At 41.9% G+C, this 60948-nt stretch overlaps 1 protein-coding gene across 3 annotated transcripts; it reads right to left on the bottom strand.

The window, feature by feature from the left end:
* Positions 1 to 3964: 3964 nt before the first annotated feature.
* PTHLH (parathyroid hormone like hormone) lies at positions 3965 to 14052 on the bottom strand (the record flags this gene model as incomplete). 3 transcript variants are annotated; one of them, XM_083860310.1, is made up of 4 exons in its annotated part: positions 14001 to 14052; positions 13751 to 13873; positions 7830 to 8252; positions 3965 to 4348 (listed from the first exon to the last, which is right to left on the bottom strand). In XM_083860310.1, exons 2-4 carry the CDS (start codon positions 13849 to 13851, stop codon positions 4339 to 4341), a joined length of 534 nt encoding a protein of 177 aa, XP_083716436.1. In that variant the 5' UTR covers positions 13852 to 13873; positions 14001 to 14052. The 3 variants fall into 3 exon arrangements, with proteins under 3 accessions (XP_083716436.1, XP_083716435.1, XP_083716437.1); XM_083860309.1 differs by having other exon boundaries at positions 13751 to 14028; XM_083860311.1 differs by lacking the exon at positions 3965 to 4348 and having other exon boundaries at positions 7826 to 8252; positions 13751 to 14028.
* Between the last annotated feature and the right edge of the window lie 46896 nt (positions 14053 to 60948).

Raw genomic sequence — 60948 nt, 5'->3', positions numbered from 1 at the left:
GTACTTTTTAATAACTTTGTTGCTTATGTGACCCAACTCGTCAGGCTGATGGTTCCCATTTTATTTTGGAGATATCATGTTGTGGTGTTTAAAAGGTACCTTGTGCTTCCTCCAGTAGTATCTCTTTTGTAGATAAATAAAGCCCCTCTGACTCCACAGAAACTATCACGGCACTTTTTCTCTGCAGTAAATTATGACCAAACAACAAAATGTTTCAAACTCTCAAAGGCTGTAACTAAATACAGCCAGCATTCCCCTACTTTCTGAATTCTGCAAGAAAGCCAAGTTCTCTGTGGTGGCTCAGCAGATCAAGGCACTTACTCATAAGTGAACAGGCATGATCACTGCACTGTGGCTGCATTGTGTTGGGATAGTGCTGTCCACAGGTTGGGGTGGGGAATGCTTCAAACCAAGCCAAGCAGTTCCTGTGCCTGAAATGCTTTCCTTGAGAGCAGAGTTTATGCCTGTTCCAGAAGACAGGCATAAAACTGCACTGGTTGTTTTTTTGTGTGCCTTGAAGGCCAGATAAATGTCTGTATTTACAAAGGGCCACGAAACAAACTCTGTTAGAGGAACTCTACTGTTGGATGAGCTCCCCGTGCCAAGTGCACGGAGCCTGGAAAGGTCTGTGATGGAGGTCCAGCACAGGGGAGCTGCTGGGAAGAGCTGTCATCATTGGATGTCTCTAAACCACTTTTAAGTTCTGTAGTAAACACAGTGACTGCTGCAAAACCAGAGCAGCGGTGGGGTGCCAAATCTGGGCTCCCCTCGGAGGTCTTGGGCAGGAACAAAGTTTCTGACTGTGCTGGTTGGATCTGGGAGGCAGGACTGCTGCTCAGGGCACTCCTGAGGGAGGCCACCATCTCCTGCTGGGACACCCTGGCCTCATTTCTTTGACCTCTCAAGCTGAAACCTTGCAAACTGCCTTTCAGAAGATTTCAGCCAAGGCAGTTGTGCAGTGTTTAAATGTAAACCAGGGAAAACCAATTGTATTGCCCATAGTAAAAACCTTTTGGAATTTCTTCTGAGAAGCCCTAGCGCCTCTCTGGCTCACAGAGGAAATTTGGAAGGGCATCCTCTGCATTGTGAATGCTCTTTTATCACCTTGATCAGCACCTGGGCATGTTGCACCCCTCTGAAAAATCACACTAATTTAATGGAATCTCCTTTCTTAGCAAAAGCCTTTGTTATGGTTCAGCTCCTGTGCATGAATGGATTTTCTGTGCACATCCCAGGAGTTCGGACCCTGCCATCTGAGCAGGTTCAATGCTCAGAGACAGTCAAGGCAAAGGATGATTTCCCCACAGCTCTTGCTTAGCCAGGAGCTTGGGAAAAGGTGCTGGGATAGGGTGGTGTAAAGCAAAGTGAGGAGGAAGCTGCCCCACTCTGTTCTGGCTCTTCCTGCTGGGAGGTGGGCAGAGAGCAGGAGGAAGCTAGTGGGGATGCTGAGGGCAGAGCACAACCCACCAGTGGAAAAGCTGGGATGGAGGGCTTGGAGGAAGACAAGGTCAGTGGCTGTGAGGCAGGATGTGGAAAATGGGAAACAGACACTTGCTGGGACAGGAGACTGGTGAGGGAAGGTGCTGTGGGTGAGGTGAGGTCTGGGATTAGTTGGGAATAGGGAGAGCAAGAGAAACAGGGCTGGAAGAACACAAATGCAAGAGTGCAGCCTTCCTAGAGGTCATACAGTAAAACATGAAATATTGAAGTTCAAGCATCATTGCTTTTCTCCTCCAGCATGACACCACTTGGTGTCATGGAAATACCAGGTTAAGTCCTGATTCTTAAGTCCTGACCCCTGCAGGGGTCTTTGAGACTAGTTAAACCTTTAGGGTTGAACTGTCTGAGAAACTGAGATCTCTGGGAGATTTTACCCCCCATCACAAGCAAGGCAAAGATGCTCTAGTTTTTCTCAGAAATTGGGAGCTTCAGGATTTATTTCCCTGCAAAGTTGAGAGCTTAAAAAAAAAATCTTGCATTCAGCTTCATGAAATCTGCAGCACCAACTTTCAAACCAAAGTGTGTGAAGCACAGGAGCCACAGACAGATTTTGTAAGGCCTGTGCAAAGGTCTCACAGAAAAAACATAACTTTTGCTTAAACTCTCTACAATTGCAGATTTTACTTACAGGAAACTAGGAAAAAAATTACAAGTCCTTAATGGGCAGTGGAATGATTCAGGGGAGACCAGAGACACTTCAAAATCAGTTTTTCTCCTATGAGGAGGTCAGTTCTGTGGAGCCAAGGTTAAGCACTTGGGTTTTTGGTTTGGTTTATGCTTTGGGCCCCCGTCTGCCAAGGCTCATCCTTTCTGATGAAGATAAATTGCCTCTGCCCAGAAGAGCTTTCAGTTTTAGCTCCAGCTGGGATATGCTGGTAATCTTGAGATACAAGATTCTTTTGAATATATTGCAGTTAACTTTAGTTGTATAAATCCCAGCCTTAGCTGGATACTATAAATAGGCAGGATGTGCAAGGAGGCCAAGTAGAAAATGTGCAGAAACCCTGCCTTTTTTCCTCAGTGCTATGCTTCATCATGTATAATATTTTTCATCTGAAGAGGAAACAGCATGCATATGCTTTGTGGCTGTTGTAATTAACTGGACATAATGAAGAGTTGGATTTCACACTTCAGAGAAGTAGATTGGGAAGGATGGGTAATTTTTTTTCTCAAGTTTTCCTGCTTTTAGTGTGTTCTTGGAGGTAGTTTTCTGCAAGATTGGGTAGGGAGCAGAAATACATCTGGTTTATATTACATGATGGCTGTACTTTGGCAATGGAAAAAGATGGCACTTAAAAAAAAAGGAAAGAAGAATAAAAACATAAAAGTTTGGCAACTACAGAACAGAGCAACAATTACAAGAACTATCTTAAAATTCCCAGGATTTGTGATTTATTTTTCCATGCTTGCATTTTTCTGATGTTGCTGGTGTTAAAGGATTGGGACAGAGGAAATTCAGTTGGACTTTACAAAGTTCAGATATCTCTGTGAAACAATCCCCTTTATCCAGGTTGCCCCAACAAGCAGCCGCTGGGATTTGACAGGAAAAGTGATAAGAAGCAAGAAAAAGTGATGGATCATGATTTTTTTTTCCTCGTGTTTTCTTCAGTCAGTGGACATGAAGTCTTGAAGGGGATCTTTCCCTTAGCTGGTCTCATCTGTGGAGATGAGGCAGAAGCAGGATTAATGTAGATGCTTTTGGATGGAAACAGAGTTGTGTGAGGCATCTTTGTGGTGGGAGAGGGGAAAATTCATCCCAGCAAGGCAAGAGCACCTCGTGATGTGCAGTTTGCAGTTTTTATCCTCCCTGTGTGCATTCACTCAGGAAACAGGTTCTGCCCTCCTGACACAAATGCACAAAGAGCTGAAGATCTGCTGGTGTTGAGGCCATTGGGGTCTCAGGGCAGAGGTGTCTCTGACCTGGGTTTGAGCAGGGTGTGAACAAGTGTGACCTGTGAGCACCTTCTAAGAGCAGGGGATGATGTGATGCCCCCACCCTTGGGGCTGCTTTTCCCACTCCCCAGTTTGGAGAGGGCAGGGGTTCAGGCCCTGACTCAGCTCCTACAGGGCTGGGGAGGTTGGGAATCTGCTTCCCCTGCAGTGGGGTCTGAGCTCTGGGACTTTTTTTACCCCCAGGTCGTTCAGCAACTGAGTGAACTTGAAATGGAACACTGGAAGGAAAATATATTCTGAGTGATTTTTAAGTAAAAGCTAATGTGAAAATGTGGGAGTTCAGACCAACGTAAGCACATTACATTCAAAACTATTTTCAAATGTAGTAAATAAAAAAAGAAATTGTTCCTGCTCTTGAGATTCCTAAAGAACACATTTTTCCTTGCGAGTCGTGATTTAATTAGATTATATTTTATTAGACATTCTTTACAAATTTTAAAATACTGCTATTATACATGCACAAAGGAAAAATCAGCTTGAACAATTGTATGTAGGCATTCATTGAAATCAACCACAAAAAAAGGAACATTTTATGTCAGTTATCAATGTACTCAATATGTATATCTAAAGTGCATTATGTTACAAAAAATATAGAAAGTCAGCAGCACCAAGATACGTTCACAAAATAAATACACCAGTCAACAAAATAAATTATGGTAAATGTGACAATAATAATTGTCTTAGCCTTAGCCAAAAAAAAAAAAAAAAAAAAAAAAGGAAAATTCACAATAACCAAATGTGCAGTTTTAGAGAGCAATGGGGAGGGGAAAGGTTTTATTCTGAGCATTTACAATATTTACAGGTAATAAATATTTTAATACTTCCCATATGTTCACTATTACAGAATACTGCAATATGTCTTCCAAATATCTCTTGCTGAAAATGTCAGCGCCTCCTGCAAAGAAAAAAAAGGACAGGAAAAACAGAAAAATTAATTAATTTTTACTTCAAATATGTGGACATAGATTCAATGGCAAGAATGACACAGGCTGTAACAGGTGTGCCTTGCTAGTAACCATTTGCAATAACAGGGCCTGTTTGACCATGTCACAGTTTTAGACATTTATTCAGGATCTCTGTTATGTTTTTCTCAATGCAACCCCTCCAGAAGTGTGCTGACCTGCAGTTTGTCACACATTTTGGCCATTATACCCTCAAAAGAATGGAAAAGGGGCTTTTTGAAAATTTTTATTTAGAGCCTTATGTGAGAAGATTCCTGAGTGCTACAGGCAGAAGAATTGTGTCACCCTATGATAAAAAGCGTCAAGTGCTGGAAAAGAAAAAAATACAGTTGGAGAAAAGCAAAACCTGTTTTGAAGATATGGAAAAGGAAGTCCTTGTTAATGCTGTGGCTGTGCTGTGTTAACTGCTGGGGTGTGGTGCCATGTTCTGATTAAAACAGTCCATTGGGGCTTATTTGGTCTCTTTCTCCCACTGGTAGATCACCCCTTAGGCAAGGGGCTGTGGTGTGTGTGAGCAAAGGCAGCTCAGGGCTTGCAGTGAGCAGCCCCTTGGTGGCATCTCTTGGAGTGCTTGACTGAATGAAAAGGCTCTAATCCTGAAACTTTCCCTCTGGGAGCCAGACAGCTTGGTCCTGACAGAAAGCAACCATCCCATCCTGTTCTCCTCCAGCTTCTGTTGCATTCAGCCCAGCTGAAGCAATCAGCTGCACCCAGTGCTGAGATCTGGGAGTTTTCTCAGGGATGTTGCAGTCCTCTCCCCATGAGAACAAAGCAGAGCCTGCTCCCACCCTGTCAGTGTATTCCTTGTACTGCAAAATGAAGTTGCTCAGAGGTGCTGCAGGAAATGCTGAAGAGTTGGGAACAGCACTTTTTTTTTTTTTTTTTTTTTTTTTTAGTGGTTCCCTGGGAAACACCTAGGGGTGGAATGTGGAGATATAGGCTGGAGTGGGATTCTCTCTGCTGCAGGACTGATCACCAGAGCTGGGGGTAACATCCCAAGTGGCAAAAGTGTGTGGGTGTGAGGCACAACAAAATAAAGATCCTGGAGAGTTTAAAAAGGTTTTCTTAAGGTGCACATTGAAAAGGAGGCTACATCTATCATCAGGGAGTTTATTAATTCAAAGGGGTTTTTAGGAAATTAAGAGTACCTTAATTGAAGTGAAATGGGAATTTAGCTGGAATGTCCATGACAAATAACTTTTAAAGTGCCTGGAATGGAAATGCTAGCATGAAGCTCCTTAATAATTAGCCAGCAACAATTTTAGGATCCATTTCAGGGTATATTCCAACAGGTTTAACAATGGCACATAATTCATACAGCATGGCTGTGTATGTGTGCATGTCTGCACTACTCTGGCCTATTTCTAAGAGGGTGACATTTTCAATCTGGCCTGGATTTTAGGCTTGGTTTTAAAGCTTGACATCTTGACAGTGGGCTCTGTACTAATGATAATTTGCAAGCTGCTTTCTGTGATTTGGATCCAGGTTTTGCAATATTGGCTTCTTCCAGGAGATACTCCTTGTAGTAAGTCAGAAGATCTAGAGATTATATTTTTGCTGTCCATTTTTTTCTGACCTAAACCCAAAATTTTGTTTTCAAGACTGTTCAGGGAGAGTTGGCATGAAGATTTTAATCTGAGGTGTTCAGCAGAAAAGAAGCATAGAGGGAAAATCATGCTTAAAGTTTACATCTTTTGCCAGCCTACTGAGATAATAAAAAAACCTCATGTACTAGAAGTTTGTTAGGGTATAAACCAACATGTTCTCTGTAGTTGTGAAGGAGGAATTCCCTTTTCCTTTTTTAACAGATTCTCCTTATTTAATCATCTCAAATTAATTATCTGAAATATAGGTTCTTTTTAGGAACCTGTGAGAAATGCTGCATTTGGATATTGGACTCCACAACAAGTAAAGCTGGGAGTGTTCAGCCATCCAGACACAATTCAAACAAAAAGGCTGAACTTGGAAAATCAACAGGGTTGTACCAGTGGTTCTTTTATATATCCCATTATAAATATGCAGAGACAGCACAGCGGAAAAAAAAACCAAACCAAACCAAACCAAACCAAACCGAACCAAACCAAACAAAACAAAACAAAAAAAAAAAACACAAAAAAAAAAAACACAAAAAAAAAAAAAAAAAAAAAAAAAAAAAAAAAACACCACAAAAAAAAAAAAAAAAAAAAAAAAAAAGTTGAAATTCCCTAGGATGTTTTCTTCCCTACACTTTAGATCTCTTTGTGTTTAAGACAGGTGTTATTTACTGGCCAACACAGTCCCTTGACATCTGTTGAAAATGGTTTATGGTCTGGGGACACCCTGGTGTATGTTGGCATCTCCTGTAGATGCCAGCACGAGCTGAGGTGATGGAGCATATTGCAAACTGGGGCCTGTAAACCTTAACCCCAGGCTGGGTTTTAGTGAATTCCACAGCTGGTGTCTCTTTCCAAGGGATTTACTGCAAGCAAGTGGCACTTCACTTATGTCTCTGGCCTGCCAAGGTGAAGGGGAGGAGGAGAGAAAAGGGTGGGGTTTTGCTGGTGAAATGCAAACATTTGAGGAGAAGATTCCACTAAAGAGTGGAATCTATGGCTTTGCCTGCAAGTGTGCAGATTTCCACTCAAGCTGAGATGACTGCAAGGGGATGAGTCACTTGGGACACCTAGGCTGATGTCTCCCGGCCACTGCCCTAAAAACCTTTCATTGCCATGCATGAGGGAAGTGTGTCCTTCTCCAAGAGCAATGCCAAACATTTTTAAGCAGCAACGTAATTGTTTCACACGCTGGCAAAGGGATGGAGCTGAATTAAAAAGTTCTAATGGCAGGGGAAATTTTGTGGTGAAAGGCTGGTTTGCGTTGTTTGCAGATATTACTGAGAATTTTTCCCGTGTTCTCCCCTAAGGTTAAACAGTAAAATGAAAAACCGTAAAGCAAGGGTAGGAAAGTTGCCAAAAAGGGGAGGTGTTGAGAGGAAGGAAAGAAAACTTCACCATTTTATAGATACACAGCCTTAAATAAAAGTCAAATCTGCTGAGGCCCAAGTGTGGGACCAAGATATGATGTGAGATACACTACGGTTAAAGCAGGAAAGAAAATTTTAGTGGCTGTGATGTGCTTCCTTTTTACAGAAATACCTTCACTTATTACTCAGCTTCAGGAAGCAGATTTGGGCAATAAGCTGTTTAGGTGGATTGTGTCTCATGAGGAAGAAAGGCTCTGTCCCCAGTGCAAAGTGGAAGGGGCACTTACCTGCAGAGAACACCTTGAGATTGGACTTGAAAAGCCATTGCCCAGCCATAAGTACCAAGATCTGCTTTTACTCCCAGTTTGAGTGAGGCCTTGGCCTCTCACACCAAGGGACAACAATTTCAATAAATGCATGGCACACTGCCCAAGAGAATATATCAGAATTACCTTAAAGTGTGATTTTGTGTAGTAACAGAGATGTCCAAGACTGGGCTCTCGGTCACAACGTCTCCGTACACGCCAAGGTTTAGCCAAGCCGAGCGGGTTCTCCTCTTTTTCTTCTCTTGTTCCTTACGTTTCCCAGGCTTGGCTTTCTTTTTCTTCCCTGACGCCTTCAGGGGCTGCTCCTTGTAGGTCTGTGATTTGTTTGTCTCCTGGGTGAGGTATCTGCCCTCATCGTCGCTGCCAAAGCGGACGGGGTAGTTCTTGGTGTTTGTGGCAGGTTTGGGGTTGGGCGACACCTCTGACGTGGCACGGATCTCTGCAGTGTTGACACCCTCAATTAAATTTTGGAGGAATATTCTTCTCCTTAAGTCTTGGATTGACTTGCCCTTGTCATGCAATAGCTGGTGCTCTGATACAGCCCGTTTGCTAAAGGGAGAGAAGAGAGGAAAGGGAAAAATAATTTTTAGGGGTTTGTCATTGCCTAGTGCTTGGCAGAGCTCCTCTCTTCTGGTGGCCACAGTGATCATGTACCAGGTTTGGAGAAATCCAGTGAAGTCAGACTGCTGGAGCAAGTCCTGCTTCTCCCTCAGAGTAGCTGCTCTCAGCAGAGAAGGGAAAGACCTAAGCGGGTAATAATTCTCAGCTGACTGATCACACACCGCTGGACCTGGAGCTGGATTAGTCACTGCTCTGTTCTAGGAAAGCATCATGACTCTTAATATATCACACTTGAGGCAGGAAAAGCAGGAAGGCAGTTGTCAGAGATAGGAAAACTAAAGGGTCAGATAATGCAGCAAGAGAGGGAAAACCCAGCACTTGTACAGCACTGGAGCTACACAGCATGATTCTAGTGATTTTTTTTCTGCTCAGTCATGTACTTCAAAAACATAATCAAGCACATAAAAGTGCATTTTACTCCTACATTTAAATAAGTGCATTTGCAGGAGGGAAAAATATTTGAATTTGGGTGCCTAAAACACAGGCACTTCAGTCCATAATGAGCTATCCAAGCCTGAGCATCAGCAGAGATGAGTCTCAGCCACTCTGTAGATTTATTGCTTGGTCACTTGTGTCTAATTATGGTTTTAGATGACTTCCTAGTATTCCTTTAAGTGTGAACTTTTGGGCCAAATTTCTAGTCTGCTGTGCTGTTTGATTTTTATGCTAACCCTCTTCATTGGATCTTCTTCAAGAAGCATCCTGGTTTCTTAGAGTGTTTTTTCCAGAGTTCATCCTGACCTTTTGGTACACTGAGCTCTGACTTGTTTTCGAGGAACAGGGAGATGAATAGCTATCTGTCTTTTAGAGATGTTGTACTGGCAAGGAATGTATTAAACATCTGAGCAAAGAAGATACAAATGGCACCTGGATAATAAATAACCAGAGAAAATGTGAAGTGGAAGCCTTTTTTCTTGAAGTGGAATAGATGCACAGCTGCACTGTGAACCACAGACAGAGCACAAGCTGGGATTTTAGCTAAGTTCCCATGAATGCAATAATACAGTTTATCCTTCCAATTGCTCTACTCCAGCATGCAGAGCTTGGCTATGGAACCTCTCCTCTTGCATCAGGGTATGGCATGTGACTGGATTCTCACTGGCCAAAGAAATTCCATTCACTGCCTTGCCTGTCCTGTAATCATTTGGTCAATTAGCTGGGTAAGAAGTGGTTTCTGCCTGTGGGTGAACTGGAAGAGACATCACTGTGAGTGAATATTCCTTCCTTCCATCCCATCCCATCCCTCTTTTTCCTGCTATGTTACCAGATTTGAAAACGCAAAATATTTGGGAGTGTTCTGCAGGTTCTCTTTCTAAGTCCCCTCAGCCAGACTCCTCAGGTTTATGACTTGATCATCAGTAGAGCTATTGGAAGTTGGCAATTTCAAGTAGCTCTGGTTTAAGAGCATCCCCTTCAATTTCTGTCTTTGTAGGGCTGCACTTTTTGAGTATTGGGTTCAAGTGATGGATTTAAGTGATATTATATCTCTATTGCTCAGTGCAAAATTCAAACAGCAGCTTTCCCCTGTTCCACAATGAGACTGGAAGATGACTGTCAAAATCTTGCTCAAAATCAGCTCTGCATATGCTGAGGTTTGTAAATGCACATATAATCAAATATTGTCTGTGTTTCAAGTGTCTCAAAATCAGTTTTGGATTGCTTCAGCCTTTAGGGCAAACATTTAGTGCTCCTCTACCAAATGTCCCTAAGCAAAAATGCAATGTGATGACACTGAGCTGATCCCATGTTGTGTCTTTCTCTTCAGTGCAGCTGTGGCCACTAACACAAGCTCATGATCGCCTTCAGAAGAATTTTTTTTTTTTTGACCAAAAGCCATCTCCAACACCCTTCTCATTAGGGTAGGTCTGATTGGCAAGCAGGCCAATAGAAGCAGCACCCTGGGCTCCTCTGTGTGACTGCCTCTGTGCTGACTGTCAGGTTGTCTGGTGTGACTCAGGGTACATTCCCAGCTTCAGTAGTCTATTCTCTCAGAAAATCTGCATGGGAAATGCAGTTCTGCTTTCACTCTTCTAGTTCATAGAAAGTGTCTGAAATCTTCATGCTTTGTGGAGCCTAAACCAGTGTCTCATGTGATGAGCAAAGCTTTCCTACTGCCTCTTGTGAACTACCAAGGATAATTCCTTCTATCACAGGCAACCCAAAGCTGCCTTAATCCTCTAATGTGTATTTGGTCAACTTCCCCACTGTGACAAAATCCTGACTTTCCAAAGCCTGTTATTAAAGTCCTCCTGATTGAAAGCCTAATCCATTTTACAGAACTGAAACCTAAACATTTGGTTCCGGTACACACAAGGCAGTCAGAGAGCATTACAAGGTCTGCATCTTGAGTGAGTGTGCATTTCCAAAATAATGCAGGGATTGACGTGTGAGGGCTCGGTGTGCCAAAGAGGGTGGGTTTCTCTTTAAATGTCTGTATGATATTTAGCATCAAGTCTGGCCCCAAATAACATTCTGCTATTCCAGATGATTGTATAACATTATGTAGTGTTACATTTCACATGACTTTTATTACTCAGCCAGACTTAAGGATTACATTTTGCCTACCGGCTCCCTTTGTATGCTCTAGATCAAAAAAAAATCTCCTTGGAAAAAAGATGTGGTGGATACATGTCTCTTTGACCTTCTGCCTCCTTCTACTTCAGTTATTCAAACAACTCCTGTGTTTGTAAATCATGGAGAAAGGCTTGCCCAAGAAGACTGATATAAGAAGGGCTTCATAATGGAGATATCAACAATACCTCACCCACACACTCAGAGCAGGAAGGCAATGGAGGGTGGAATGATTGCATTCACATATTGGCTATGATATGGAAAAAAATATTAGGCTGTTAGGGTTAAGATGACCCACTAGAGGTCCCTTCCATCCTTCTCTAAAACGCACCTCCCATCCAAGGAAAAGGATCCTGTACCCAAAGCAAAAGCAGTAAACAATCAGCTTCCACATTCAGGCAATTTTGAGACAAGGATGTTGATGGCTTATACTTGACCAGAGCATCCAAACTAATTCCTGGATCCAAGTACACTGTGTGTACACATGAGACTGAGTGTGTCATTGTGGGGAGAGCAGCAGAAATCCATGACTTGTGACTATCCTGACTTCATGTACTTCTAGATAAGCTCCTCTTTTCAGGCACATTTTTTTTTTTTTCTCCTTGAGATATCTAGCATTTCTAAAAGGCAACATTCTTCAAGCTACCACTTTCTATCTCAGAGAGCTGCTCTTATTTAGCTGTTATTATCCTTGACTGTTCATGTTGGGTCTGATCCTAAATTCAGCAAAATAACTGAGGAGGTTTCAGTCAATTCTCTGGATTTTGCAAGGCTGAGTGCCCTTGCCACTGACTCCAAAGGGAGGGAAATCTGCTCAACCTATCTCAGGCTTAGGAAAAATATTTTGAGCAGATCTAGGGACATGATGCTGCGATGTCTGGACACAATGATAAAAATATGTAATTTCATTTTGAGGCATTACAGGGTTTCTCAGAAGTTCTTTAGCAGCTAAAGCACTCCTATAACAAATAACATGTCTGGAAAACTTTTCTTGGGACAATTTGCTATTGCTTTCCATGGGAGATTTGCTTCAGCAAAGTCTGCAGAACCAGGCCTATGTAATTTTGATTATTTTTGCATGTCTATAATAATGTGCTTCAGTATTTTCATCCATTACTGGTCTAAGCTTTTTGACTGAGAAAAAAAAATCTTGAAGCTTAAGTGAGTTATTAACCATTAACTCGAGGAATGGTTTGTGGTGATATTAAAACAGGACACATGTTTGAGTGTGGTGTCTGTGTTTGTGCTGTGCCCACAAACAAAACTACGTGAATGCCACTAACTGACAGCTGACTGGTTTCTGGTGTGTGTTTTACATGCCAGAGCAAAGAGGGAGCTGAGAAATGCGTTTTCCCTGGTTAGCTTACACTTTTCTTCTCCCCTGTCAGGACAGAATGGGGATGTTGGGAAGACCTTTAATCCTGACCTTTAAAAAACAAGTGTTAAAACTACACTAACTTCAAATGAGAAAGAGTATTTCTCTGTAAATCTAATTTTTTTTTAACAACCAAACTTGGCTTAGATCCAGTTCAGAGTTTCCTAGCCAAGAAAACAACAGCATCTAACTGCACTGTAATTATTTTTTTTATTTATTTATTTTTGAAACTGAAGTTTGATTCCTCTATATAATATGGTCCCAAAAGAAAGAAATAGCCCAAGAAGAGCTTTCAGGAGTACAAAACAGTTAAATGTTAATGGACTGAGAATAACACACTGTAACATTATCAGCAATAACTTGTTCTACACAATTTGCTGTAGGAGATTTGTAATAGCTCTCTGCCTGGTGCCAAATTTTAGGTGTGTCTGAAGTCACCTCACCTGGGTTATATATATATATTTATTTTTGTTTTTCTTTTGCAGAGGGGTTTTTTGGTTATTATTATTCTGTATGTTGCTTAAGTGGCAGAGGAAGTGCTAGTTGGAGATCTTGTCCTTGTGTATGTAATAAAACATTTAAAAGGAAACCCATCTGAAATTGTTTGCTGTGTCATGTTTCCCTGTAAGTTGTGATCTGATTTTCCAGCAGCCTTTCTCCAACTTGGCTTCCTTTGGAACTGCATAACAATACAGCCCTCCCCAGCACGACTGAGGTGTTTCTTCCTTAGAAAATCTGATGCAAGTCCAGGGAAAGCCAGCGAGTTAGATGTGTGAGACAGCTGCTCCTGCATCAGGGCAGAGGCTTGTCCTGCACTTTGTGTATGGCTATTAGTATAAACCAGGCTGATTATTTTGGAAGAAGCAAAAAGGTCATTTCCTGAACAGACTGTCTTAAGTTACACTATCATTTATCAAAAAAAATATGCCTCTGCCTCTCAATAAGATACTGGACTCCCTTTGGATTTTTATTTTTTTTTCTTTCTTTCCCTGAAGTGGCAGAAATCCAAAGAAATTGTTCAGTACTTCAGTGTCACTTCTGCATGTTTCCCCTGCCCTTATCAATATTGGCTCCAGGCCAGAGCCGAGGAAGTGTCTGTTATCCAGTGTAACACAGAGCTCTTGGATAAACCGGGATGCTCCCTGAGAGGGTCCCGGGACAACCTCACCATAATCACCACAAATGGGTCGGGAGAGAAGCCCCTCAGCTTTCACCTCGCCTCCCCCGCAGCTCTGTAAGCTCAGAGAGCTGCAAAGAGCCCTTTTTCCCTGCTCCGAGTGGCTCCTCCTGGCTCCCAGGCAGCGCTAGGGAACACCTGGGGCAGGTAACCTGGAGCGGCCCCGTTTGGAGCTGGGAACCTCCCGGGCTGTCTCCCTCCTTCCCTCCCTCCCCACCAGCCCCGCCGCCGCAGAGAGGGAGAATAAAGGAAAAGATTAAAAAAAAATAATAATAATTAAAAAATAGGAAAAGAGAAACTCACAGTCTGCGGCTGATCTCCTCCACTGATCTCCCGTAGGAGGGCACGGAGTAACTCAGCAGGAACACGGCGAAACTCCACTGCTGGAAGAGTTTAGCGAACATTGTATCCTCCGGGGCTTAAAACCTGCAAGGAAAGGGAGGTCAGTCCCCAGGGACAGATGCGCCAGCGCCGTCCTCAAGGAGTCCCCGCTCCGGCTCCAGCAGCTCCGAGGCTCTGAAGGAAAAACAAACTTTCTGAGCTCTGGGCTCACTTCTTCCAAACTTCGCTCTGTCTCTCTCCCTTCCTCGCTGTCTGCCTCTCCCTCCCTCCCTCTTTTCCCTCCCTCCCTCCCTCCCTCCCTCCCTCTCAGTCTCTGGCTGCCCGCAGGCGAGATCTCTCTCGATATTAGTTCAAAAAGCATCTCGCTCTCATTTGAACGTGGTTAGAGCGGGTTGAACATGGTTAGAGGGGGTAGAACATGGTTAGAGGAGGTTGAACGTGGTTAGAGCGGCTGAACATGGTTAGAGCGGGCTCCAGTGAGTTCCCTGAGCCCTGTTTAGCTCCAGTCCGCTAAGCCACTCTCTCAGGGCTTTGTGTTACAGCAGAAAACCTCTTTGCAGATAAGGAAAAGCTCCCAAAAGTCAGCTCAAGCTGCTCACTTCTCTGTAAACACACACACACACACAGAAGCGGAGGGGGGGATGCATCTCCACATCTGCCTCTCCTTTACCTCTGCAAAAAAAAAAACCACCCAAGAATCAGGTTCACGCCTCCAGCTGCAGGAAAGTTTTGGTCCCCGAGAGTGACAAGGAGAGGGACAAGCGGTGACAAGGAGAGGGACAAGCGGTGACAAGGAGAGAGAGAAGCAAAGGTCGCTGCCTGTGTGGAGAGCCCGAGAGGTCTGGGAGGAGCAGGGTGGCCCCGGGAGGCTCAGGGGCTGGGAAGGATGTTTGGCCGGGCAGGTTGGACTGGGCTGCAGCCTGCCATGTTCACACGCTCCAGAGCAGCCTCTGGGAGACCTGTGGGAGGGAGGACGGAGGGTTTTGCAAAGAGATGGCGCCCTAGGAACATGTGCGGAGAGAGGGAGAAGCCCGGGATACCCGCAGCCAGAACGGAGACCGGGAATCGGCGCTTCCCGGGCCCGCAATCAAAGAGGAGCGGGGAAAAGGGAAACACCCGGCAGCAAATGCACTCAGCGCACCCCGAGGACTCCGGCCAAGCTCTCCGCATCTCCTCTCCCGCTCACCTTCCAGCTCTCCCTGGCTGTGTTTACCCCCGGGTGAGCGCCTCCCCTGCCGCGGGGATTCCTCCCATCGGTGGGAGCGCTTTGGAGCTCAAGCCCCGGACTTTCCGCCGCCTCTCCTCGCACGCACCTACCGTGCCCGCTCTCCGTTCCCCTATTAGCCCGAGGGTCGGCTCCTAATGATGCTAATTGTGAAGGGAGGGGGGGAGCCAAGGGGGAGGGCTGGGGGAAGGACTCGCGCTCTGTGAACACAGGCGCTCCCGGCCAAAAAAGTAAACTAGTGGAAAGTTTTCTCCTCCTCTCCCTTTTTCGCCTTCCACTTCGCCCTCCTTCAGCCTGGCCCGGGGCTCTGCAAAACCGCTGCCTCAAGATGCGCTCCCGGGGCTGCGGGGACAGCGGTGGCCACCCCCGGGCACCCCCGAACCCCTCGATGGAGGCACCAAACTTTTCCATCCCGGGACAAGACTGGTGTATAAAGCCCGAAGGTAACGCAGTCTCCGCGCATAAAGAGCTGCCCCCGGCTCTACAAGGGGACAGCGGGACAGAGCCGAGGGACAGGGCAGTGCTCCCCTTGTCCCTATGGCTGGGGAATGGATGGATCCAGAGGGAAAGGATGCCGATCTCAGAGCTGGGCTGTGCCAGCGCACACCTGGGCACGTCCCGGGCAGCATCACCGGCAACATCCCTACAGCATCCAAGGCAACATCTCTGCAGCATCCCCGGCTGCATCCCCAGGAAAATCCCGGCTGCATCCCTACAGCATCCCCAGCAATATCCCTACAGCATCCCCTGCAACATCCCTACAGCATCTCCTGCAACATCCCGGGCAGCAACTCCAGGAAAATCCCGGCTGCATCCCGGGCAGCATCCCTGGCTCCTCCGAGCCCCCCCGAGCCCGCCGCTTGTCCCGCTGACAGCCTGATTTACAGGGAATGCTGTCCCAACACCCGCACAAGCCGCAACAAAACACTGAGGCGTGCCCGGCTGGTCGCTCCCTCTTATCCCTGCCCCAGAATTAAAGCAGGAGCTTTGGAGAAGGTTGAGGTGCAAAGCAAAGCTTCTTTTTTTTTTTTTTTTTTTTTTTTTTTTTTTTTTTTTTTTTTTCTTTTCTTTTCTTTTCTTTTCTTTTTCTTTCTTTCTACTTGCAGGTTATTTTAAGTTAAGCTACGCTCGCTGCCACAATTTAAAAGCCCAGATTCCACACCACACAGGTAAATTAAACAGCATAAGAGCTGAAATAGAAATCGTGCTGAAAAAATTCAATCGTTTATGCTGTAAATAAATTCCCTGAACGCCAGGTAGGCTGTAGATTAAATTGTATAGCTAATAGGCGTCTTTGATTTACACTGCCCTTTCGAGTAATTAAAAATAATTGTGAGAGCCCCTGAAAACAGCCCCCACACACTCATAGGTGTATTGCTCATGTTAAAAGTTAAACGTCCATCAAATATTTTTAGAATTTCTCTCCCCCAGAAATTAATTTAAAAAAATACACCAAAAACCAACACACACCATCCCTTCCAGACTCAGGAAAGAAAAAATAAATAGCCTCTATAAACTCAGAATCCTGAAGTTTCTTCACGATTTATCACTTCACCTTTTTCCTTGAGTTACAGCTGGCTGTGCCTCTCAGAGATCACCCTGGCCAACAGTGGTTGCTCTTCTCAGCAATCTCTTCCAAAACTATGTAGTAGGCTTATGAAGAAGGAAAAGAAAAAAAAAAAAAAAAAAAGTCAAAATTAAAAAAAAAAAAAATTAGAAGGCAATACTTTTCAAAAATCCAGCCTACAGAGCTTTGATTCTGCCTGTAACAGATCAGGGCTAAATAAAGGGTGTTAAAAGCAGGTGCTCTTCTCCCTTGCTGCTCTTTTTATTATGAAGAACAGAAGCTTTCCCCTAATATATATATAGTGAGGGGAGACCCTTCTCCATCGCTTTTATTGAAAAGACCAAACTTGTGACATCACCAACTACCTTCCTATGGCTGAGTTTTGCTTCTTCTCTGCCTCAGTGGGCTTGGGAAAAAAAAAAAAAAAAAAAAAAAAAAAAAAAAAAAAAAAAAAAAAAAAAAAAAAAAAAAGAGGGAAGAGAGAAAAAAAAAAAATAAATAACACAACCCAAGTATGGCTGTGCTCATAGGGCAGGAACTGAGCAATGCCAAAGGCTTTTAGGAGACTCAGTATCACCCCATGCCCCCCCTCCTGCCCCCTCTCCCCCTGAGGGCTGCTCATCTGCAACCACCGGGGCAGATCTTTGTCAAAGAGCAAACTCCTGCTCCCAAGGCTCGCCGTGAGCCTGAGCCCTCGCCAGAGAGAAAACACCCCTCATTTGGGCTTTAAACCTTCCCTTTCCCCTCAGGAGATGCTCTCCCGGGAGAGACTCATCCCCCCTAGGCCCGGCAGCTCCCCTGGAGTGTCCCCTGGCCTCGGAGGGGTGACAAGGGATGGGACAGGACTTAGGAGATTTAGGAGCTATTCCAAGCCTCACACCTGCACCAAGCATCGCTCAGGGACTCAGGGAGCCCCCGCGGGCTGGGCTGGCCCTGTGTCTGGGATGGGAGAGGGGAAAACCCCAAATCTCGGTGGGGTTTTCACCTGGCGGCCGGGAGCCCCTCCAAGGCGAGAGCCCGCCGCTTGTTCCTCCTGTTCCTTCCCCTCAGAGGGAAACGCTGCTTTTGTGTGACTTAGGAAAGGTTTCAGCCGCAGAGAGGTGAGGTAAAACCCCCTCGTTTTCCCTCTCCGCCGCCACAAGGCAAACCTTATCATTTTCGGCTTTCTGACTCCACTTTCTCCCGTCTTCCCGCCTCAAAGACAATGAGATTTTTGGAGAGATGCCGCGCTTGGCTCCCGCCTCCTTTTTCCATACGTATAAACAGGCATAAATCAGCTTTCCTACGAGGAAAATTGACCTGGGAGCTTGGCTAGGGAGATAAACCCCTGTTCCAGGTTTGGCATGTAATTCCCGGCCGGGGAATAGGGCCAGGGGCTGGGGCGGGTTGTGACCGGGCTCCCCGCAGGATCCAAACAAAAGCCACCAACAGGGACAGGTTCAGCTTTTTTTGGGGGGAGGAGGTGCCCTCTCAGCCCTCAGGGAGGGAAATAATGACTAAAAGCCCGGCCCGGCTAAATCCTCACCCTAAAATCCTCAGCTCCGCAAACTTCCCATCCTTCATCCCTGTGAAAAGTTCCGCCTCTCCCTCCTCCCTCTTGTTTTATTCACAATAAAGCATTTTCGTCATTTCCCCTCCCAGATTTCTATAACCTCAGTTGCACCCGGCCAGGGCTTCGGTTCAGACGGGGAGTTTAACCTCCCCAGCCTTCCCAGGGTGGAAAAAAACTGGTGTTCAGCAAAAAAAAAAAATTAAAAAAAACACAGGCGTGCTGAACTTGCTGGAGAGTCTGGCGGTGAAGGGAAGGGAGCGGCAGCGCAGTGATTGCTGGACTCGTCCTGCGAGGACCAGAAATCCCCTGACTTGCTCAACCTCTCTCTGATCCGGCCAGGTTAAAAGCCAGCTCTCTGCAGGAGAGGTGTAAAGCCTCGGGATATATATATATATATATATATATATATATATATTTTTTTTTTTTTTCCAGGGTGGGCTTGAGGACAAGGCTGGGGTGCAATTGGGAGCAGACACAGGTTGAGGCAGAGTTTGTAACACACACTTATCCTCACCCACCACCCAGCCCTGCTGTGCCCTGCAGTGCCCAGTTCTCATAAAGGATATTTTCCTCTCCTCTGACTGCCCGGTGCCCGTCGGGGATGAGAAATTCCTTCTCCTACGCCTGACACGGCATCATCTTCCCATCGACTGCTCGTCGAGAAAGAGAAACTCGCTTTTCCCCTCCCCAGCAGCCAGCCCCAGAGCTTCCCTGGAGCTCCATGCAGACACACTAATATAGGAGATTAAAGCCCTTCTCGCACCCGAAGGGCGGCCGGAGTTCCCTCAGCTCAGCTATTGACACAACACAATTTATTTAGACAATATGCACTTAATTTAAGGCACTCGAGAAAGGGCGGGCGAGGCGGGGAGGGGGGTTGAGCAAAAAAATACAAAAAAAAATACAAAAAAAAAAGAGCTTGCCAAATCTTCTGTCTGGTTCCTAGAATCCGGCAGACAGCGAAAGGAGTAATTTTCAGATTTGAGGGCGAGGAGGCGGTGATGGAGCCCCAGGGATGCCCCGCAGAGCCCGGAGGTGCCGGCGGAGCGTGGCCGGGCTCCAGCCCCAGGGCGCTGTCCATGGTGGTGCGGCCACAGCCTGGAGCTCCTGCATCGTCTCCCTGGCTCGGGCTGCTCCTGACTTCAGCTTGAAATACATCTTAACATACACTGATTTTTTTTTTTTTTTTTTTTTTTTTTTCCCTTTTACCGAATATCTATCAAATACCAACAGGAAGAAACGTGTCTGGTCTGTTTAACTCACACAAAACTAATACCAAGCCGGGCTGGCTGGAGGACAAGAATTCAATTTAAAGAAGAGAGGGGTGGGGGAAGGTTTGCAATTTGTTTTTTGTGCCGCATTGGAACAAAATCCATCCCTTTAGACACTTTTTCTGAGACGAGACAGACTCACCTCCTGCCTTGGAATAGTTTAGTGATTAATGTACTCATCTGGGATGTGGGACACCAGAGGTCAAGTCCTTCCTTTCTCTGATTCAGAGCTCTAATCCCAGGACTCTCAGTTTCTCTCAGTTTCCTCCCCTCCCAGACCTAAAGCCCTTTCCTATTACATTTGTGGTGAATTGATATTTTCCAATGGGTGAAAAGCGAATGCTCAGTAAAGGAAAAAATTCCTGCCTAACAGTTATTCTGGGAATTTTTTTGGTTAAAAAAGGAGAAGCCCAGCCAGCCATCACACAACAATGGAAGGGAATTGAAAGCTGAGAAAATAAGAGGTGAGCTAGGAAAAAGGAACAAGTCTCTTTCTCTGATGGCACACAGGGCTGGTGTGGTTAAGACATAATTTCTTTATCTTTGCAGATTATTTGGGCAAAAAAGGAGCACTTTGTCCTTCCCCATAGCCACACAAGGCTGGTAGAGTTGTGCTTTCCTTGGACATGATTTTGCTCAATCATTTCTGTTCCTTTAGCTCATGGAACACAAGAGAAAGTTGTAGTACGGATCCTCCAGTCTCATTTGACTTCCCAGCTAAGAAGACAAGGCTGCCTTTCCACACTGATGGAAAGAACTGGTTTGTGTAAAGCCTGAAGTCATGCCTGTGATTCTGGGCAGCAAAGTACCATAACAAGCTCTACCTTGAGCATAGCCTTCATTAGCTAACATTCCTGAAGTGCACATCTTTGTTTTAAGCATTTTGGTTTTGTTAATCTAATTATTTCTGGTAATCTCCAGTCTGCCTTCCAGGAATTTTTCTGCTTCTTGCTGGTTGTTTTAAAAAGAAGAGATGACTGCAACTGTTATGTGCATCCTCTGCTTTCTCAGATGTGCTTTCTTCCTTCCTTTGCTCTTATGCAAGTAAAATGATCCTGTATTCTCTTATTTCACACCACATTAATTATCTGCTTTCACATCCCTGACTCCCACTGAACAAACTGCATCTTTAAACTCTTCCCAGAAGTCATGGGATCAGGTCCAGCTCTCACTGAAGCCAGACTGCTTCTCTTCGTTCACTTCTTTTGGATGGTGGTCAGCATCTTATATGGCCATGCCTTCTCTAAACATGGAATGTCCTTTAATCTCAGTGTGGTTTCTTTTCCAGACATGATGTCCCATAGGTTGTGAACCCCAGGCTGCAATAAGCACAGTGGAATGACCACCTCACTTGCTTTAATCAAGCCTTGCATAGTGAAATGTAGGCTGGAGAGCTGCCCGTGACACAATGCATAATAAGCTTGGACAGCAGGAGCTGTGAGCAAGCACATTTTTTAGGAGTTTCAATTACCCCTTGCAGGTTAGGGTTCTAAATTTGCTAGATTATCAAACTTGAAACTCAATTAACCTGAAGAAATAAATAAGGATAAACTATAAAAGTTATTTGCTAATATTTGTTTATCCCAAGATAAGGAAAATGTTTCTTGTAACAACTTGCCTTAAACTGAGGTTAAGTTAATTGCTCCTTCACCTCCAGATTTCATCTCTCTTAAAACCAGAAATATTACTCTGTGTGTTTGGTCTGACCTAGAAATTATGCTCTCTAGAAGCTCTTTTCTGTTTGTTAGGAATTTAGACTACTTTATTTTTGCCAGATGCTCAAAGAAATTTCAGTGGCTGTGGGAGATGGAAGTGTAAAGGTGACCAAAAGAGTCCTGGCTATTGGCAGGACTGGGCTTTTACAGGCAGACTTCCTGGATTCTGCTGCTCTTATTGATTTTCCAAGCCCTTGAGACACCTTGAGTCTAACCTGGGTTTGGAGCTGGCAGGTGAGAGGGAGTGACAGCTGGGAATTTTTTCCCGGATGACTCAGGGCTGGCCCCACACAACGTGTGTGGAAACAGAGAGCTATACTTAGTGCAGCCTGAGGACAGCTCCAGCAGGGAGCTGTGCTGCCAGGAACTGAGATCCAAGCTTGTAACACACACCTTGACATGAGCAGGCCGTAGTCATGGCTTCAACCTGCAGATCAGAATGAGAGCAAGGGCTTGGATTTTGTTGTATTGGAAATATTTGGGTTTCTCAACTGCTCTGTAGGCTGCCAGGTTAGAAATACCATCTTTAAGTGCCTTTCCCATCTTTGTCCTGTGGAAGTGTTGCTCTTGCTGTCTGATTGACCTGAATTGCCCTCTTGAATAAGCCTTGTCTCTGCAGTAGTGTGATGCTGTTTTACACCACAACAACACAGACTCTGAGATTCAGAAGGCTGAAAATTACTCCTTTTTTAGGGGGGGGGAATGTGTCTCCCTTTTATACTATTCTACACAGACCAATTTGATTGGTGAAACAAAGACAAACCTCTTCACTCACATTGGTCAGAGCAGAGGGACATCAAGAAGAAGTCCCTCCTAGGAGAAGGAATGAGTAACAAAGGTACAGTTCACAAAAACATTTCTCCTGTTTACAGAAAATTCCCTGGGAAAAGAATTTCAGAAAACCAAAACATCTCAGGCACAAAACCAGGTTACAGTAGGGCAAGCAGGCCTAAAGGATCCAGAGGTCTCTGCTTCACATTGGTTTTGGCAAAGGGCTGTAGCTGGGCATGGAAATGTGAGGAGCTCCTTGCTTCACCTCTGGGTGATGTATCAGTTTTGAAATGAAGTGTACACACGGGCAGAAAATGCTCCTGGGCTTTCCACAAAGAGTTAATTCATTCAGTGTGTGTGGCTAATTCCAGTCTTTTGCAGAGAATCTTTCAGACCCAGAGCACTGCAGAAATTCCCCACTTGAGCTCAGACCTAGCAGAACTCCCCCTCACTTCCTTGTGTTCCATCTTTGAAAGCCCAGCACTGAAACTCCCACAAGAACCTTGTGCCAAGACCAGTGGATCAGGAAAAAAATGACACTGAAGTTGAGGGATCCCATTTGTATAAAGATCTTGCAGGATGCAGGGAGAGGGATGTCAGATCTCATTACATCTGTGTGGTTTTTCATTAACCATCCATGGAGTCACAGGAATGAACAGGGAAAAATAATGCAGCAGGTGGTGAAGCCTCTGAAACGGTTGCTTATCACTGATTATCCCTGGGATGCTTTTGCCCTCTTTTCACCAAATATCACTATTTTTTCAGACAGGTAATCAGTGATGAGAAAGGCCTGTCCTGACACAAAGGTAGGGCTTGTTAGACTCATCCTTCTGTCATTGCAGTCAGGCTGTGTCAGGCTCTTTGGGGGCACACTCATAAACTCCTTCCACGAGGCCAACCAGCACAAAGGGCTGGGTGTGTGTGTGGGAGGAAGGGGAGCAAAACTCCATTTCAGTGACTCCAGCTATCAGAAATATCAGCAAGCTGTGCTGTGGAGGCCACCTGCACTCCGTGCAATCTGTCTTCCCAAGAGCTCCAGAGCAGGTGGTTTTTAATCAAGGTCTCCAGGTGCTTGTTTGTGAAATACTTTGTTTCGAGGGCCACATGCACAGTCTGAGGAGGAGGAGGGTGATATCTGTGCAGACCTCTGGAATCCTGCACTCATTAGTGATTAGTGATGATGTGCTTGTCAGCACCTATAGGAAAGCCAATTTGTTCTAAATTATTTAAACCTTACTCAAACAATGATGATCTTATTTTGAGGTGCAGGTGCTCAGCTACAGGCTCAGGCTTGTGTAAGCTGTTTACTTGTTATGCCTCAAAATACATATACTGACAAAAAAAAGAAAAAAAAATGTGAATATGAGAATGCACAAAACAACACCTTTGTTAAACTTCAGGGCCTTTCCCCATAAAACCCACAAAAGCTGAATTAAGACACTCTTGTTAAGTTTTGCCAAGCCTCTGAGATCCCCTGTATATTCTACTGAGTTTTGCACAACAGAAAACATCTCCAGGCTGGTGTGAGCCAAAGGACTCTGCTGCACTTGGAGCTGTGTGGAGCCCTGTGCTACAAAAATACATTCTGCTTAACAACCCACTTTAAAGGACAAGCTGCAGCAGGGGAACAAAACAATTAAAAAGGGATAACAATAATCCCAAATTCATTTCAGTTAGCTCTGTATCAGTCCAGCCTGCTGTCTGTAAATGAAGGCAGATAAAGCTTCAGGTGAAATTCAAAGGTGTGCAAGGAAATGGTTTAGTGGGGTAAGGGATATGAGGATTGATGTGGATGACCAGACAGGGAAAGTGGGAAGTGCCATTAATGTGAACACATGAATACAGAAAAAACTGAACAGCCAGATAAGGCCAAGTTCAGTTGTGAAAGGACCTGAAAGGAGGGATTAAAGGTAGTTTGCTTTTTATTTGGATTTGTTTGCTTTTTATTTGGATTTGTTTGCTGTTTATTGGGGGGTTGTTTATTTGTTTGTTTGTCATTTTAGGAAAGAAGGGGGAGGAAGCAGAAGGCAACAAATTATATAAATTGCAGGACTGAAATTAACTAGGAAGAAGGATGATTTGGACAATTCCTTTAACAGATCATTTGATAAATAATTTGCAGTTGGCTGAGGGTTAAGATTCAGGAGTGAAGCACCCTGGTAAAAGCTTTTGTATTCAAGATATCTTCTGAAGAAGTTGAAAGAGAAAAATATTTGAGTATCGAACAAGTGTTGGAACAAAAAAAAAGCCTCAACCACCTTTCCCCACCACCAAAATGGAAGTCCAGAACCATCACCCAAGAGATTGCATGTTTGATAAGACTCTTATCAAGAGGGAGAAAGAATAAAAGTAGTGTGTGGATTTGGAGTTCAGCTGAGATTTTAACCGTGTTAAGGTTAAGTTCAAGACCATTCAAGTGAGAGATGGAATGAAGGATGGAACTGGATGGAGGCAGCTTCATGTACCATCATTTGAAAGGCAGTTTGAGAGTGAATAAAAGTTCTGTGTTCAGTGCCTTGTATTGTGGTCCCCAGTGAAGTTTTATCTCTTACGGCAATGCAAACACAACAATCACAAAGGAAAGGTTAATGACAGCACAGGGAAAAGAAAGGCCCAAGGAAAGGAAAGTGGGAAAGGAGGAAAGATCATCTGGATATGGTTCTAATTGGCCAGGTAAAGGAATGTAATGAAACTCAGTGCCCAGTGCAAAGTGAAATTTAAACAGGGTGTTGCTGAACAGTAGAAATGAGCAGTTTATGAGGATGTGGATGGAGGAGGAGATTTGGGACTTAGCCAAGAGAAAGAGGTTGGAAACTTATCTGAGAGCTGCATTAGCCAAAAGAAGAGGCTAGAAGTCAAACTAGAGACAGATGTGAATAGTATTAGTGAGAAGAATTTTAGGGCTTGTTCTTTTTTTTTTTTCTTTGGTGTTGCAAAAGTCACACAACCTCCTTTTGGGGGGAAAAGAAATGGGAATGCTGTCAAGCATGGGTTACTTAAAGACAGGAAGAACTACAGCACGTTTAAAACAATGTTGTGACTTTCTCTGTCTTATTTCACCCCATTGGTGTAGGACAGAAATATTTTGCCAAGTGCAAAGTTCACAGGTAAGTCATTCTGCTGGAACTGTAACTCTTATATGAACCTCAATCAACTTCAGCTGGGTTACAACACAACATATTTGAGTCTTCCTGTTCCTGAACTTTCACCTTAATATAAAAAGTAGGTATTTCCTCTGCTTTTTTTTTTTTACTTCAAGTCTGTCATTGCCCTTTGTGGATGTCTCTCTTTTGTAATAAGTTTACCTCCTACAGTTGGTTATTACCCTGATTCCCAAGTTTTTCCATGGTGGCTTTTTTTAATTTTTGTGTATAGCTCAATCACATTCCTCTGTTATCAGAGCTATTTTAGAAACATCTCAAGTTTTACATTAACTGCTGAAGTAACTCACACAGAAGGTACCAAATCTTTCAGGTTTCTCTGAAGAACCAAACCCCATCAGCCAGTTCAATGACATGAAACTGTTCTCTCAAATCTCAGTTAAAGGTGATTGCATAATCCACCCTCAGTTCTGGAAGGTTCCCCAATAATACTGGCATGGGGACATAGATAAAGTTTTTCTGAATTTTTTCATTGTTTCCAGGGCCTTGCTGGAAGCACATCATAAATAATGTAATCACACCTTTAAATCCTGGAATTTCCATGTACAAAGTTCTATGAAATCAGTGCTATGTGAAGGAATATTGGGATTTTTTTTTTCCTAGCTTCTTTCACAGAAATTTCACTATAGTTTCATGGTCTTCTGATGAGTAATGTAAATACAGTGCTTGGTCATAAAGAAAATGTGGATTCAATATATTTATATTATCTTGTTAATTTTGCTATCTTTTCCATGCTACTGTGTTTTTTATTCTACTTATACCACCACAGTACAGACAAGCTCCATCCTCAATGATGTGAAAAAGGCAATGAATGACTGTTTACTGAAATGTGCAGTAACAGTGGAGCTGGCCTTATTGGAATAAAAAAAATATTAAATTATGTATTTTACATGGAAGATTAACAAAACCAACCTGAATGTCAGTTTTTGCTTTACTTCAAAAGTTCTCAGTCTCCCCAAGTGTACTACAGTGCAGACAGCATTATCTGTGATTGGAAACAGTTATCCCCAAGACTGGTTTTGAATTCAGCAGTTGAAATCTGGTTTTATTTATCATCTCTAAAAGCTCATTTCTGTAACGGAGGCTGTTTTAAAGCATGAAGCTTGAGTCCTGAAAGATAAATAATTTAATTATTATTTATAACATTGTCAACAAGTTGATTATTTAATCAAAACAGCTATTTAGTACTGATAGGAAATATAGGCAAGGGTCACAGTAAGGTACAGCAAATTCTTAGCTATAAAGAAAGAAGTCTATTGAGATGGTTTCTTTGCTAATCAGACGCATGCCAAATTTTCAGGCTCAGGAAGTTCATTTAAGTTGCAACAAGGCAACAGTATATGTATATATTGTTCAGTTTCTTTTTTTTTTCCCCCACAAGCAGTAAGAGAATCCTCAAGTCACAGTACGACAAAATAAGAGGGAGGATGAAAGAAAATGACTGTACAAATGCCTGGAAGCAGAAATCTATTTATTATTAGAATTTATGAATTTAGAAGTTAAGAATATTTTTTTCTCCCCCTACAATTTCTATGTGACTACCCTTTTGCAAAGTAATGTAAAGTGTTTGGAGATGTATCGTTTGAGCTGCTGACATAATTAATGATTTCATTAAGAGCATGAAAGGAGGCTCTTGTACTTCTCTGGCATTAGCAAGCCAAGTTCGTGTCTGAACTCTAATAACCAAAGTTGCTTTTGCCGATCGAGACTGTTGGTCCTCTTGTTGCAAAATAAAAGTTCGAAAGCCAAATATTATACTGGGCTGAGATACTTCCCAACATGTCAGGAGTGTGACATGGTTTAAATATGAGCAGCTACTATGGATTACAGGCTGGCAGAAAACTTCCCAGCATTTCAAACAACAATGCAAATGGGAAGATGATAAACAAGCCCCGCTTCCAGAAATTCAAAGGAAACCAATTTAAAAATTACCACTTATCACTCCCAGTTTTCATCTAGAACCCTTCCTTAGGCAGTCTTCACTCCAGAAGTGATATTGATCCTTGAAAATCTATGGCAATCCTGAGAAAACTACAGTAGGATTTGTTAGGAATGGAGCACAAGTTTGGGACATTGGCATGTCCTTTCAGTTGTGCCCTGACTGCTTCTCATCTCACCAGAGTCAGGCTGAGGTTCTGTCTAACATTACAGGAATTAATTTCCTTCACCTTGATACCTGATGAACAGCAAAGATACAGGTGCTACAAAATCCTCTGAAGGAAAGGGAAGAAGAGGAGCACAAACTGCTGGAAGCCAGATTTGTGCACTGGACCCACCAGAAAACAAAGCACCTTTGACACCGTTTTACATCACAATGACTCCGAGATTCAGAAGGCTGAAAGTGACTCCTTTATTTTTGAGATGTATCTCCTTCTTATACTATTTTACACAGACCAATTTGATTGGTGACACAAAGACAAACCTCTCCAATCACATCGGTCAGACCAGAGGGACATCAAGAAAGGAATGAACAGTACAGTACAGTAACAAAAACATTTCTCCTGTTTACAGAAAATTCCCTGGGAAAAGAATTTCAGAAAACCAAAACACCTCAGGCATGGAACCAGAGCTACCCACCTTGGGAGTACAAATATCCCAGGAGAGGGAGACCCACATGCTCAAGGGAAGGACAGGTTGCTGAGCTGTTCTGGTTCAGATCCAAGCACAGCAGGGGCTAAAATACTAAAAGTACTGGAACCTGCCTAAGGATTGAAAGGCACTGCAGGACTACATGGAGAACTTCTGATGTTTGCCTGGCCTCAGACAGTATCAGCTTCTTCAATGAACATGGAAATTACACAGTCCCTGCGTCAGACTTCACCATATATTCCTCAATTTTATAAAAAACCCAAATCTTTGATGATGTTATGGTTATGTAATCAATGCTAGAAATCATACTGAGCATATGCCCGCAAGAGCTCCTTTTAAAATGAGCATTTACACACTAAAACAGGAGCACAGGCCAAAAGCAAGCCAACTGTGAGACTGGGTAGAGATTAAGGGGGAAAATGACCCTGCCTCATATGTATTTTGCTGGTTTCATGTTAACATGTACATTCCCTTCATCTCTTCACTAATTTGTGGGTATTACATTTCCATGAAAATAAAAGGCAAAAGTGCTAGTTCTCTGTGTGTGTGCATTGTTTTGTAGGACCTACACCTACACCAACCTTGACATTCAAAGTCTTCAGAGAGCCTGAAAATCACCCCATTAAATCAGAATCAAGGTGCAGCACCAAGGTGCAGCAAACCCCTTGGGTTTCCTGTGGCAGGAGCCAGCAGCAGGCACAGACATTAATATAAAGTGAGTAATCTCCCAATTAAATTCTTCTGTCTCTCAATAATTGCTGATTTAGAGAGGGACTGTTAGATGCATTGCACCACCAATAAAACTTATTCTTCCTGACTTTCACTCAAACCTTTTCTGGACTTGGTTAAAGTGCTGGCCTCCACAACATCCTGTGGTTGACTTCCACAGTTTAATTATTATGTAGTGCGAAAAAGGACTTCCTTTTGTTTGTTTTTCATACAGAGGGAATTGAATTCTCCCTCATTTTTTATGTCATGAGAAAAAGGGAATGGTAATTTTCTGTTCATCTTCTCTTTGCCATTCAGAATTTTGTAGATGCTATTTTATGTCTCTTCTGTCATCTCTTTTTCCAGCAGGGAAGTTGTGGTCCTTTTCCTTTCTCTTCCTGTGCAAGCTTTTCTTTCATTAAAATTGTTTTTCTCAGCAGAGTTATGCCCTGCATATTTCCCACTTCTACTGTGTTGAAGGACAACCAGAATTTGGGAACTATTCAGAAGACTGCGAATACACCTTGAAAGAATGTGCAGAACTGAGCTTGCTTTTCTTCACACTTTTATAGGATTTTATTTCCTTGGAATGTCCAGCTACTCGCTGCTGTTCTGCAGGTTTTGTGTGCAGCTTTAGTGCTTCTGGTCCCACAGGGTTTCTGCATTGCTCTGTCCTATGGGAGAATTTATAAAGAGCATATCAAATTGCTTTTCCCCTCTAAGCAATCCAAAGAGAATAAAAATATGGATTGTTAACTTATTTGCCTGTTAGATCCAAAGAACAGAGGGCAAAGGAAATGGAAAAGTGTAAAATATGCCTGCAAATTCCTGCAAATATGTAATTTTCAAAGCTCTAGGAGGACCATTGTCAGGCATTACCTTTATCAGGAACCTAGATTTCAGAATCTGTGTTTACTAACTTTTCCTTGGAAGTCCTGTTTTTAAAAGTTTTTCAGTTTTTATCGGGTGTGTGGTTGCATGTACATGTGTGTGTGTGAGCTCATTCACTTTGTGCTGGGGTTAATAAAATATGAGGTCATTCTTCCTTGAGAAAGGGTTTTGTGGTCTGGCTAGAGGGGAAAAAAAGGCATGTTCAGCATTTTAATCTGTCTCTTGCTGGGGTAAAGCTCAGCTTTCTTCAGAAGCCCACTTATCACAGAGAGATCTGAGCATGGCATGGAATCCTCTGCTTCAGGGTGCTCAATCCTAATCCTCTGCATTTATGGGACTGTTATATAGAAAAGAAAATGTGATTTGTCATATATATGTGGGTTTAGATGGTCTGTGCTTTAAATTTAATAGAAAAAAAAATGTTCATCATGTCTTTTACATGTGTATAGTATATATGGAGATACATGTACATATGCTTATACTTATTACATACATTATATATATATTTATACATAGATCTATGTATTTGCAAACAGTAGTAAGTCTAGGATGTAACAGGAAACTCTCCTCACTAGGAAGGCCCTCTTGGAGGTGAACAATCAAGATATGGTGTTTATGCTCACCCCACTTTTCAGAATCTGAATTTCACATTGCTCAATTCATGTTATGTTTTTATTCCCAGCTTCTGTCTCCTCAGGGTGAATTTCAGTTACACCATCTCTGTGAGGTGCCCTTTGAAATCTGTATCTACAAGTGCAGCTATAATGCTGTTATTTGATGCCATTATTCACATCAGCAGGAGACTCAGGAACCTCTCCACATGTCCACATGCAAAAGGTGCAGCTTTTTAGCTGTGTGAGTGCAAGACCTGCCTTGGAACAGAATGGGAGGTGTGTGAGTTCAGAGTGCAGAAATATATAAATGAGATTTGCTCGGATTGAAACCTAGCTAAGGAGGAAATTCTCTAGAGGTAGAGAGTGGGCACAGGGTGTTTCTTCCTGAAGTGGATTGGTTTGGGAAAGCTTTAAGCAACTGAAAATCGAAGATTAAAAATGTGTAGAGAAAGAGAGGGCCTAGGACTGATCTGGTTAGTGAGAAAGAGTTGGCAAAGTGTTATGAAACCTCATGTCTGGGACTGCATCTTGTGGTAAGGAAACATTTACCACAGCAACCAATGTGTACTGGAGGCAGCTGAAAGTCCTTTCTCTCAGTCAATCCACTTGAAATGAACTTTTACGATCCGAAATGCTAAACTGTACTTGTGTAAACTGCACGTCTGCACCTAGAAAGCATCCATTGTGAGGTTTTCCTGGTTTCTCCCAGGGCACCACACAGCGAGCAGTGCAGAGCCCTGGTGAGCGAGAAGATTAACAGGTGTGACTGTAAGGCAGGATTAAATAATAAAACCTTAAAACCAAACTGGCATTAAATGGCCAAGCAGACTGGCAGAAAAAATAGATCTGTATTTACAATATTTTTTTTTCCTCAGCACCATCAGGCCCTGACTACGTGCCTCTTTCCATTTGCTCTGACTTCAGAGCTGGGCTGCAGTTGCAGCAGGCTCCTTTTCAGTTGACACATCCAAAAAAGAAACACCTCATGCAACCACACGCTGAGTCAGTGCTGGTTTTAATGGGAAAATTGTAGTTGATGCCCTTTAGGTATTCAAACAATAGTTGAAGTATTAATCATCCTCCTTTTAATGCAGAGATGAACAAGCCCTTTCCTTAAAGTTAAATATATTTATTTGAGCATTATTTCCATGTCATTACTGATTCAGTTCTCCCGCTACGCTCTGACTGCTAAATGGAAAGTAGGAAACTATTAATTTAAAATCATAAAAAATTGCTGTCTTTTTAGGTTGTGAAACTGTGATGAATGGGTGTTTTAACAAAGTTTTTGCAGTTTTTTTAAAGTTTTGTTGTACACAATTCTACAAGAATTACATTACATATTCTATTGTTGAAGAATAATTTATCCTGTAGGAACACCTACACCTGATAATGATTTTTTTTTCCTTTACAAAATATTTTCCTTCTAGGGCCTTTCCAAATACCAGACTTAAAATATAACTTGGAGACCTTAACATGAGTTTGCTTTGAAGCCCAAGGAATGACTTCCATTAGCTTTGATGGCTCTACATTCCCTCCAGATACTATAACTTTATTCATTGCTAAAATGGGATGGTACCAAAAAGCATCTCAACACTGCATGTCAGTACTCAATAATATTTTATGAAAATGCACACAGGAAAAGAACACAACACCCTTCAAAAGCTGCAGCAAAATTAAATGCAGTACCTTGAGAGAAGTTTGAGTTTGAACATTATTTCTCCCCAGTCTACTTAAAGGAACTGTAGAATTTTAGGTATCAAAAGAGCTTTCCTCTACCTCCTCAAGTCTTTGCATGGCCTTTTTTTGGCATACACTGACAAAAAATGTAGTTAAGGAAGGTTACATTAACAAGGCTTCTTGGGAAAAAAGTTTGGAATGTTGTCTTGAAATAATTAATCCACAGGCCTTGCTGAAAAGTGAGGAAACAGTAATCCCAGAGGTAACCCTAATAGTCTCAGCCAGAATGGGAATTGTTAATTTCCAGACCCTTCTTTGCAGAAGTCTTCCCTTCTGTCAGATGGTTCATGGAAGTTCAGGAGTCCTCATTAAATGGCCTTTGAATATCTGCTCCTCCAACATGCTGAGTTTGGTTTTTACACAAACAAGTCTCAAGATGACGAGGAAACCATGGGCATCATGCTGTCCTTTCCTCTGACAAAGCAGGCTGCTTGTTGGAATGTTTTTGAGCTCAGCTTCTGCTGAATAACTGCAAAACCTTGCTGTAACCACACCTGAGCAGCCTCAGCCTGGATGGACAGATGGATGGATGGATGGATGGATGGATGGATGGATGGATGGATGGATGGATGGATGGAGCACTCAGTCACTCCAACTTCTGTTACATCAACTCTGCTGGCACAAACACAGCTCAGGCCTGCAGCTCCCAAGGTCTGGAGACAGCAGCACTCCAGCACTGTGTGCCAGATTGCTGGGAGCACTCCCAGCACAACCACAGCCCTTGTTGGGATGCTGGGTAGACAAAGGATACAGAACTGCCCTCGGGCAGCAGGTGGGTGTCTGTCCTCAGGGCTGTGCTGGGATTCCCAGCCCAAAAGCAGCAGTTCTGCCCAATCCAGAGCAGACCAGTTTGCCACACTGCTTCTCATTTCCTTAAGCACAGGCTTTTCTTCATGATGCCTTGTGGGTTTGCCATTGCTTCCACCTGGCAGCAGCAATAGGGCCTCAGTACACTGATGTCTCAGAATCTCAGTTCACTGTTTTCTGGTAACCTTGTGCTGCTCACTTGCTTCCCACCACTCTCTGTTGGTGCTCTGAGGGTCCACTTCAAGCACAAAAATAAATGAAGGGGACTATGACCACGTGCCTGACTTAGGTGGTGTGCTGGTTTTCCTTTCCTCTTTCCCCCCTCTTTGTTTGCTCCAACACTTGGTGTATTGGGTCAAGATTAATTCAGTGTATTTAGTTCAAGCTGTCACAGCTTCAGGGGGACCAGGAGCTGCCTCATTTTCCAGATTGACACAGGGCTCCTGTGACAAAAAAGTAATGTTTTCCTGCCATTGAGGACTGCAACACTTACATTGACTTACATTGAAGGCAATTGTGAATCTGTTGGTTTTCTACCTTTGGAAGCCTTACCATGGAAACTAAACCAGCAGCCTTCTCTCGTTAGCTATATGTATGCAATTTCACATTAGATTAATTAAATCACAGGCATTTAATTCATAGATGTTACAAATAAAAGCTCTACTCCAAACACTCATTTATCGTTCCCCATTGATAACAATTGACCTCCAGGCCTAACAAGCAATTTTCAACTGAGTGTCATGAGACAGAAAGAGGTTATTCAGTTCAGTACAAAATGTTATTCCCTGTGTGAACTGGACATTTGAGGGACATGCACCATGAGTTTTAGTTCTTAATTTTACTTTTAAGTGATATCTTTATTACGTATTTGCTTGTAACCCTCCCTCTTCCTTTCATTCAATTTTCTTTTCTTTGTCAACAGCTCCCACACTCCAGATACCTCATCCCAGTGAGTTGTTCTTCCTCCCTCGTTTCCTGCCACCATTTCATGCCCCCACAGTGGCTGTTGTAATCCTGGGTTTATTACACTGAGTCCCCTTGGTGGACTGGCAGAGGGGTTTTGGCTGTACCAGCCCAAGGCACAGCCATTCATGGAGATGTTCAGGGTGCAGCATGAAGGCAGACACATCAAATCTCTGGGGGTGTTTGCTACTTGCCAAAATAACTCCCACTTCTCTGGAAAATACAGAGAAAAAAAAAATGATGATTTTCAACACCTCTGTTACTTGTCCAAATGTGAGTTTATTAAGAGTACCAGTGAAAGGCATGACACTGGCCCTCGGGCAATCCCCACTTCTGCCAGATTTCAAACACAAACAATGGAGGTGTGAACGTTATTCAAAAATTGATTGAAAGAATCTTAGGATGGAAAGCATTAGGCAACTTCCATACAGGGGCTGGTGCCAGCTCCCTCTACAATAACAGTCTCGTCTGTCTCACCATGCCCAAGCACTACAGGATCAGATCTGGTGCAAAGTGTCAAATGCAGCCTGATTTTGACTCCTCTTTCAGCTTTTCTCACTCACTCCCTTTGCTTAAGCAAATCTAATCTCACAGAGGGGAGTGGGAAGCTGGGTGTGGGAGAAAACTTCAGGTCAGCCCCTCAGAGGGATGGGCACTAATGGGGCATGGGGAATAGGATCTCATCACAGACAAAACAGCCTCAAATTGGGACTTCTCTTCGTGAATGTTTTCTCCTCTCTGTCACATTGGGGTCCCATTGAAATGTCATTAATTAGTCTCACTCCTGCTGTGGGGTTGGATTCTCTTACCATTTATTTCAAAACCTGTCTGGTGTCTAGCAGTGTTTTCTGTCAGGCTGGGATGTCCACCTGGGACAAACTGGATTAAGAGAAGATATTAGGAAAAGCAAACCCATTCTGCTTGTCTCAAAGGTGTAAGAAACAACCTTTAGCACATACAGTGAATGACTGGGCTCCCTTCACAGCTTTGTTTGGGGATGAGTTTCGCTGGAGAGCTGAATTTGGCCAAGTGTCTTTCAGTTTCTATTTATTAATCTCATCCTATTTAATGACAGGAAATGAGTAACCAAATTCAGCAGTGACAGGCTGCTTATTTAGGCCAAGCGATTTCGCATCTGAACTGAAAGGGCCCCAAACCATTACTTTACCATGAGGTTTTCTCTCCTGATGGCTAATTCCAACAGAGAAAAAATTTTAAAAAAACCCCAAAACTTTAATGACAAATGTAAAGCATTAATAGGAGGCAATAATAGAAAGTGTTGGCTTTTTAGAGGCTCCCACAGTGGGTTCTGATGGCCATGACCACTGCCACCAGTGGCAATGGGATGGTGTTTATAAGCTGGCCACAGTTTGCAGCAAGATGGGCAGAGGTGAGTTAGCAATATTTACTGCTTCTCATAAATTCCAAGAAAAACACGCACACCTGCTGGGATAATGTCTAAAATGGTGATTTTCAGTTTGTTTCCATACTCCTTCATCTGTTGTATGTCATTTCCGGGCTACAATGAAGGGGAAGGAGGAACAGAAGAAGCCAGATGAAGTGAGATATTTTTTTAATTTAAATGTGAAGGTATTGCCTGGAGGTATTTTCAGCTACAACCCGAGGTTTTTGGAATAGAAGTTTAATTGATGTGATGTCATAAAATAAATAGAATAAATTTATGAATTGATGGTCTCTCAGTCTGGCTCTCAGTGGGTGGCAGGTATCTACAGTAAAAAGACCATCAGGACTGGCACCTCCCTTGGCAGTGTCAGCCAGGAACCCAAGCATTAATTTGGCATGGGGATTACACTGTCCTTCAAGGTGGTCTCTCCAGGTGATGGCTTCAGCACCACGTTGCATTCATGAGGGGAGGTCTGAGGGTGGCACAGGAGGCAGAAAGGACCATCAGTGCCCCAGCAGCAGCAGCTGTGCACGCACCACTGAAAGCTTTCTTCTCCAGCGCTGTCAATCCGACATCTGTCACCACCACTAAGTGAGCTATTAAAATTTCAGGGAAGTTGTTTGTTTGTTTACTCGCTTTTAATGTTTGGGCATTTTTTTAGATTTTTTTTTTTTTCTTTTTGAGTGCTGAAGGGCCCCTTGTTAAGCAAGTGCTGGTGAGATCAGAAGGGTTTGCTGTGCCATTTTAAACATGGTCCCCAAGCTGCAGGACTGTGCTCTCTGCCCTTGCTGAGCACTGAGTTACTGCTGGAGGCTTGGGGTGTTCCAAGGACTTTGAGGCCATGGATGAGCAGTGATCCCAAGGATCAGGGCAGGATAGAAGGGGAACTGTCTGAGAACTGACAAGCAACTTGCCGAAGTTACAACTAAGCCTTGAAGGTGACAGGAGTTCATCACAAGGACCATTGTCAGAACATAATCTGGAAATGTAGGTCCTGCAAATAAATGTCTCCTGACACCAGGGTGCAGGTAACAGGGCTTATCCCCACTTTTGTAAGATGAAACTGGCCCTGTGTGGGAGGGGGCAGATGTTGTGAAAGCCGAAGGGCTGTAACCAAACCCAAATAAGCATTTGCCTTTATGGCATTACATTATAACTCCAAATTAGGGTCTGCAATTCCAGCTGCTGTGAATGTAATAGGAGGCTACTGGAACTCTGCATCCCCATGAAGTTTCTGCCAAGATCCTCAATCCAGATGTACAGGGTGAAGCTGATTTTTTTAAAAAAATTATTAATTTTGAAATCTTATTTGGCAGAGGGTGAAATCTACACCTTCAAGCAGAGGGGAATTTTCCAGAACTACCCTTCATTCTCCTGGGATTTAGGTGAAATACTTGGATAACAGATGGTGAGGAAGGTGAGGGAAAACATTTCCAACTAACTCGTGGTGTCTTAATGAGGGTATGTTTGAAAAATAACTATCTACACATGCCATCTTTCCAATGCTGGAAAAAAAACCAACAAAAAAACCCCAAAAACTTTCAAGCAACACGTAGCACAAGAATTCCATGTAGCTCTATTGCATTAAAGGTACTTTGCCCAGGCAAGCATGATTGTGGGGAAAACTGTCTGCCCATGTTCATTCATGGATTCCTGTGACTATATACATTATTACTGCTAAATATAAACTGTGTCCTAACAGCAGTTTTGATTTAAAGAGGTGATGGAGACAGAGGAGTTGCATGGTCTGGGATATTACTCACTGTTTAAAAAAAAAAGCCACCAAAAAACAGCCTCATGGGAAGCTTGAGAATTAATACTTGACTGAAGTAGCAATTGTCATAATTATGCCAAGTCTGCACTATTATTTTACACCTCCTCAATATAATGTGGAATTATAGGATTCCAGTGAATGCTGCCATGGCCATTTCATCACACATGTACATTCCAGTTGCTATTTTTCTTTATTTTTGATATTATCGTTGCTCCCCATAGTTTGAAAAAGAGAAAATTAGTAGGAGGCAGAGAAAGTAAATCCTGGATTCAGTTGTAGAGTTCTCACTTCCTTGCCTCCTTCTCCTCATCTCATGTCTTTATATGGTGAATTTTTGAGGAATCATCCTGAAATGCCAATTATAACATCTTTTAACATTTACCCAATTTAAATAAAACCTATCAAACTTTATTAACAGGAAAAGAAAAGCAGCACATGATAGTCTTGTTAAACCATGCTATGAATACATGCTGAGTCTTGGTTTCTGTTAAGGTATTTTTTTTTATTTCAGAAGAGGTTTTGTGGTTTGGGGATTTTTTGAGGAGGAGGAGGTGGAAATGAGGGGCCTCTGGCCATGGTCCACCTACATGAAAGTCTGGGAAAATTGTTTTATTAATTCCTTTTTGCCACACCTCTACTGAATTATGGTTTTGTCTTCCCAAGTATTAATCTTTGCACCAATTAATTGCTCTTGAAACTCTGCTTTGTGGCCACACTTCATAATTAATCAATGAGTATTTCCTTTAATGCTTGGCATTTGCTAAAGCTATAAATTTACATGCATTTGCTTGTGTATGAAGACAAATATATGAAGGAAACCATTTAATATAAAATATATTTGAATAGCTGTGAATGGAATCACCAGCACTGAGAAAGGAATTCTTATTTGTGCTGGAAGTCAGAATGGGGCTCATGCAACACCCAAGGTTCAAAAATAATCTTAAGGTAGAATTCCTGAGATTTGGCAAAATAAATATATAATAAAAATCCAGGCAGATTTCCTCCATTGCAATAAGTTGCACTGGGCTAGTCAGAAAGATTCTAAATTCTCTGGAGGGTTATACAGCAGAAACTCTGCTCTCAAATTGACATCTTGTATTTGCAGCAGGAAGAATCCCTTGGTGACTGATAAGGACTTTGTTTCACTTTGACTCCCAAGCAGTGCAGTGCCTTAGTGTGTTTACGCATTTTGAAAGGATAAGAGGCTGGTACACAACACAAAAGAGCAGTCAGGATCTCCAAACAGAAAAATATAAACAGTAAAATAGGCAAGACCTGAAACTACACAGATCCACATTGTCTTGACTCGAATTCTGCTTGCATATTCACTTCTCCAGCCTTTCTCTCTCTTCCACTTTTCTTTCTTTTCTCTTTCTTGCTTTCCCCCCATTTTCTCTTCCCCTTTTCCATTTCTGCCCTTTTCTCCCTTTTTCTCACTCTTCGTCCCTTTCCTCACTATTCCCTTTGCCCTTATTATTTACTTGAGTAAAACCCTTTTTAATGTCCCTTTTCACATATTTTTTCAAGTCAAGCATGACTTCAAATTAGTTTGGGTCTCTGAAGTCCTCAGGAACTGTGCCCAGTCTCCCACTAATAATACTCTACTGCATTTACTGCAGAGCACAGAATGTCAGAATTCAAAGGACAAGGACAGTGAATACATTCCTAAGGTGATGGAACCCACTCTGATTTATATGGCAAACTTGGCAAAAGGAAGTCTTTGACTTCCTGCCCCCTGGGAAGGGTGGAGAAGTTGTGTTACACTTAGTTCAGAGCATGTTCAAATACAAACCTGAGCATGTTGGAAAAGGGATGCTTCTCAGTTTTCATTGCTGTTTGTCTCTAGTGTCAAAAAAAGTGCCCAGGTATGTGTAGGTCCAAAACCATCACATTATGGAGCAGATCCTCCTGAGTGCCACCATCACACAACACACCCAGGACAACCAGGGGATCAGCCCCAGCCAGCCCAGGGTTATAAAATACTGGTCTGATCCCATTCCGGGGCAAGATGTCCCATTGAGTGGATGAGGCTGTGGATGTTGATTAGCTGGACTTTGGTAAAGCCTTTGACACTTTCTCCCACAAAACTCTCCTGGTTACTCATGGCTGGGATGGCTGGACAGCTCTCTGGTGAAAAGGTGGCTGGATGGTCAGGACCAGAGGGTGGGAAATGGGGTTGGATCTACTTGGGGCCCAGTTGGTATTCCCCAGAACTCATTCTCTTTAATGTCCTCACCCATGATCTGGATCCTGGTTGGGCTCTGATGATCTTAAGGGTGTTCTACAGCCCAAATGATTCTATTCCATTAGAAAGTAAAGGCCTTGGAAATGAAGAGCATTTGATAGCCCCAGGACCCATTGGATGGCCAGGAGCAGAGCTGCCGAGGGTGGGAACTGTCCACCACCCTTTAACATCCTTATACACAACAGGCCTGCTGTAGGTGGTACAGCGAGAAATTAGGAATGACATTGAGCTGTCCACCAGATAAGTTTTGCATTCATTTTCATTTTGCCATGACTTTTAATGGCAATTAAGAGACATTAGTGAAATGTGTGTGAGGGAAAGTGCTGGAGGTCACCTACAACTGACTTTTATTGTTGGCACTTCAAAAGAAATTTCAATATGGTGGTGACTAGTAACTGTAGTGAACTCTTAATGGGTATTTTTCTATTCTTGAAGAGCTTTATTAGTTTTCACAGAAACAGTTTAATTTATTTAATTCTCAGACATTTCAAAGTAATGTTTTTATCCTCCATCTCCAATGTTTTTCTTCCTAAGATTCAATAGACACATGTGAATTCACTGATTTAACTGAAACCTGACAGAAAAATAACTCTTTTTCTTATATCCTGCTGTGACAATGGGAACAAGGACAATTATGCCCTCATGTATGTACAGGACCTGTGTGTGGGCAAGTCCCTGTGCCCACTTTCTCTCTCCTCTATTAAATTTTCTGGAAGGGTGTAAGCAGGCATGGTGCTCCCTTTTGTGCCCCTACAGTGGAACAGAGAACCTTGTGAAATATTTATTTTCTGCAGCTGAAAGAACCAATAGGATCAAACAAGTTAGAGATGGCAGTACTAAAGATAATGAAATTTGGTCCTGGATGATCACACTAAAAATGTTTTGGAGAAAGAAGGGAAGGGGAACATCTGAGCAAAAACTATATCTGGTTGTCCCAGTCATGTTTATGTGTCCTCTGGTGGTCTGTTTTAATAATCACTGTTTCAGACCCTATATGAAGTAAAGGTACCTTTTCTGTTCATACTGAATTTGAATATTTAATGGAGCTTAGATGCATTGTCTTGATGCACAGGCATACATTTCACATTGTTGGACCATTTTTGCTGAACTGGAGTATGACTTGAAGGACGTTTACCAGATTTCTAGAACCAGTGGGTGTTAGTTTGGCTCTGTGACATAAAAAATCATCACTGCTGTGTTACAGATGTATGGCCAGGTTTGGCTCTCAGACATGTAAGGGCTAACTAAAGAGTAGTTAAGGAAGGTTACATTTAGGTAACTAAAAATAACAACCAAAGCATCAGTTTAACTTCTTACCAAGCATTCCAACAACAGCCAGCTGTGGCCATGGCAGTGACACCAGTGTGGTCCTTTTGAGCTCCAGAAGTTGTTGTCAAAACAAGTGACACTTTGCCAAGAAGGGTTGGGGTCAGTGCTGCTTCCATGTGAAGGCTCTGGCCACGCTTCCCTTGCAGTTTCCCTGTCTGAGCCGCACTGTCTGCTATAACAGACACTTTCCCAGGGATTAAATGTGTTTACATTTGTGGTCGCTTTGAAAGCACTGTGAAGCCTTTTTATTTAATTAAATTAACATCTATTCTCTTTAGTGAAACATAATGTGCCTTCTCCCTTTATATTCACTCTTCACCCTAGGCAATTTGGATAACATTGTTGGGTTGTTAGCAGAGATTAGCTTCGCATAGGATTGTGCTGGCTTTGCGAAACGTATTCTTTCAGATCTTTTCAACCCCTGAGTTTGTTTGGTAGTGAATGAATAAAATGTATCATCCTGTAGGCTAGAACTCATCTAATTGCCATCTATCATATTTCAAGGGAGCTCAACCAAATAAGTTATTTCCTTACACATTAAATACATTGCTTAATCTTTTAATCCCTTAAAACAAAAGAAGTATCCTGATTGTTCTGTGTGGTACAGAGTAGCAAATTTGTTTTTCTTTCATGGCCCCTATATTTTTTTTTATTTTCCCCCTTTTTTAAAGTAACAATAAGAGTTCAGGCTTCATCAAGCTCACACACAGTGAATTCAAAAGGCTGCAAGGAATAGAAAAAAAAAGCTTAATGGATATTTATAATAGGAAGAGTTCATAACTGTCCTGGTTTATTGTAGGTTTATTATCCTTTTTGTATTTTATGTAGTCCATTTCCCTCCATATAAAATATAGGCTTGCAATACGGGTTTGCTCTCACTGTTTCACTTCATCTCAGTCAGAGCAGATGGAGATGCCATTTCCTTGCATTAATAAAAGGATATTAATCTATGCTTCACACAATGTTTCATTAAGAACACCTCTGTGCAGTATCAGGGGAGAAACAAGTTGTAGGAACCAAAAAAACTTAGATAGACAACCTCTTTTTTCTTCTCCTCCTGTAGTAGAGCAATTAGCAAGAAAAAGAACTGAGAAACCAGTGTATGGGCATTTCCTAGGGATTGATAACTAGGAAAACATAACTAAAACTGTGGCCAAACATGAAGGACTTTATTTGAAAAATGAAGGCTTTAAAAACTGCTCTTATTTTCCAATTTGTCCAGTGCTCAAGTGGCTGCCATACAGGCTGAAGGGGCAGCATTTTTTGAAGTAATCCAGTTTCCCTTCAAATTTGCCACACTGAAAGCAGTTTTCAAGAACCTCTTGCCAATTTTTGAAACATCATGATGGCTGTTTCTCAAGAAATGGCTGAAGTCATTGCTATTCTGAGTGATTACAGGGCAGTGGTGTGGGAAATCTCATAACTGACTCAACATCAGTTTGGGTAAGAAATGTGATTTCTAGGTAATACATTTCCGGTATTATTAGGTAAGTCCTGCTCGGAACTGGATGAATATAATCCCAAGGATTTGGTGTCCTTCCCAGACTGCCTTCTATTCTTCCTCCTCTGACACTGTCACTGCCTCTTGCCAGCCTGTCCATCAAAAAACCCAAAACCCCCCCACTTTTCTTCACCTGTGTGCTCACCATTTGTTGCTGCTTCCCTTTTCTGCACAGCATTTGCAGGAAGAAGAAAAGAAGGGATGCTTCCCTGTGGCATTGTTTAAGGCTGAGAAGGAACAAGTGTGACCATTGTTTGATGGAGACACTGTTTATTCTAAACTGTGGTTCATATTATTCAAGACAATCAGGTACTTTGCTGCAGACTTCTTTTCCCATCAGATGCTTGGGCCAAATTCTGCTCCCATGCTCCAACTTATTGTATGAACTAAACACAGAGCTTCTCTTCCTGGAGTCACAGGGATAGGACCTTTTAACCAAAAAGAGATTTCAGGAGAAACACTTAGAGAGCTAGTGGAGAATTACCTGCCACTAGTTATTTTATTGTTTGTGGAAACTGCTGACCTGCTGAAGTGATTCTTTCTGCAGAACTACATTTGTTGTGAGGAAATAAGAATCAGGAACAAATTCTCGGATACTGAAAAAATAATAGAAAAAGGAATTGAGAGAATGAGATGCCTTGGCCCACATGGCTCCTGCCAGACACAGATGATGTGGGCTCTAGGGATTGACCAGAAGGAGGCAAAGCAGGGACCTGCTCAGGGATCTTGCGGTCACTCTGTGAAAGTTACAGTTGCTGAGCCCATCAGTTTTCCAAACATATTGGAGCAGTTCCTAGCTCTATCCTACTGAAACCTGGAAGAAGAAATGAAGCAAAGGAGAGAGGAAGTGCAAGAAGGCAGATTGGTTGATTTTCAGGATATATTAGCTGTTTCCTATGCTACTCGTTTTCTATGCAAGTATCTCTCAGTAAGGGTTTAAACTTGGAGCCATAAGGTGTGTGACAGGTCTGTGTGCAAGTAGAGTTAATTCATTCCCATTTCTCTCACCTTCCAAAACATCTTCTGATCTCTTCTCTGGGGGTAAGTGAAAGTAAACCTCAAACACAATATGTGCAGAAGTAAGGTAGCAGATTTTTTTCCATCTGAGAGGTTTCTGGAGGTTCCTTTGAGCAACTGTTGGTTACACTTGATCTGCTGCAATGAATTCTTTCTTTTACTGACCCTAAAAGTCCTTTGTACTGGAAAGAGCGAAGTGTTGTGGAACTCATTTTGTAGTGCTGCTTCAAAACACTGTTAAAGACAGAAGAGCTGATTTGCATCTCTGGTATCCATCAAGGTTCAGATGAATTATCCTCATAGTTGTCTGTGATTTTCTATTTTCACCTTTTTTCTGAAAGTAATCTCAAAAGAAAAGAGACAAACTAGGAGTTTTTCTAATCTTTGGAAGAGTACTGAACAGAAAGACTTTGATAGTTCCAGTGCTGCTGCTCAGACTGAGGAAGTGGAGACCTCAGACCTCAGAGAAGTTACTACATGGATACTTTGATTTAGTCTGTGCTTCCAAAAGCCAACTGTGCACTGTTCTAAACAAATCTTTTGCTGTTTAAAGAGCTTTTTAGTATAATATAATTTCTCAAGCTAATTCAATTCATCTGGAAATTGTTAGTTCTACTGCACAAATTGCTAACATTACCTTGGGAGGAAAGAGAGGGGGAAATTAAAGACCTAAAGCGTCACAGAGGTAAAGATCAGATCAGTACGAAGCTTGAATGTTTCATTGTAATCGTTAATTACTTTTGTACTTGTATGAATAAGTAATGCTGATGCAGAAGTGACCCAGACCACACTAAGAGCAGTTGTGAAGATTGCATATCCCAAAAATGGGAAACACTTTATACCTAGTCTGGCATGAGACAGGTTAAAAAGCCAACACCTTTACTTGTAGGGCTTCCAGAAGAATCAGTCCACAAAGAAGATCTACTTGATCTTGCACATGTTGAAAATTATTAGATTACATTTTCAAAATACCCAAAATTTCATGCTGAACAATTCAAAAATTTTCACCCACAGCACATCAATTATCTGTGCATCAATTGCATGTCTGAATATGTAAAATATTTGCATATATGTGGTCATCAAGTACATGGGTAAATCTAAGGTTGGATCAGGGAGAATAAGCAATAGTAAATGTGGAGATAAACTCAGCTGAGTAATTGAAAAAATTGTAAATATGTGCACAAATTAAAAAACAATTTTTAGAAAGCTCTGAAGTACATTTTTTTCCATCTGTTTTGAGCATATAATATCCTGTCTATTGTATATACATGTGAAACTCAAGAGCAGGGTAAAATAGCACAGATCTTCCAGGCTAGGCTATTTTAGGCTATTTTTTAGAAGAATTTTTACTTACACTTGGTCTTGGTGTTTAATTAGTTTTATTTTGGGCTCTGACATAGCTAGAAGCAACAGTTGTGTGTTTCACTGGGAAGCTGGGAAATTCTCTCTTCCAAAAGATATAAAGTTCACTTATCTAACCCTGGAGGGCTTAAATTTATCAAACTTTAAGATAATTACCTGTTTATATATATATTTGTACATGTAGGTACAAAAGCTGTGGCCTGTGACAGAACCCTGCCCAAGCTGAGCCTCCTGCAAGAATATCAGATTTTTTTTGTGGTTTCCATCTCCTATATTAAAGAAGATGGATTAGTGTGTTAGAAGCAAATTACATGGCTGAAATTTAATTAGTGTATCTATTACAACCCTTTTCCAAAACAAAGGACAAAATTTTCAGAATGTCTTCTGAAGAATGAGATAAATTGGCATTTGAAAGGATCACTGAGGCACTATAGATAAGAGGTTACAAACTGAAAATAAGTCAATAACAATTAAATTTCAAAAAGGTCAAAATTCCTACTAGGCTGTGTGAGCCTTTTACAACTCTGATTTTTCACAGGCTGAAAAAGTCAGCAGGACAGCAGCAGAAATGATTGCAGGCTCAGGAATAAGATAATATAGAGAAAAATTGAATAAACTATGGGTGAATAGTCTACAGGAAAAAAGTGAGGCAGCTCATCTTGATATATACAAAAAATGCTATAAAGATAAAGGGAATAATTTATTTTCTTATCTCTTCACTGGATGGGACTAATAGTAATCCAGGCAAACTGGATGGGGGAGCGTTTAATCTGGATACTAGGAAAAATCTTCCTAATGTCAGGAAGAGTTCCTCCTGGAGTTTACTGACTGTGAGAAGAGACTGGGGATTCCTCAGCTGAGTTGAAGTTGTTTGATCCTGTTTTGGGCAGCAGGATATTCTCCATAACCCACCCAGGCCTCTTTCAGGACTATTTTGTATGACTTTCCTGGCATTCTGACATGTAACCCCCTGACATTTTTTCCATTATGTGTTTTACAGTGATTTGGTCCCAGATAGTGAGATTATGCAGAATTACTCTTTTATGACCCATTTTTAATATTCCAGAGATATGCAAATTTCTACTCACGGACCTGTTGTATTTTCTTCACAGGAGGTTCTATGTCTATGAAGACAATAGAGAGTGGGTTTAATATCTGGGTTTATGCAGCACAAAAAATGGAGGCGAAGTCAGTTAAGATGCTGTCTTAATAATAAAACTTTGGCTGAAGTGTAGTCAGATAGTTTATAGCTGTGACACAGAGTTCCAGTTCATCAAACCATATGTAAGTGCTTCCACTGGCTTCACTGACGTTCCCTAAGCTTAAGGTGAGTTAAACTTTGTGATTTGTCTGTCTATAAATGCATCTCCATTTGTGCATGGTTTTGTTAGCTCTCAGGAATTTGATAGGAACATGATATTATTTTCTTGCCTGTGGGACATGAATATTGTCCCTACAGTTCAAGACACTGTCATACCTGCTTCTTGACCCCAGTGAGACTCATGATTATGAGTTTCCTTGAGCTGGAATGACAGAAAAACATAAATGAGAAATATTAGCTTTTCATTTTATTTAATGGAAAACATCCAGAAATGCTCCTCTGGGAGACAGCACTGAAATGGCTATTTTTACCTAGTAGGTTTCCAGGATTGAAAAATAAGTGTGTATGGCTTCATCTCTTGTAACTTTGGGAGGAAGGAGAGATGCTAAAACATCTTTCTTTTCTAATGTTTTAGCAGTTAGAAATTCCTTCTGGTATCATGTCTTAACAAAGTCCCACATTATTTCCAGTTATGAGAGTAGATAGGCTGCATAAGTGAGATGCAGACAGAAAAAATAGTTACTAATTAACTGAGAGTGCTCAGGTCTGCATGCTGGAGTGTTTTAAATGCAGTCAATAACAGGAAATACAAGACCGCTGGAGCAGGACAGAGTTCAGATCAAGTGATTTAGTGTGCACAATGCCTGCTAAATATTTTTGGAGATTCAGGTGGCATGTGAAGACTCTGTTCTTCCGCCCCTGAGCACACACATTTCTTCCCTCCTTTGAAAGCTACTCTGGGTTCATCTACGTGGTATTTTCCAGGCTGAACTTCTGTCTGTTTGGGCTACTGAATGAGCCACCATGGAGCTTCCATGAGCTCAGCTGGGAGAGAGAAGTGTTGTTATCTTTGGCACAGCAGCCTGAGCTGTGCTCAGCACTGACCACACTGGTCACTGGCTGCCTCTGCTCTGGGCAGCTGGGAGAGCCATCAGGCTGGGCTGGCAGCTGCTCAAGGCACATGCAATCCTGGCTCTGGCCTGCAGACCAAATGGCATGTCGGCATTCCCACCATGTTAGGTTAGGACACTGGGAAAAGCAAGAAAAGGGGAGTTGCTCAAAGCCTTACAAAAACCTTAAAGAGTGTATGTGACACTGCTGTGAGAAGGCACAGGAGGTGAATGCATGGTTTCACAGGCTGAGTAATGGTTTACTGAAGTGTACTCAAAAGATAGGGTGGATTTGTGTAACTACAAGCTTACCTTTCAGATCTCCTTCACTTGAGAATATTTCCTCAGCTCACTACAAAAGCAATTGTTCATTGTGTGGTTTCTGTATTGTCTGTTGGCATGGAGCAGAGCCAAGCTTCCTCAGGTTTGCTGGGCAACCAACCACGATCCTATTGTTCTTTCACCAGTCAAGGAGGATTTTCATAACCCTTGGTGTGCTAGATATCTATGTGTGAAATCTGATTTTAATCTGTCTTTATAAACACACCAACACATCTCTCACTAGCCCTCGGGGCGTTAATGCCTGAGGTAACGTCTGGATTTGGTGCTCCTCCCTTCCACTGCTCCCTGCTTGCTCTTTCACACAAAAGCTTCTTGGCTCAGAGGCTTTAGGGTCTCATCCTCACCAGATCTCTTAGGCAATTTCTCTTTGCTCACACGTGGTGATGGCTGCCCGTGCACCTGCAGAAGAAGCAGATGGGAATTTTTCTGAAGTGGCCCCATGGCAGCACCTCCCCCAGAGGAGAAGGAGCATTTAGGGTCCTGTGGAAATGCTCAGTGCCAGTGCTTTGCTTACACTGTCTGGTGACCAAAGCTGGTTTGAGATCAGTCATTAAAGAGTTCATCACCCTCCTGAAAACGGTACCAATGTGCTGATCCACGTTCAGGAATCAGAGGTTTGGCAAAGCTAATCACAGTGTGGCAAAAAGAACTTTACCCACCTTTAGGTCTTTAACCTAAAACTTTACCATCAAAAACCCCTAAAACTGATGCTACCAACTGTCTCTCGAATCCCTGGAAGAGTAATAAACAACCAAGTTGCCTTGCCTGCCAGCACATCTTATTTCAGCTGAAATACATTCCAGTCCGTTTTTTGTCTCTTGTTGAAAACAAAGTCGAGCGCACAGAAATATTAGCTCCACTTCTAGATGGTAAAACAAAATGGATCTCTACTTCTGGTAGCTTTGTGTTAAAAATCTCCTTTTTTGGCCAATATGCAGGTGGTGTGGCTTTGTTACACTACCCAGCTTGCAAACCTGGATCTTTAATTAGTGCTGGACCTGCACAAGCATCAAGGTCTGTAAATCTACAAGACAGAGACTGAAACTTGGGCCCATGGTGCTAATTAAGAACTCACTCTTCTGGTAGGGAGAGGTTAGATTGTTTCCAGTGAACCTAGTTAGTCCTTCTGTCGTAACAAGCAGTGCACAGCCTTGCACATGTGTGTTGTAACACCTTATCATCACTCTCTCATTAGTGCAGGGAAAGCACAGAATGCAGAAAGGTTTATCGGGCGCCTGTTGTGTAACTCGGTGCTGACGTGAGTCCCATCCTCATTCCTTGGGGAGGGCAGCACAGAGAGAGGAGCTGCTGTTGAGATACTTGAATTTGGGCCATCTCTCCAGAAATAAAGTCCCCTCTGTTTCACAGCAGGTAGAGTATGAAAGTTTGTCTCTCTCAGTGAGTAACTCAGAGAAGAAATCAGACAGCATGTATGAACCGAGAGTCAGATGTTCCTGCTAACCCACAATAAAAGACCTCAAAACTGCACTATGAGCCATGGAAGGGTTCAAATCTGCTTCAGGAGTTAAAATAAAGTGAAGATATTTAACTAGGCATCTTAAAGTCCTCTGAGGAAGTGTTTCCTGCTTGGCTAAGGTTAAGAAAGTTACAGGTTTGTAGACATGCACAACAGAAAGGGGTGGTTCTTGTAGAGTTACCCTATACAAAGAAGCTTTTGCAGTTGATGGAGGTTTTAGGCTCTTTCTCAGTGAACTTTCCAGAATTCTCCACTGATCTGAGTGGCAGCAAAATTTGGCTCTAACTACTAAAGCAAGCCAGGCATTTAAGAACCACAATGTCACTTGGTGTAAGCTACACTTTATTATAATAATTATTGTGTTGCTTAATGGCAAATGAATAGTATTGACTCTTACAAAATGTGTTTTTCTTTGGAAATGTTTATATTGTCATCCAGAAAGGGGATTGCAAGGAAGAACTGCCCTAAAACTGTTGGTGTTTCTTGGAACTTAACAGGACCTTAGTGCCTAGAACTGAGCACAGTTGTATACATTGTAAGGCAATATACACAAACTTCATTGTACAAGAGCAAAAGACATTTAATTTCATCACAACTTGTTTCAAATAAATTTTAAGGAACGGTAACACATGTTGATCTAACCACACAATTGAAAATATTAATATATATTACTTTGCTTTCAAATAAGAAGCAAAGTTAATTAATATGCAAATTCTATGTGACTGAGAACAGGATGAGAGCACCCTCTAGAATGATTTTATTATCTGGCAGATACATAAGATGCTACCTATCTTGTGGAATGTTAAACATGGAGCAGACTATGGCTTTTCCTTCCCCTATCCACAGTTATTTCTACCAGGAAGGCATGTCTGAAAGGATTAATCTGGTGGGATAGGAAGGAATCACACTGATGGGATAGCCAAATATTTTGGGTGTCAATGCTGACGTGTTGTCAAGCACGTTCTCTAAGCTGGGGATGGCAGTGAGAAGCAAAACCTTTTTCTCCAGTTTAATTCAAGTGTTAAGAGTCCAGGAGAGGACAAACATTTTTCAAATCAAGAGTGATTTTGATGGAGGAAGCATGGAACTCTAGTGTGAGCAGGGCAACTAACCTGCTTCCCAACAGTGTGGCAAGGAAGGATCAGGCTTGGAGAAGCATAGGGAAATTTTCAGGAGGGCAGGAAAAGGCAAAAAAGGACTCTGAAGGTGAGGGAGAACCAAATCACAGGGCCATGACACCAAGGTGGAGTCAACCCCATCAGACAGAGGATTCACTGCAAAACCTGTCTTGAGCAGAATCTCTAGCAGACACCAGACACAGCCACTACTGGGCCAGAAAATAAAAATGTCTGGGCCAGAAAAGAAAAATGTTATGTTGATAAATCAGGTATTTCACAGTGGGGACAGGAGAATGATGGATGATAAATGGTAAACAGAAAGGATCTTCTACTGCCCAGTTTAACAAAAAGAATGACATGGGAAGACTTGTTAGCAGATTATATGAACCTAAATGGAAAGGAGAAATATGCTAATAGAGAGAACATGCCCCTGAAGATAGGATCTTAATTTGATGAAGCTGAATATGAATGAATGAATCCTGGAAATGGAGAGTGAATTTTGGAATCAGCGTAAAGATTTCCATGGATGGAATTGTGTAAATCATCAGGTAACAATCAGTCAAAAATACAGATACAGAGAGGTGTAGATTGCTGTCTCATTTCTCATTTCACATGGCTATTTAAAACACCAATATTACAGCATTTCTTTGTTATCAGCCTCTGAAGATTGATGGGAAGAAGTGGAAAATGTTTGCTACACTTGTCTAAAGATTTACATTCTCACTAACTCACAGGAGCAGTGCCACTAACAGGAAGAGAATGCCTTTTCCAGATCTGTTTCCTTCAGCACACCCTGTGTAGGAAATGCAGGTCTCTACTCCAGAAAAATGGATAATTTATAGAAGAGGCTGATTGCTTTACAGTATGAAACTGAAAGCTACATTTCATTAAAACAAGTTTGGCTGTTCTGGGAGTGGGGATGCTGCAGTGATAAATGCTTGAGAGCTTTGGTAACATGGGTCTGCTCTAACAGCTGTTAGGTTTAACAGAGTTTACAGGTAACACTGGCCAGTGAATAAAACAGAGCCCTTTATGCTGCCAGCATTTTCACTGATCTGGTTGTTAACTTGAAATTTTTGCTGGAGCTATTTCAGAAAACAGTCAGGGAATATGTCCATAAACAAGGCACAAAAGGGTTTGCCTTTAGAGCAACATTTGTTAATCTTAAGAATGGTCCGAGCTGAATCAAGGTATATTCTTTTCCATATCAGTGAGGGATGACATGAAAAACATTGAAAAACTGTCTTGCTTCTGAGAAGAAGATATGATCACATATTTGTGTTCTTTAACAAATATTTTCTTTGTCTAGAGAGCCTTGTTACCTTGAATGGCAAAGCCAGCTTTTTTATTTTCCCATGGTTGCATTCTAAGAGCGCTTGACCACCTGCAGAGATCTGATTGCAGGGATGGGATCTTGGTTCAGCTACTTGTGTTTACATTTTTTACCAAAACGAAGGTTCATTATTTCCCATTCCAAACTTTTCAAGTATAAAACCAGTTAATAGGGATATCACCCTGTAATCACACAGGACCACTTACAAGAATCCTCCAGTTAAAAAGAGCTTTGGGGTTTGTTCTTTTTTTTGGCAGGGAGGAAAGAAACATTTTCCTATAAAACTTCTGAGGAGTTATCATCTGAGACATAATCACAAACAAATATTACTTTTCCCTTGAGAATCTAAGTTGGTTATGCTGACACAAGAAATTGAGTATTGAGAGTGTTACTGTTTGTCTTGTCCTATATGGGGAGGAATATATATATATATAATAATATAATATAATATAATATAATATAATATAATATAATTAATATATATATTATATATAATATATTATGTATTGCACATTGTATAGGATTCTACCATGTATTCCTTTTGTCCCATATGTCCTTAATGCAGAAGAAAGAACCACAGTCTTTTCAGGTAGTTAATCTGTGCCAGGAAACATGTTGATCTTTCAATCTATATATTTGTTCATCAGCAATATGCACATTTACTGGGCCAAGTTGTGGCAAATACAGATGGCAGTCATTGCACACCCAGTTTAATAGAAAGGAAAAAACCCATATGGATTGAAAGGAATGCCATAGCAATTATACACAAATAAATACTGCACAATCTTTTCCCTTTGACCCATTATCAATTCAGATTGCCTCCCTATGCAAGACTGTATTTGTCCCAAATAAACAAAATCCATGCCATAGGCAATAAACATGCTGAAGAAAACCTACCTCGACTGGAGGAAACTGAGAGTATGATATTCCACTAAATAAACAAAGTCTCAATTATGGCTATTAGCTTCAAAGGAGAAAGCCATTTCCAGACAATTTAAAACAATCATAACACCTTGCATTGGTTTGGAAGGAAAGCAAGGAAAGCAAGCAGGACCTTTGCAGAGGAGGTTTAGTGTATAATTGGAGACAAAGAAATAATTTAAAGTAGCTTTTAAAGACATTTTATTATATATCAGAAAAATTTTTTTTGTGACACATCTGGGTCTATTTCTATTCTTCTGCAAGTAGGAATCAAGCATAGTGTCTCTTAATGCATTGTGGGTCACAGTAAGAATGATAAGACCTTTATGGGTGTAGATACATTCCCTGAAGACCAGAGGCTTCATCATGTATTGTCACTAATGCTAAACAAGAATATTTCAGCATCTATGTTCTTTACAAAATACAGGAGTGAAATTCTGAATTGCAGGTTTAGCTCCCTCTCTATTCTGTTCATCTTCATACTGCTTGTCTATCTCCCTGTTTTCTCTCTATCTTTCATTTTGCCTCTGAGCTGTTCTCAAGATCCATTGAAATTTAAATGGGGGAGAAGAAAATGGTTCCTCTTCACAATAGCTGAGTGCATCCAAGCAAACTGAATGAGCTTTCCTTACCCCACAGATATGGAACAAAGGGATTGAAAATTGCCATGTGGTCAGGATTTCTAGCCAGGAGCTTTTGAAATGCTAGGCAAACAAATGCAATATCTAATGTCAGAGCTGATGTTGCATCACAAGTCATTGGGAAGACTTTAGTGCTCTTTCCCCCACTGTGTTTGTTGTTAGAAGAGTGGTATTTACTGTTGCACCTTCATGCCTGCAAACATGCACACATAAACTCATTCCTTTTTTATTATCCTGGTATTTCTATCACTCATAGTGTGATTGAAAATTTCCTGGAAGGATAAATCCCAACTTAGGGAGGTGCCTTTTGTGGGTTCCAAAAATGTCAGTTTACATTTGGTTGATTCACAATTGTGGAACAGGCATTTCCCAGCCCACAATTTGAATAGTATAGGAGGTTTGGGTTGGGTGTTTTTTGTTGGTTTTTTTTTTAGAGGAGGCATTGGAAACAGGTCAAAACCCTACAATCAGTAGCACAAAGCATTGTGGTGTGTCACATCCACGACTTAGCAGAGTCCAGACTCTGTGGCTACATGAAAAGCAGCCCCTCCATTTCCCTCTGTGTGTGTGTGTGTGTGTGCTGTGGAGTGCTGACAAATATGCTGTGGACCCAATATTTTCTGAGCCTGAGCTCTTCCCAAGGGAAACTTTTCAACAGTTTTCTTTTTTCCCAAAACAACTTTGTGTAAACAATGTTCCTTTCCCATAACAACAGGTGTTGTTTGCTATTTCTGTTACTGAGCCAATGGGAGAGGTGTCAGCCCTATGGACCAATAACGTGCCTTTAGCACAGCGTGTTATAAAATGGATAAATGAATTGTAAATAAACCTTCTGATTTCTGCTGCCTTCTGACTGGAGTCAAACATCTTTGTTTCGTGTCCTATTGTGACCGTATGGAGGAGTGGGGATGACATTTAGGTCCCACCTTGGTGTGTGAGGGGAAGGGTGATGAGAGATGTGGGCTCAGTAAGAACTGCAGAGGTTTGTGGTGCCACCTGCCTGTCCCACCTCAGCCAGCTGAGAGGCAAGAATCCCAGTTTTGCAGACGGATCTTCTGAGAAAAAAATACAAAACAACACATCCCTTTGCTGTGGGTTGCCCAGAGAGAAGAGAGCAGCTGTTGGAAGGTGCCGAGAAGTGTGGAATGGTAGAAATAGTCCCAGAAGAGGGAGGTGAGTAGGGAAAGGCCAGATGAGGTTTTCAGCAGCACATAATAAACTCTGAATCCATCTTATAAACATTATGTAGGGCATGGTTCTTCACTTTATCTTGCTGAGAGGATAACACCACCTATACATTCGTGCATATGCTCTATATAATATTTACAAAGACCCATAAAACACTTTTGTAAATAGGACCCTATTTATAGATACATGTCCTGCTGTGTTTTGAAGTACTCCTGGCTTTTTCTTTTTCTTATTAATTTGGTATTATATTTATTAGTATAAAGATAACAGTGGAGGAATGAATAAATGTTCCTCAGCACTGGAATAGCTTCATCCTTGGCTGTTTACAACTTTTGCACACTTGTGTAAACCAGCTGGTATCAAGTTCAAAAGGAATCATATCAGTGACTGAGAAAAACCAAAACAGATGCTCATTACATTTGTCTAAGATAAAATTAACTGAACCTGTCATATTTCATGGGCAATCCTTCTAACATCTGCAGAACAAAGCAAACACAGTTAATTCACTACAGCCTTTAGTTTATAGGTCAGATATGGCCTCTCAGGGCTACTGTGTTTGTGTTTTAAAAGCTTAGAGTTAAGTTTGAAAACAATAAAGCTGGAAATGTTTATTTTTGTGGCCTGAGATAATCATCCTCCCTGAGCTTCAGTTATCTGACTCAAGTTTTACCATTGGATGGAATAACCAGACTCAGAACAAATAATTCATATGGGGAAGAGAACTCATGAAGGGTATTAATTAATTTAACTGTTACCTCCTGATACTGAAGAGGAACCTCTATCTTAAACAGATCTTTCCCAGAAGAAAGACATGCCCATGTGTCTCCAGAAAAAGGCATCTCTCTTCATTGCTGTACAGTTTGACTTGATTGGAGAAATTGCTTCTTCTGCCCTGAAAGATAAAGGTGTGTTGACAGTGGCTTTAGTTCTTCACGCCTCAAATTTTCCAAGCAATAGACCAACCCAAATGTTTATCTCTTATCAAGTAGCTGACCATTGCCTGCCACCCCATACCAAATCTGGGGTGGTACCACTGTTGCTGAAGTCCTTGAGATGATGATATTCAAATATTTATGAGCAAAAGTGTTGTCCTCCCTTCTGCCCAGCCCTTGTCAGGTGGCTTCTGCACTACTGGGTTCAGTTTTGGGCTTCCCATGTGAGAAAAAAGTTGTCATATTGCAGTTAGTCCATGGAGCACACAACTTATGAAAGTGGTGGTGAGAGTAGGGTTTGTTCTCCTTGAAGAAGAAAAGGCTGAGTTGAGGCTGGGAGGGCTTTTCCTTTTTGTCTTCAATTACCTGGGGAAGGGTTATAGACAACACAGAACTCTTCTCAAATTCGTGCAGTGAAATCCAACAGATTTCAGGAGGTCCTGCTTAGACATAAGAAAGAATGTATTCACTTGAGAGAGGCATAACACAGGAGAAGGTACCCACAGAACTTGCTGGATTTATTTAAATCTTTTAGACTCAGTCAGACAAGTCCTGTGACTTTATGGAAGTTTCCCTGTGTTACTACCATGCAGTCCTATGGGAATTTCCCATCTTCCACTTCTTTATCTTCACTTCCTCCAAATCTGGAATATTCCTCTCTCCAATGAAAGCAACCTCACATTTGGAGAGTTCAAGGACCAGTCAAGAGATTAGAAACCAGGTATTTCATGTGCCATTCAGAGCCTAGAAACAGCAGCTACATCTTTGACCTTGTTCACAAATTTGTGACTATTCATAGACTGTTGCTACATCATTGTTTTACCCAGTTCTACATTCTATATTAATTTTTTAACAGTTCAAAAAAATCTTTCAAGACTTTTTTTTAATCTTTCAAAAATACACCAAATTGTGCTTCATTGTTTTGAGAAATGGAAGGAGGTGGCTGTAAAAGATATACTCAGTGCAAAACTGCTTTGTAAGGACTTTTGATCCTTGGGGAAAAGCCAGAGAGGGTCAGAAGAGAGGGGGTTCTGACCTTTAAGTACTTGTATTTTAAAAGAAATATCAGGGATTTTAAAAAAAATTCTTCTGCATAAGCTGGATTCTTAATATGAAATCATTCTTTAAGTATGGTCTATGCAAGGTATGGGATATTGTGCCATTTTTATGGCAGTCAGTTTTAAAGCAGAATGGTTGGGGTTTATTGGACACACAGGCCTTCAGGGCTCTTTTCTGGTAATTAGACACATAAGTTAAATCCATAAAAGTGCTTTCTTGGATCCACTGCGGCTAAAAGGGTGACACAATTTACTTTTGTGCTTGGCATGAGTCCTTGAAGCAATATATACTATTTTATTTCAGGATGTGTAAACTACACATTATTGTCAGCAGTAGAAACAATTATAACTAGACTTGCTTATTCATGCTAACTCATAATATTGTTATAGAATGATTTGAGGTTTAAGCTGAAAACACCAAAAAGGTACTTTTTATTTTTATGCAAAAATCCATTAAAAATACAGCCACAAAAATCTCTGCAGAAAACCAATAGAAAGATTTAATAGGGAGGGGAAATTTTCTGTGTGCAATCAGAAATAAAAGGTCTATTTTGTGATTTGAGAGGGAATAGAAGAGTATGAGTTAGTTATGAGAGAGAAAAAGACACCTTCTGTGTACAATGCTGTAATTAGTCCTACCACTCAAAGCTTTCCCCAGAGCTTCTAGAGATACACCTTAGCCCTGATTTGACCCTGTTGGAATAAACATAAGCAATAATTTTTTGAGAGCGAGTGTGCCTCACCTCCTTGTGAGGCCACGAGACTACGAGATCACATTTCAAAATAAAGCAAAGGAAGATGTTACCCTTTTGAACCAGCATCCTCATAAACTCCCAAGTGTTCCTTGTAAATGGCAACACTCACATCCATGTGCTCATGTCACATCCATGTGCAGACAGATCTTGACTTCTGACCAGCTGCAGATCACTTAAACAAGTGCTTGACCATCAAGTTGCTTACAACAACTTGACTTCTCTTTCTTAGGACACGTACATAGAGATAAATAGGCACCAGGTTCAAATCAATTTTCTAGAAGCTCATTAAACCATTGCAAAGATGCTGAGCACTGCACTCTTAAACAAGATAGCTGAAGCTTTTCAGATTTAGACCATCCAACTAAAATGTCAATCCAATTTAATAACCAGTAGTGGGATCACGAAATCGAGGAGGAAAGGCATCTAAACCAGCATTTTAGTTTTCCTATATTAGAAAATGGTGGACTATCATGTCTATTGAAAGACCAGAGTGCTTTCAGCTCTGTTTTGATTCTTCCTTTCTCATGCCAAACACTTCCCAAATGTTTGGAAACTTGTAAGAATTTATTCAAATTCTAGTAGAAGGCTGTCTGTAGCATTAATAAAATGATCCATGCTGAAATGGGCTAGTTGTTCCTCAGGCAGCTTCAGAGAAAACAATGTTTTAATGAAAGAGGGGAATAAATTGCTCTTTTACTCTTTGGAGTAAAGTAATATTTTAATTCACAATATCTAGGGTCAGAGCCAAGACAGAAATAAAAAATCATGGCATCATAAAATCATAGAATTGTTTTGGTTGAAAAAGACTTCTAAGTCCAATTATCAAATCACACTGCCAAGTCCACCACTAAACCATGTCCCCAAGTGCCACATCTACACATCTTTTGAATCCCTTCAGGGTTGGTGACTCAAATGGCTCCCTGAGAAGCCTTTTTCAAAGCTTGACATCTTTTTCAGTGGAGAAATTTTCCCTGATACCCAATCTAAACCTTTCCTGGTACAAATTTAGGCCATTTCCTCTTGTCCTATCACTTGTCACTTGGGAACAGACATTGACACCCACTTTGTTACACCCTCCTGTCAAGGAGCTGTAGACAGCAATAAGGCCACTCCTGAGCCTTCTTTTCTCCAGGCTGAGCCCCCACAGCTCCCTCAGCCCCTCCTCAAAGGATTTGTGCTCCAGCCCCTTCACCTGTTCCTTCTTTGGAAGTAGAACAAATGAAGCAGGAATCAAAAAGTACCAGAGTCTGGTGTCAAAAGCCAAAGTCTGAAAGTACAGGAGGAGCCAAAAGCTAAGGGTGAAGGCTTGAAGCACCAACTAGCTGGGGAACAATGTGGTCTGCTTCAAAGTTTACCTGTGGTTGGGTTGTGGTTCCCAAAGCTCAAGCTGAAAAGAGCAGTTCTTTGATCCTTGCTAATGAACCCCAGATAGTGGGAAGTGAGGCCAAACTCAGAGACCTCAAAGCAAGCCACAGCAGAACAAGCTCCTGGTTTGTTTAAAGGCATATCTGAATGCAGCAGTTGAGGTGAACTACAAGGTTTGGGAAGGAGGCTGTCAGTGGCATGCTTGCACTGGGCTTGGTGCAGCATTTTGTTCAGGTATTTTGCTATTATTCTGATTTTATTCCTTTCCAAGGAGTTTGGATCAAGGTCACAAGGTCTTAAAGAGCTTATTCAGTGGGATGGTGAATAATTTTCTTTCCTCTCCTACAGGTACTGTGCCTTGGCAGACTGACTGCTGCTGTTTTTCAAAGACCTTGAGAAACAAAATGACAGGAAGTATTAGACAGGGTAATTTTCCTGTGATGAATTAGGGCGAGGCATTCATTTGTTCCTTGGGGAAATCTTTGATCTGGTTTTATATCTTCACTGTCCTTGATGGGAAACAAACTGAGGCCATGTCAGGTAGTCACGAGTGGCATGACACCCGTGCCCCAAGTTCTTCCCTCTTCTGGAAAGCTTAGGGATCATCTGGTTTCCTCAGACTCCTGACAACTCCTATAACAAGTCATAAGAGGGGAAAAGTAGTATAGGTCAGCACTTTAGGCCATGCTATAAACTGTGTGGTAATTTGGACTGCTGCATTTACAGCCAGGTTCTACCAGATGACACATAGAGAATGAATTACAACATGCCTGGATCTGCACACCCTTCTCAGTGCAGCAAGCTCAGGGCAAGAAGGGACAAAGGGATTAAGTACTCTGTTGTCTCATCCTCCAGGATGCCAAATCAAAGACCTGCCTTCTGCTTTTTTGGATCTGCTTTTTGCCTTGCCACAGCTCACTCCAGTCCAGAAGCCCATTATCAATAGTTTCATGTATATCTACTCATGTATTACATATATTTATGCACACACACACTGAGTCCAACAATATATACACACTAATATCCATGTTTTCAACATGGTTTGCCTCTGTCACATGTGTGACTAGTGTTAGAAGGATCATCAGCCATATGAGGGAGCAAGCTGCAACTGCTGCAAGCAGGTGAAAGCTGCTTCTTTGCCTCCCAAACACCTGTGGCCCAAAATGATGGAGAGAAAGACAAAGCTCAGGAGACTTTTGTGGAGATTTTTCTGAAATGACACCATTGTCCTTTCTCTGACTTCTGCTTCCTCTGACTTCTGAGAAACTGGCAGTGCCTATGAGGAAACAGGGCATGCATGCTGCACCCAAAAATCTCTCATAAACACCTGTCTATCATGGCTCTTTAGGAGGAAAATGTACTTTTGCAATTGCTCTTGGCATCTTGGAACAACAGCATACACTGCTTGGTTCTCTGACCTTACCAGCTGGGTCTGGCTGCATGTAGAGCTCAGTAAAAACAGAACATGGTTCAGTCCAGACCATCTCCTGCAGGATCTTTTTATTTTCTCTTTGTAAAATGTTACCCACAAAGGCCTTCCATGAGTAAGTGCTTCCAGCATTCCTATGGTCTCATTCAGCTTTTTTTCTGTAGGTCTTGTTGAGACAGGAGGGTGAAAATAAACACACCTCTGGTGGATGAATGGATGGCATGGAAATATGTAGTAGGATGTAAAAGATTTCTTTTTTTATTTTTGCCTGTTTTTAGTCCTGGCTAGACTTCTGATGCATTTTTAGCAATTGCCTTCTGAATAAGGAGATGGCATCAGCATTCAGAAGTAATTTTTTCTTTCACAGCCTAGAGGACATATTTCAAATATTATTTTGAAAATAAAACCTTTGTCTTTGAATTATACCAAACCTAAGAGAGAGCCTGGGAACAATGAGGTTTGTTCTCTTCAGCTGGAAAAAAAAAAAAAAAAAAAATGAACTGGGATGAAAAGCTGAAGTCTTGAGTATCCAATGGAGACCCTGAAGGAGCTCCTTCCCCATCTTGCTCTTCCCACAGTTCCCACCAGCTGCCCTCACATGGTGAATGTCATGTGCAATTTCTCTTGTGGAGAAGGAAAGAGTAGTTGAGGGAATTCAGTGAGCTCAGTTTATACCCTCATACACCCCCACTAAAGCCTGCCTGAGGCCATTTTGAAAGGACTTGGTGTAGCCCAGTGACAGCTGTTTCTTTCATCATCTGTTTTTTATGTTACATTTTTATTTAACACTGTTAGATCTAATCACTCTTCTTTTGAGGGGCAGCTTTCTCAAAGGGGCTAAAGAATAAAAAAAAAAAACAAAAAAAAAAACCACACTGCATTGAAGAAGACCTAGAGAGAAGCACACTACCCTGAGAGAAGAGTTTTGGTTTGGCTTTAGTGCCTGGAAACACGTTAGCAGAAATGGAGGTAAACACCTCGTTGGAATTAGTCATTCACTACTTCTCTACTTCCCCTCTTACAAGAAGACAGGGAGCTCAGGGCAAGTCCCTGGCAGCAATTGCAAGGCTGGGTGGGGATTCCCTTCCACAGCAGAAAGAGTGATTATTCTCTATCACTGCTTGATCCTTTTTAGCTGTCCTTGGACATCTATTTTACAGCTAATTTTCTCTCCAGTGGCATGAAGTAGTCCTGCTGTTCTTTCCCTCTTATCCACTCCTCTGAAAGCCACCGAGTCCAAAACACAGAGGATCATCACCCAATAAGGATGGAATGACTCTAAAATAATAATAATAATAATAGTAAGCTTATTTGTACTACATTCAAAGAGAAAGACTTGATGCTGAGATTTCAAGGCAGATCAGGTTCACAGATGAGACTCTCCAGCCGTTCAATACGATTTAATTCTGCACCAACAAAAGTGATACTCGATTTCTGCACTGAGAGAAAACCAGGGAGGTTGAGGAGAAAAATAAGAGGCCAGGGAATCTTCTGAGGAGAGAATTCAGCAGGCGTGGAGGTAGTTAACAAGAAGATAAGGATCTAGGGCAAGGTTTTGCTAAGGTTTCATATATTGGATTTATTTGTAAAGGCAGGCTAATTTTGTGTCAGAATGACCCAGAATTACAGAAACTTTTCCATCTATGTACTAAGGGGCCATATTTCACCCAACTTTTATGTATTAGAATACTCGCCCCTCATTTTACTACCTCCTCCTGCATAAAATAAACTTAATGCAAATAAATGGTTGAGATTTCTGTATTGCTCTGCGTTTTCACAGCTCTAATCATTAAAAGAAGGTGATGATCTTTCACTACAGTTTTTTGCACCATCATTCAGAAAGAATCCCATCAAACTTCAGAGATTTGATCTAATTAAAACCAGGAACACAAACGCCTCTTCAGTTTTGATTCAAAAACCGAATCAGATTCTGATTTCCGGATATAAACAAGAGGCTGATTCCATAATTGTGCACCATAAATACAGCAGGCTCCAGCCACCAAACGTTTTCAATTTTTATTTAGGGCGAGCTAATAAATCAGGCTCTGACCTCAGAGCACAACTGGAAACATCAAATGAAAGGCAGTTGTAAGGGTATTGTGGAGAAATGTGAAGAACTGCATAGGTAAACATAAATACTTTAAAAGTATCAGTATAAAATATTGCTGTGAACTGATGAAAGGTT

Source organism: Zosterops lateralis (genome assembly GCF_965231275.1).
Source record: "Zosterops lateralis genome assembly, chromosome: 4".
NCBI classification, from domain to species: domain Eukaryota; kingdom Metazoa; phylum Chordata; class Aves; order Passeriformes; family Zosteropidae; genus Zosterops; species Zosterops lateralis.
Note: the sequence above shows the minus strand (reverse complement) of the source record. Positions and strands in the feature narration are given on the sequence as shown.